At 54.6% G+C, this 69,664-nt stretch overlaps 2 protein-coding genes across 2 annotated transcripts; one reads left to right on the forward strand and one right to left on the reverse strand.

Moving 5' to 3' along the window:
* Nucleotides 1–23,102: 23,102 nt before the first annotated feature.
* LOC112543174 (papilin-like) lies at nt 23,103–37,487 on the forward strand. The gene is made up of 13 exons (XM_088154058.1): nt 23,103–23,299; nt 24,632–24,715; nt 26,558–26,704; nt 27,075–27,209; nt 27,788–27,988; nt 29,000–29,125; nt 30,583–30,750; nt 32,650–32,796; nt 33,591–33,752; nt 34,279–34,416; nt 34,536–34,718; nt 36,741–36,908; nt 37,325–37,487. Exons 1-13 carry the CDS (start codon nt 23,200–23,202, stop codon nt 37,360–37,362), a joined length of 1,797 nt encoding a protein of 598 aa, XP_088010184.1. The 5' UTR covers nt 23,103–23,199; the 3' UTR covers nt 37,363–37,487.
* A 3,002-nt stretch (nt 37,488–40,489) lies between these two features.
* Nucleotides 40,490–47,582, reverse strand: LOC103055339 (uncharacterized). Its single transcript, XM_088154050.1, has 6 exons — nt 47,498–47,582; nt 47,188–47,306; nt 47,046–47,077; nt 45,894–46,132; nt 43,058–43,228; nt 40,490–41,520 (listed from the first exon to the last, which is right to left on the reverse strand). Exons 1-5 carry the CDS (start codon nt 47,580–47,582, stop codon nt 43,059–43,061), a joined length of 645 nt encoding a protein of 214 aa, XP_088010176.1. The 3' UTR covers nt 40,490–41,520; nt 43,058.
* Nucleotides 47,583–69,664: the final 22,082 nt, after the last annotated feature.

The following is a 69,664-nucleotide window of genomic DNA, read 5'->3' on the forward strand; positions in this document are numbered from 1 at the left end:
CAAAATTGTTGGCGTTTCCCCCACAGCCACCATAAATGAACACCTCGCACATGTGAGAACCTCGGTTGTAGAAAAAGCGAGGGAAGTAGCCTCTGCATGGTCCCTGGTCAGGAGGGAGGAGACATCTTTCTGTTGTGAAAAGAGGGTTTGTTGGCTTGGAAGGGAGTCCAGTGTAGTCCATCTCTTCTTAGAGTAGCTGGCATGCAAATCTCTAACATGCTTCCCCACCCTTGTGCTCAGCTCTGGGATTCTTGCATGTTGTATGTCCACCCCTAGGATCTGAGCTCCCCCCGCCTGCCAAACCTGAGGTCCTCCTGGACAAAGTGGGACTACAGAAGAAGGGGCAAGAGTGTCTCTCCGTGCAATCCTCTCTCCTTCAACAGACCGCAGCACGTGCTCCACGTGGAGACCATGGAAGGCATGGCAGTACATACTGTGGGGGTGGGAGAGCCCTGGCAGCCGATGCTAAGGGTGAAGTGTTAGACCGAAGCGGAGAAGAGGAAATGTCCCCACCTTCAAACACAAGAAGACTAATCAGAGAAATAAGAGGGGAAAAAAGAGACAGGCTTGTGGTATACTGTCACCTTTGTAATTGATTCACTTTGACTTTTGGATTACCAATAAAAGAATGGCGAGGAAAGCAGCAAAATTGGGTGAAGGGAGATGAGGATCTTAGAGCAACCCACTGAAAAGCAGATTACTCCAGAGATATTACAGAAAATATTTGAAGAGATGGGGAAGAACGTATCTGAATCTGTTAAAAGTGACCTGGCTGCATCTGAAGGGAGAATGGAAGAAAGATTTGTAAAGATGAAAGTGGAAATGAAAGAAGTTTTAAAAACTGAAGAACCTGTAGGGCAATTGATTGGAGACGTAAAACAAATTAATGATAGAGTGGAAATCTTACAGAGCGATGGAAAAGGATTTAGACAATTGAACTGAGAGAAAAAGAATTCTGCTTGAGATTCAGAGCAGTTCCAGAGGATCCTGGTGAAAACATTAGAGAAAATGTTCAACCTTAAACAACCTTCTGGAATGGGATGAGTATGATATGGAAGCTGAGGTAGATAACGTATTTGCAATCAACACACAATTTGCAAAACTGAGAGAGATACCAAGGGATATTCCTGTGCACTTTGTCAGGAAGAAGATGAGAGACCAAGTGTTACAGCAACATTTTAATAGTAGATTGAAGATTAATGATACAGGCATAATTGTATGTAAAGAGATCCTAAGCTGTATAAGAGAAAGGAGTTTTTTCCTTGACTGACAAGCTCAAGCAGAAAAAGTTGTCCTTACATTGGGATGAACTGGAAAGTAAATAAAACTGGAAAGTAAATAAAACGAAACAGGAACAGGCCTGACAAAAGGGAAGGAGAAGCATGTGTGAAAGAAATGGCGACAAGGGCCTTGCCCAGATTAAAGGGAGCATTTGAGTATAGGGGCCCTGCGGAGAGCGTTTAAGTCAGAACAGAAGGAAGGGGAAGCACGATAGGTCTGGTTGTGGGGCAGTGCTATGGGCCTCTGATCCAGGCAGGGGATCCGGATAATGCTCTCCTCAGCCAAGTGCAGAACCTTCAGGGAGGAGAGACGTGGAAGAAGTGGGAGACTTCAGCCACCTGGATTGGGATGAGGAGGAACGCTGGCAACTGTTTGGCACCCGGCTTGGCTGGAGTACAGGGAGGGGCTCGGGGCAGGGGCTGGGCACGGGCCCTTCTCTTGGGCCCTTCTCATTCTTTCTTAGCTGCGAACCTGCCGTCCTGCCCCGCAAGGGCCCTCGAGGCACCGGGAGGACAACAGAATGTAACGGAACCCCCTCCCCTCCCCTCCCCTCCCCTTTGTTTCATTTCATTTGCAGATCTCTGGGCCGGCTCTTCCTTAATGGGGCTGGGCGATTTGCAAAGTGAATCCCCCTTACTGTTTTGCCCCACCGAAAGGGGCAGCTCAGCCAGGAGGGCGAGGAGACCCAGAAGGAGGAGGCCACGCACAGCCTTCATGGCGCTGCTCCGGCGGGAATGCGAGGCTGCAGCTGGAGGGACATTTAAGTCCTGCTTTGAGGAAGTGAGAAGGGCCATTGCGTGATATGGGAAGGCGTGGGGATGTCTTTCTCAACCAAACGACCGTGGGTTTTCCCTCCCTAGGTGGGGCAGAGAACCATCATCTTTACTGGCAGAGGCCCACCGAGTTTGCAATCAGGCTTCGCCCAGGGCAGAGCTGGCGAGCCCTCCAGCTACTGCTCCTTCCTGGATCCACGTCCATTGCATTGCAACATCGGTTGGCACATCGGAATTACAAAGGGTGCCCTGGCTGAAGGCATCGGAAGGGTCACGCGCCTTTGTCATTGTCATAGCTGTGGCTCAGGAGGCTCTTGCAATATTAGGGACAGGGTTTGAAAGTGATCCCCACCCAAACGCCGACCGATTTTGAGGGGGGGCAAATCATAGCTCTCAAGTTGAGCCCAAGAGGAGCTGAATCCTCACGTTCCTGGTTCCTGCCTGCGGGCAAAGTTAACCCCACCTTTCTAAACAGGCACTTGCAACGTGCAGATCCCTCTTCCAGGTCGGGAGGGGTGGTGAGACATGAACTTTGGCCACCGTTGCAATGCTGGGCTTTTCCTCCGTTTGAGGTCAACAGGATATATCAACCTGGATGGTGATGGTCAAGCCTCACCATCTACCCCAAGCCTCTGGGGACTTCCTTCTAAGCCGGAAGAAGAAACTGGACAATTCAGGGTCCCCCCAAAATATTGTGAAAAGGGATTCCAGCATCCACAGATGCGGTGCAGGGAGGAGAGGACAAACATGGGAGCTCTTAGGAGAGTCTTAGCCCGACTGCTACATATGACAGGAATCGGGGCTGTAGACTTTCTGCCAATGTCCAGCAGCCAGGACACTGCAGCCCGGGGGAAACTGAGGCCCTTCTCACTAGTCCGGAGGAGAATCTGCTCTCCGAATGTCTCTGCAGCCAGCCAATGGTGTTCTGGCCCCACTGAGCCCCGCGGCTGTGGGGGTTGCACAGAAGCCTTGGGCGACTCCAGCCCGGCTGCCCAGGCCCCTCCACAGAAGGGAGCAGCCCTCGGGAGGAAGCCTGCCCGCTGGAATCAGCTCAGCGGCCCGATAGCCAGGAGAGCGGGAGTCACACCGCCCCCCCCCCCCGCTTCCAACGCTTTGGCCTGGTGGCTCTGCTCCCATCCAGATGAAAGTGCCAATCAATCACTTCTGGCCCGGGAGATGCCAGTGAAACCTGGAGGAGGGCAGCGTTTCAATGCTGGCACGACTCGCCTGGATGGGAAACTCCTCGGCACCGGCTGCTGGAGAGAATTGAGGGTTGGGGGAGCCGGCTCCACCCTCTTGGTGAGGCCAGCTATATAGGGCAAGGGGGCCAGCTTGGCTTCCTCCAGGCCCCTCCTGAGCAGCACTATGAAGCCCCAGGCCTCCTGGCTCCTCTTGGGGCTGATCGCGTCCGTGGCTGGACGAGGGAGGGGAGGTAAGTGGGCGCCTCCTCAGCTGCCCCACTGGAAATGAGCCCCAGAAGGGGGGAGGTGCTCATGTTCCCTGCTCTAACCAGGGGCCCTGAATGCCCTCTCCTGGGCACCGCACCTATCGGGGCTCTGAGCCTGGTTGCAGTGCCCAGGGACTAGCAGCCTCGCCGAAGGAGTTCCTGGCTGTGGCACTCCCCGTCCAAGTCCCGGGTTCTTCCTCTGGCATGGCAGAACCGGTAGCAGCAAGTCAAGAGGGCCCCAAGGTGGAAGAAAAGAGGGGGGCAGGGGCACACAGGCGGGTGGTCTTTGGGCACTCCAGTCTTTGATACTCCAGTGCCATCAGAAGCCTTCGGAGAAGGACCGGGGAGGCTTCTTCTGGGGGGCCCATACAGCAGAGGAGGGGACAGGACGGGTCCTCAGCCCCCTGGATGGTCTCCAATGAGGGCCACAAGGAAGTCCCCCCCAGCCTGGGCGCCCCCACGAAGATGCCCATCTGTCCTGACCACTTCCACCTCCTCTTCACAGCTGCCATGGAAATGACCCAAGGCACCTTCTGGTCTGCGGGGTCAGTCCCAGGGAAAGCTGACCGGTGCCACATGGGGAGAGCCCAGGAGCCACCGCCCCCCAAGTGATACTGTCTCTCGGACGCCTCCTGCCCAGGGAGTGAGAAGTGCTGCACCCTGGGCCGGATGAGGATCTGCACGCAGCCTGTGCTTGGTAGGGGGCCTGAAGGGGGGGGCAGCTGCCCCTTGGCTCAGCCCCCAACGAGGGGCACAGTGCCCCTTGCCAGCCCCACTTCAAGGCTGTGTAGGAACTGGTTGTGAGGACAGAGCAGCCGTCGGGCCGTACCCACGGCTATGCTCCCCTTGCGACCCCGAGAGAGAGGGAGGGGCAGCGGGCCAGCAGGTGGTCCCGATGGTGCGCTGCCTGTTCCTTACATACATTGCACAAAGTCTGGTCCCACCGTTGTGGCTGCTCTGGCCATACCCTGGGGACCCCCTGGCAGGGGGTCACAGCCACAGGTGCCCGGCTACTACTCTGGGCCTTTTGGGGGCTCGGTCTCTCCGCCAGCCGCCGAGCCAGCCCAGCCGTTCCCGGGGCCGAGGGCAGAGGCAAAGCTGTTCCCCTGGCTCTCTGCTGCACCCCAGGCATTGGTGTGCAGCCTGCGGGCAAGTTGGGGACCGGCCAGCAGGGGCCTTCCTGGCAGCTGCTGCCCGGCCAGGCTCAAGGCTGAAGCGCTGTGGGGCAGACGTGCCTGCCCACAGCCCCAGGGCCCGGGAAGGCTCGCCTCGGCTCAGCCCGGCGTCTTCCTGTGTCTGCCGCAGCCCACCCAGGCCCGTGCCCGAGGAGGAGGGTGCTGCCCACTGGGGACCCCTGCCCGAACCGCTGCGAGGACAACAGGAGCTGCCCCCCCAGGCCAGAAGTGATGCTTCACCGGCCTGTGCGTGCGACCCAGAGCAGGTAGCCGCCCCTCGGCCCCTCTTGCAGGAGGGAACGTCTGGTGGCAGCCTTCCTCGGGGGGGGCTCACTCCCCTCCGCCTGGGGGAAATTCTGACCCCCCCATGACCTTCGGGCCTGGGGGGCAACAGCCCCACCTGGGTTCAAAGGAGAAAGAAAGAAATAGAAAAAGAGAGGCCGCTGGACCCTCTTCCTTGCCGAGAAGCTCTCTGCCCCACATCCTCCCCAGTCTTTGCAAACGAAAGCTGGCTGGGGGGAGGCTGGGCAGGTCTCTGCCAGAACGGAAAGGAGGGATGCTCTGGCGGTTGGAGGGCATCCTGGGAGGCCGGAGGGAGCGGGCAACATTGTTCACAAGTGTGGGTGTTTTTGACCGACTGGACCCAGCGTGGGGACTTGCTTCGTGGCAGCAATTTTGGGCTCTCGGAGCCACAAACGTCTCCGCTGGTCCAAGTGAGCCCTCCTTTGCTCCAGGGGAGCGTAGCGGCCCTCTGGTGGCCCCCAGAGTGGGTCCCGCGGGGCACCTCTCTCACTCCCAGCCACGCAGCCACTGGCGGGAGGGGAGGGACCCCGACGGAAGCAGCCGCAGCGGGTCTGCGGCACCTGCAGATCGCGCCGTGCGCCGAGGTGGCCTCCAGGCCCCCCTCCCAGCTGCACCGAAGTGCAGGGCGAGGAAATGGAGAGCCCTAACCCTGCCCCTTCCCCGGCCCTGCCGCGTGGGCAGGAGATCGGGCAGGGGTGGGGCTGTCGGGTGCGGAGCAGCCTTGCCCACAGAAAGCGCTCCCGCCCAGGCTCTTGCGGCACCTGAACATGGTTGGTCTCCCGCCAAGAGCCTGGCTGACTGATTCATTTTCGATCCTTCTGCTTCTCCTTAAGGAAACCCAGCCAGGCTGTAATTGGCCTTGGGGAACCCTGGCCTCGCACACCAGTTTCTGTGCCCGAGGCCACGGCGCTCTCTGCCCCATTGGGCGTCTGCCTCCTGATCCGGAGCCTTAAGTCTTCCTAGACATGCAGGGGTCCCCTTTATCTCCTCCGTGACCCCATCTAGACCCGTGTCTCTCAACCTCGGCCCTTTTAACTCCGCACGCCCTAAAGCGGCCAAGTCTGAGAAACGCTGCTCTAGACCCAGGTTGGGCTGCCGGTCTGTGGAAAGCAGGCAGGGCCTCGTCCGTAGCGAGCGGGGCATTTTTCAGCAGATGCTGTGGGAAACATCCAACCCTGGAGCCTCTTTTTATCCGTGTGTGCCTGGGCGTCAGCCGGGACTCCTGGGGACTCCGTGGGTCAGTCCGTGCTGTTTCCGCGGGGCCGAGAGAGGGCGACTGGCCCAAGGCCGCCCAGCTGGCTCCCGTGCCTGAGTCGGGACTAGAACGCCCCATTTAGCCGTGCGCCTTCCGTGACCGTAAAGGCTTCGCGCCTCTTGATCCCAGGGAGGACAGACCGGTTGAACTTTTCTGGTTCCCTTCGCACAACCTGCTGAACTTGGTGATGGAATTAACTCGTTTTCTGAGGCTGCATAATACAGTGAACCCTAAACTAAACAGAGTTGCACTTCTAAGCTACAAACACAACAACAAAAAACCCCAAACCAGAATTAATAATGACCAAGCTTGGCATGTTGTAGGAATACCGCTACTTGAGTCTCGAACTGACTTGTTGGGCGCATTACACCTCGTCTGATTTGCTCCCTTTCCTACGCTATTCCTCGGGTATAAAGAGCATCAGACCTCTAAAAACACACACATTGCTGGCCTGTGTCCAGGCAAGCGTCCCATTTTGCAGGCCAAGAGTGTTGTCCTCTTCTCTTCCTTTCTGGTCCTGCATCTCGCTGGTCCAAGCCAAATCCCTCTTTTGTGCCGGGGGCACAACCTGGTTACCCATGCTTGGGTTCCCCATGTGCCACACGTCCCGGTTGCTCACAAATAGCGCCCGCACTCCGAGCAGGCGGGCGCTTTGCCCCAGGTGCCAGGGGCTGCTGAATACCGCGGCGGGAGGCGTTTCTGGGCAGGGAGGCAGAGGGGCTGCAGCCAGCCCAGCTTTGGGGCCTTGAAAGCCAGACTGGGCACACACACAGGGCACATCGAGCCCGCCGCAGAGCCCGGAACCGCGCAGTGGGAGCCTCTCTCTGTCCCCAGGAGCACCCGGTGCTTGCACAGACCCAGCTGCGCCAAAATGCCGGGATCTCTGCAGGGACGACGCGGATTGCGCAAGGACGGAGAAGTGCCGCCCCACGGCCTGCGGCTTCCGGTGCCAAGGGCCTCTTCCAGGTGGGTCCTGGCTCTGCCCGTGCCTCCCGGGGCCCCTTGCCCAGACCTAAGGCAGTGCGGGCGAAGAGGCCCGGCGAGGGCCCTGCTCTCCCACAGCCTTCCCACGGCTGCTTCGGTCCTCGCTCTCTCGAAGGGCGTTCGGAAGGACGCAAGGCTGGGTCCTGCTGGATCGGCCCCGGCCCGTCCGGTCTGGCAGCCTGCTCTCTCAGCGGCCGCCAGCTGCCCCAGGAAGCCCGCCCGTCTCCCGCCAGGTGGCCTTCATAGGCAGACGCGCCGCCAGCACGGCTGAGAACTGCAGATCCTCACCGGCTTTATGGTTAAACCAGCGTTTCTCAGCCTCGGGAACTTGAAGAGGCGTGGGCTTCAACCCCCAGATCCCCAGCCAGTCAGAGGCTGAGAAACGCTGGTTGAAAGACACCTTCAGGGCGCAGAGAGGAGGGGGGCAAGCAGGTGGGGGGAGGGGGAGCCCAGGCGCTGGGGCGAGAGAGAGGGGCCGCCTTTCCCAGCTCTGCGGCACTCGGGCCTGAGGCTGCCTCCTGCGCTGCAGGGAAGCCGGGGCGTGTCCCTGGCTGCTGCGGGGCTCCCTGGGGCCCTGCCTGGAAGAGGGGCCGAAGAACTGCAGCCATGACTTCGACTGCAGTGCTGCTCCAACGGCTGCGGGACGGTTTGCAAGGCGCCCGAGGAAGGTCAGCTGGCCCGGCTGCGGGCGGAGAGACCCTGAGACCCTCCCCTCCCCTCCCACCCCGCCTCCGCTCCAGCCCCTGCCCAGTGCCCTGGGAGGCCTGGGGTCAGGAGCGCTGGGGGCCACCAGCAGCAGCCTCGGTCCCCCAGGGGAGGCGGCTCCTGCGCTGCTGTGCGGGACTCCTCTGGGCCCGGGAGGGTGCCTCCCTCGGCATCTTCTCCTGCAGGGGAGAGTCAGCGCCGCCTCTTTCCCCTCGCCTTTGAAGTGGATTTAATTTGCGCCCTGCTACCCATCCATGGTGTATTTCTGGGTCTTCCGTTTTCCCAAAGAAATGTTTTATATTAGTAACCTTCGGTGGTTTTTTGATAACTGCGTAGACTGCCCAGAGAGTACGGATGGGCTAGAGGAGCGTATCTACCGATGCGCCAGGCAACCTGTGGTCTTACCCGGCAGACAGAGGCAGAGCAACTGGCCGGGCATCTGGGCAGACTCTCCAGCCCAGCCTCTGCCCAGAGCGCCATTTCTTGACCTGGTGCCCCAAAGCTTCTGCCGCCGACTGAGCAGCTGAGGGCTGCAGAGTGTCCGTGCCACAGAATTCCGGGAAAGACCATCGTTGGTCAGGGTGGGCTTCCACGCCCCTCCTTTTCCAGAGGGGACCCCCAAGGAAGGCTTCTGAGGAGGAGTAGCGGAGCTCCTGGGTGGGTGGGACACGCGGGTGGCAAGTCTTGGAAAGCGGCAGCTGTCCTCTGCGGGGTGGAGCTCTTCGCGCTCTCACTCTAAGACTAAAGGGAACCAGCACGGCGTGGCTAATAAGAGTTACCATCGTTAGCCTTAGTCTCACAGTCAGCCTGACGTTTAGGCTGGATTTGGCATTTTATCCCCCTATCGAGTCCTTCCCAAGGACCCGGGACAGGCAGATGTTGTGTGAGGGTGTGAAAGGTATCGGGCAGGATGGAAGCTGTTCCAAGGAAAGCCGCCGTTTGCAATGGACCGAGGGTGGCTTTGTCCATGCCGGGGGTCTTCAGGCGGTGCTCCAGATGTTTTGGCATTGCACCCAAGGTGCCTGTTACGCTTGGCACGACCTTTGCTTCCTTTTGCCACAGTCGTCCTCCTTCTATTTGCGGGTCTTTATATTCTGTGATTTTCTTCTCTTCTCTTCTCTTCTCTTCTCTTCTCTTCTCTTCTCTTCTCTTCTCTTCTCTTCTCTTCTCTTCTCTTCTCTTCTCTTCTCTTCTCTTCTCCTCTGCCGTCTTCAGGTATTGCAATATCCGCTATCCAGACGTTTTTGTCTTTCTTATCCACAGTGGTTCAATCTGGGTTGTTGTGTGGCAGGTGCTGGTCTGTTTGAATTCTAAAGTCCATAAGCACTTGAGCATCTTCATTTTCGATTAATTTGTCTTGTTTCTATTACTTGTTTTCTATTACTTTGTTTTGTGGCCCCAGCAGTTCTTGCTTGCAGGCAATGGGTATTTCTTGCATTTCTTGCAGATCTTCCAATGCACCACTGTTGCTACTTTGTCATGCCGTTGTTTGTAGTCAGTCTGTGTGATCTTGCAGCAGCTGACTAGGCGATCCACTGTTTCTTCAGCTTCTTTGCCCAGGCGGCATTTTCTGTCTGTTGCTGTCTCCTCGATTCTGGCTTTGTATGCATTTGGTCTTGAGGTTGGTCTTGTGCAGCCAGAATTAGCCCCTCTCTCTCTTTCTTCAGCTTTCCTGCTCTTAGCCATTGCCAGGTCTTGTTGTCATCTGCTTTGCCTGCTAAGTTTTTTCTGTACTGGCCCTGTAATCCTTTGCCTTGCCCTGTCTCTTTTCTATTCTTCATTTGGTGTTTCTGGTAGGCCAGTTTGGTCTCTTCGGTCTTCAGCAAGCCTTCATGGTGTACCAGCTTCAGTGCATCTTCTTCGCTGCCCTTCAGATATTCTTCCAATGCCCTTTTCTCTTCTTCAGCTGCCTGGAGTACTTGCCACATTCCACGCCCACCTTTGCTCCTTGGTAAGCAGAGTCTGTCAACGTCGCTGCGTGGATGAAGGGCATGATTCATTGTCATTACCTTTCTGGTCTTCCTATCCAGGGCTTCTAGTTCTGCTTGAGTCCAGTCCACTATTCCAGCTGTGTATCTAATGACCGGAATTGCCCAGGTGTCAACTGCCTTGATGGTATTTCCTCCACTGAGTTTGGACTTTAAGATCTTCTGCACTCTCATGATGTATTCACTACTAACCTTCTTCTTGACTTCAGTGTGCTTGGTGTTGTCAGTCTAAAGGATGCCCAGGTATTTGTAGGGAACTTCTTCATCCAGACTCTTGATGTGATTTCCACAGGGCATCTTGATTCCTTCCGTTTCCACTATTTTTCCCCTGCTGATGGTCAGGGTGGCACATTTGTCCAGTCCAAACTCCATTGTAATATCTTGGCTGTATATTTGGACCGTGTTGAGCAGTGGTTCTATTTCAGAGGGTGTTTTTTCATATTATTTTTATTACGGGGAATTCTGGAAGTTGAAGTCCACACCTATTCAAGTTACCAAGGCTGAGAAACACTGCTTTACGACATCCTACGTTCTTGGGAAGAACTCGATGCAAGTGAAGGCCAACACCAGCTAAAGAATTGGCAGCTGTGATTTCACGTCGTTGTGAATAATAAACAACAACAACAACAACAGTAATACCACCGTTTCTTTGCATGAATAAGGCTGTATGCAGAGAATTAACTGCAGGCACACAGGCAAAGGATGGAGATGTTAATTAATTAATTAATTAATTAATATTTCGAATTTAGACACCGCCCATCTCACGAGGAAGTGACTCTGGGCGGTTTACAATACGAACAACAAATAATCATGCCAGTTCTCAGCTGGGAGATGTTCCCCCACATATCACACAGAACCTGGGACCCAAGGCTCATTGCCTTGGCATGCAGAACTGCCCATTCTGAGGCTGGCTGGTGCAATTCTGGACTGTTCTTAGCTATGGAAGAAACAAGCCTGACGTCCAATCACAGGATTGATATTTACTGTGTAAGCAACATACCAGCTTCTGCCAGATCCCTGGAGTTTTAGAGCATAAAATTCAGAGGAAGGGAACTGGCATAATGATGTTCCACGTGGGGCATGAGCGAACTACCAAGGCCTCTAGATTTGCATAAGATAAGTGATATAGATACTTGTAGGAGATGTAACTTTCCAGGGTGTGCCATCCTTGCAAGATGCCCAGCCTTCCATTCGGGGCCTTCAGAGGAATTCCTGACCCCCGACTCTCATCGTGCAGTTCAGTCTACCAGGTGACATCTACTTCTGGTCACTCAGGGGCTGCATGGGTACAACTCATGCCACTAGGTTAAAATGGGGGCTGGGTACATTGTGGTTCATTGTGTTGTAGGAACCAGGCAATGACTTGGGGCCAGCCCCAGTTGTTGGACCAGCCATCACATTAAGCCATGAAATGAGTGATACATTATTTCAGCATGAGAACTGTGGATTATTAACCCAGGTTTGGGGCTGGCATGTTTTTTTATTTATTTTATTTATTTTCAAATTTGTATGCCGCCCATCTCCCCCAATGGGTGACTCTGGGCGGCTCACAATAATAAAAAAGAAAAAACACAGGACTCTCCAGACATGGACATAATCTATAAATAGTTTAAAAACATATATAAAAATGGCCTAAAAACCTCCTATAATTTGGCCCTAAAAAAATCCTCACCCCACCAGCCATCTCCACAGGTGAGCCCCCATCCGGCCCCCAGGCCTTCTGGCAGAGCCAGGATTTAACTCCTTTTCTGAAGGCCACGAGGGAGGGGGCACACCAGACCTCGGGAGGCAAGATGTTCCACAGGGCGGGAGCCACAGCAGAAAAGGCCCTCTGCCTAGACCCCACCAATCGCAATTCCTTGACGGGTGGGGTCTGCAATCTGCCCCTTCTGCTGGACCGAGTGGGGCGGGCTGAAACAACCGGGGCGAGATGTAGAGCGCATTACAGTAGTCCAACCTGGAGGTGACCAGGGCATGGGTGACCGTGCGGAGGGCCTCCTGATCCAGGAAGGGGCGTAACTGCCGCACAACACGAAGTCGTGCAAAGGCCCTCCTGGCCACGACTGCCACCTGCTCTTTGAGCAGGAGTCATGAGTCCAGGAGGACCCCCAGATTACGCACCGGGTCTGTCTGGGGTAGTGCGACCCAGTCAAGAACCAAAGATGACAAACTCCTAGATCTTGAGGCTCCCCGTACCCACAGCCACTCTGTCTTGCCAGGGTTCAGTCGAAGACTGTTGTCCCCCATCCAGGCCCCCACAGCCTCCAGGCACCTCGAAAGGGTGGTCACGGCATCACTTAGGTCACCCAGGATGGAGATATATAATTGAGTATCATCAGCATACTGATGATACCTCACCCCATGGTGCCGGATGATCTCACCCAGCGGTTTCATGTAGATGTTAAATAGGAGCAGTGAAAGCACTGACCCCTGTGGCACCCCACAAAGTAGGGGCCGGGGGCTGGACCTCTCATTCCCTATCAACACCGATTGGGTTCAGCCTTGGAGAAAGGAGCTGAACCAGCACAACACTGTGCCACCCAGCCCCAACTCCTGCAGCCGACCCAAAAGGATACCATGGTCGATGGTATCGAAAGCCGCCGAGAGGTCAAGAGCAAGGATGGATGCACTCCCCCCATCCCGCTCTCGCCAGAGATCATCCATAAGTATGACCAATGCTGTTTCTGTCCCATAACCGGGCCTGAATCCTGACTGATAGGGGTCCAGATAATCCGTTTCCTCCAGTATCCTCAGAAGCTGCCGCCCGACCACCTTTTCTACCACCTTTCCTAAAAAGGGAAGGTGGGAGACTGGACGAAAATTGTCCAGGAGGGTGGGGTCTAGCAATGGCTTCTTGAGGAGTGGGCGGACCAAAGCCTCTTTAAAAGGCTTTGGAAACACCCCCTCCTGCAAGGATGAATTAACCACCGCCAGAACCCACCCTAAAGTCACCTCCTTGGTAGCTTTAACTAACCAGGAGGGACAAGGATCTAAACCACAGGTGGTCGCACTGACAGCCCTGAGGACCCTGTCCACTTCCTCAGGGGCAACAGGATCAAACCGTTCCCAGATAACTGGGCAAGGACGCTCCCTGGGCAACTCCCCTGGACCTGCTCCACGCTTGGCTTCCAACTGAGAGCGGATCTGAGCGATTTTGTCCATCAGGTGTTCACCAAATTCCTCTGCACGACCCTGCAAGTTGTCAGGTTCGGTCAGCACGAGGTTTCAGGGAAGCACGGGGCTGCAGGGAAGCTCGCAACCAGACCACGCGGAATCCACCGGCGGTAGCTAGCGGGGAAAAGAGGAACCGAAAGCGCCGCTAATTAACGAGCCACCTGCGGCCAGCTAAACAGGAAAACCGCAGCGGAAGCTTTTAATTACGAACTGATAACGGCGCGAGCAAGCAAGGAACGGGGCCGCAGGGCAGCGAAACAAGATCGCAACGCAGCACAGAACCTGCGGTCTGCACGTAGCAGGGAGGGGCCAACCCAGCCGGAGGGGGACTGGCAATCAAGGACAATGGACTCTGACCGACCCTGCCATCATGAACGATCAGGGGGACATTGGGGGGCCTAATAGCCCACAGCCGCAACGCGATCACGAGGCGGGAAAAAGCGCGGGAAGGGGGGAATATAACAAGTGATGCAATTGTACCAAGCCAGTCCTGGCTTTGCTTGTGACTACTACGTTACGCATGAGTAAACCTTCTTTGTGAACCACACGTGTCACGAGAGTTTCTCTGTCGAACGGGGCAAATCTCACATAAAGCCAGGACTCACCGTCAGCGCTACCCGGTACCACCGAGGAGCGTTTTCTTTCTCAATACAGGCATGACCAGCGACGAGGAATCCGTGGGTCAGCTGGAGCGCGAGGGATCCAGGCTCGCGGAAGGGCGGTCAGAGCCGCCCGGGAGCGACGGGGCAGCGGCCAGGGCCGGGCGCACTCCATCCGAGCGGTGGTCGATGGGCGCGAATCAAGGACCAGACGATTCGGGCGTTACGATGACCCGGGGTTCGGGGTTCCGGAACCGTGAGTGGAGCGAGAAATTCGCCCGACTAGAGGAGAGAGTCGAGCGACGCCTAGACGCCGTGGAGGCGATGCTCCAGACCCTACTACAGAGAGTGGGGCCACCGGCGGTGAACGAGGAGGCGAGCGACAGGGGGGGCGGTCCGACACCCCCGCCGGCACCACCCACGGCGCCCCGGTCGGAGGACCAACGGGCGGCAGACGCCCTGAGACTTCGAGGTATCACTGGGAAGTTCTCAGGGGACCCCGAACAGCTGCCGCACTTTCTGACGCACGTCAGGGTTCATGCAGAGGGGTGGTCACCTATTCGCTAGAGACGAGGACAGGGTATCCTACGTGGCCGAGCTGCTAGATGGCCAAGCCGCCAGCTGGGTGATCGGGCTGTACGATGCCAACGCGGCGGAACTACGGAGTTTCCCGGACTTCATGCAGGCGCTCCGGGACAGATTCGAGGACACATTGAGCGCCAAGCGGGCGGAGGACGACATCCTACAATTCAGGCAGCGGGGCAAATCGGTATCGGAATATGCCCTGGAGTTCCGGAGGTTGGCCGAGAAGCTCGCGGACTGGCCGGAGTCCCTGAAGGTGAAGTATTTTAAGAGGGGACTCAACCCAGAGATCCTGGAACGGGCACTGGGGCGGGACGACCCGGCCACAGTGAAGGATTGGATCTGGCTGGCCGGAACGGCGGAATCGGCGTGGCGGCAGATCCAACAGAGCACAAGACGACGGGACCAGACGAGGGACCGGCCGAGGGAGAGGACCACCGAGGAGAGACGGAGCGGTCGACGGCAGTCCACCGGGAGGCGAGAGGCGACCAGAGCCCCGAATCTGTGCTTCCGATGCGGAGGCAGAGGCCACCGAGCGGCGCAGTGCCCGACGGAGCGGGAAGGCGCCCCACCACGGCCCGAAGTCAAAACCCCGCGTGCGAACGGGAAAAGGACCGGTGACCGACCGCGGAAGGGGGCAGTGGCGGCGGTGACCGAGAAAGGACGCGGGGGGTGGTCGACCCCGGAGACAGCATCCTCCGGAGAGGACTCGGAGCCGGCGGGAAACGAGGCGCGCTCGCACTGAACGGCGTCCCAGTGCGAGCAGGGGAGTCGAGGCGCGCGGACCCAATAGGAGACGAGGACTGCCCACCGTTCCGGGTGAGGATACACGTCCGGGGGTGAGATCCGGAGGGGAGGCGCAGCTACGGGCGCTACTGGACTCGGGCTGCACCCACTGCTTGATGCACCCAGCGGTGGTCTCGGGGCTCGGGCTACAGCTGAGGCGCCTCCGGGAGCCCATTTCATTCAGCCAGTTAGATGGCACGCTGGCAGGGGGGGGGCCAGCTCAGTATTACACCGAGCCGGTCCAGATGACGATCGGGAGTCACCGGGAAGAACTGAGGTTCGTGGTGGTCCCGGTGGCCGACTACGCGGTGGTACTCGGCTTGGCGTGGCTGCAGCGGCGGAACCCACGAGTCGACTGGACGGCGGAGGCAGTGCGGTTCGGGGTCGACAGACCGGCGAGGGGCGAGAGCAGAGGGGACCGAGCCGTGGAGACGGAGGCAGCCGCAACCACCGGCGGACAAGCGGAGGGTCCGGGACACCGGGAGACGGGGCGAGAGCAGATGGGGCCCGAGACCCGGGCGGCAACAGCAACAGCAGCAGCAGCAGCGCCGGGACCCCGGAGACCCGCCACGATCCCGAGGCGAGGGAGGCAGCGGCGACTGGCGAGGCAACCGCAAAGCGAGGGGCCGGACCCGGGGAACCCCGACGGGCGGCGGAATCCCGAGGCAGTATCGAGACCTGGCGGCAGCGTTCGGGGAGAAGGAGTCTGACCAGCTCCCACCACACCGGCCCAGTGATTGCGCCATCGAGCTAGAGCCAGGAGCAACCCTGCCTAAGCCAAAAATGTACTCCCTGTCGAGGAGGGAGATGGGAGCCCTGCGCGAGTTCATAGACAAGAACCTAGCACGGGGATTCATCCAACCCGCGAAGTCACCATTAGCGGCCCCGGTGTTATTCCGGGAGAAGAAGGACGGCTCGCTCCGTATGTGCGTAGACTACCGGGGGCTGAACGCAATCAGCACGGAGTACAAATACCCCCTCCCCCTGATGAAGGACTTGATGTCGCATCTGTCGAAGGGGAGGGTGTTCACAAAACTGGACTTGCGCGAAGCCTACTTCAGAGTTAGGATCCGCGCAAAAGATGAGTGGAAGACGGCGTTCAACACCCCGCTCGGAAGCTACCAGTTTTCCGTGATGCCGTTCGGATTAAAAGGGGCCCCGGGGGTATTTATGCAGCTAATTAATGAGGTACTGCACGACCTACTCTACCGGGGCGTCCTGGTCTACCTGGACGACATCCTCATCTACACCGAGACCCTGGCGGAGCACGTGAGCCTGGTGCGCACGGTGCTCCAGAGACTGCTGAAGTCACAGCTGTACGCAAAGCTCTCGAAATGCGAGTTCCACCGAGAGCAACTAGACTACCTCGGCTACCGAATATCCAGCCGGGGAATTGAGATGGACCCGGCGAAAGTAAGGGATGTCCTGGGCTGGGAAGCGCCGCGAACCCGGAGGCAACTCCAAAGCTTCCTAGGGTTTGCGAACTTCTATCGTCAGTTCATCCCGAACTTCGCCCAAATCGCCCTTCCCCTAACCGACCTGCTAAAAACCAAGGGCACTGGGAAACCCCCCAAGCCCAGCATGGCACTCGCGTGGACTGCAGAATGCCAGGGGGCGTTTGAGGAACTAAAACAGCGGTTCACCGCGGAGCCGATCCTGCGCCATCCCGACCCAGACCGGCGGTTTATAATCCAAGTGGATGCATCAGACGTGGCAACGGGAGCAGTCCTGCTCCAACCCAGCCCGGATGGGGCCATCCACCCGTGCGCCTACGCCTCCCGCAAATTCACCGAGACGGAGAGGAGGTGGATGGTGTGGGAGAAAGAGGCGTACGCGGTCAAGTGGGCGCTGGCCACGTGGAGGCATCTACTGGAGGGGGCAACTGAACCGTTCGAGGTGTGGACGGACCATAAGAACCTCGAGGCTCTGAAGACCCCGCGTAAGCTATCCCCCAAACAGGCACGGTGGTCCCAATACTTCGGGAGGTTCAGGTTCACACTGAAACACATCCCCGGGAAGCGCAACTTCTTAGCGGATGGACTGTCTCGCATGCCCCAGCACGCCAGCCTACGGGAGGAGATCGTGGACTCCGTCATCCCCGCCAGCAGGCTGGCTGCAAAGGCGGTGACCCGAAGCCAGACCAAGGGGGAGCGACGGGACGCGGCGTCTGAAGTAAGGCAAGGGTTCGCGGAGGCAGCGGAGCGGGACGGTTGGCTCAAGCAGAACCGAGAGGCGCTAACCGGCCAAGAGGGGTTGTGGTGGCACGAAGGAAAGCTGTACGTGCCCGAGGGTTGCCGACGGGAGGTCATGGAGAGAGCCCACGACAGCCGGAGCGCGGGGCATTACGGCTTCGTAAAGACACTCCACTTAATCCGGCGGCAGTTTTGGTGGCCCACGCTCCGGAAGGACGTGGAGGCGTACTCGGGGGGTTGCCCGGTGTGCGCAACAGCGAAAGGAGCCAAAGGCAAACCTAGAGGCCTACTCCAGCCGGTAGCGGACCCCGACGGCCCTTGGCAAGAGGTCGCCATGGACTTCATAGTGGAGCTCCCGGAGAGTAAGGGGAAGACCGCCATTTGGGTGGTCACGGACTTATTCTCCAAACAAGCGCACTTTGTAGCGTGCCGGCGAGTCCCCACGGCCGAGGGGCTGGCGAAACTGTTCGTGCAACATGTCTACCGACTCCACGGCGCACCTCGACGTATCGTCAGCGATCGGGGCGGCAACTTCATCGCGCGGTTCTGGCGGGAGTTCCTGAAGCGGGTGGGGACGAAACAAGCCCTATCCTCCGCGGCGCACCCGCAGACGGACGGAGCCACGGAACGCCTGAACGGGGGGCTCGAACAGTACCTGCGCTGCTACGTGGGGCACCAACAGGACGATTGGGCGGAGCTACTACCATTCGCGGAGGTGGCATACAACAACGCCGTCCACAAGAGCACCGGGTTCTCTCCGTTCAAAGTAGCCACCGGGAGAGAATTCGTCCCCATGCCGGAGCTGCCTCAGCCGGAATCCCAGATCAACTCCCTGGACGCCTGGTTCGCCCAAATCGACGAGACCCGGCGAGCGGCGCACGCGGCATTGCAAAGAGCCAAAGCCGACTACAAGAAGCACGCGGACCGCAAGAGGCTCCCCGAGGAAAAGTGGAAAGTGGGGGACCAGGTGTATCTGTCAACCAAAAACCTAAAGACGCACCAGGCATCGAAAAACTCAGCCCGAGGTTTGTGGGGCCGTTCCCCATTTCGGAGATCATCAATCCGGTGACCGTCAGGCTGACGCTCCCGAAAAGCCTCGGGAAGATCCACCCGGTGTTCCATTGCAGCCTGCTAAAGTTGCACCAGCCGGGGAACGCCTGGCACAAGGCGGAGGGAGTACCACCACCCATCATGGTCGGGGGGGAGCAGCATTTCGAAATCAACCGGATACTGGACGCCCGGAGGCACAAGGGGCAGACCCAGCTCCTAGTGCAATGGAAACATTTCCCCAAGTCCCACAGCGAATGGGTGAGTAAAACCCACATAAGGGCGCCGGACCTAGTGCGGGACTTTTACAGTAAATACCCCGGGAAGCCGAAATAGGACCGAGGGGGGGAGTTGTCGTCAGGGGGGCGGCATGTCAGGTTCGGTCAGCACGAGGTTTCAGGGAAGCACGGGGCTGCAGGGAAGCTCGCAACCAGACCACGCGGAATCCACCGGCGGTAGCTAGCGGGGAAAAGAGGAACCGAAAGCGCCGCTAATTAACGAGCCACCTGCGGCCAGCTAAACAGGAAAACCGCAGCGGAAGCTTTTAATTACGAACTGATAACGGCGCGAGCAAGCAAGGAACGGGGCCGCAGGGCAGCGAAACAAGATCGCAACGCAGCACAGAACCTGCGGTCTGCACGTAGCAGGGAGGGGCCAACCCAGCCGGAGGGGGACTGGCAATCAAGGACAATGGACTCTGACCGACCCTGCCATCATGAACGATCAGGGGGGACATTGGGGGGCCTAATAGCCCACAGCCGCAACGCGATCACGAGGCGGGAAAAAGCGCGGGAAGGGGGGAATATAACAAGTGATGCAATTGTACCAAGCCAGTCCTGGCTTTGCTTGTGACTACTACGTTACGCATGAGTAAACCTTCTTTGTGAACCACACGTGTCACGAGAGTTTCTCTGTCGAACGGGGCAAATCTCAGACAAGTGGTCCTCCACCCCCCCTTTTCCCAGGAGGGCCCGGGTGACCCTAAACAGGGCTGCTGGGCGACACTCTGAGGATGCAATAAGAGCGGAGAAATGTTGGCGTTTCGCTGCCCTTACCGCCACTAGATAGGCCTTAACAGCGGCTCTAACCCGTGTTCGGTTTGATTCGTCCCCAGTTTTCCGCCAGCGGTGCTCTAGATGTCTCTTAGCCCTTTTCAACTCCCTCAGCTCCTCTGTGAACCATGGGGAGCGCTGGGGGTGATGGGCCAAGAGAGGACGCACAGGCGCGATCCTGTCCAAGGCCCCGGCCGCCTCCTTGTTCCAGGCTCCGGACAGAGCCTCCACTGGACCGTGCAGCAAGGCCTCAGGAACAACCCCCAGCTCCCTTTGGAACCCGTGCGGGTCCATCAGTCGCCGGGGGCGGACCGTTCAAATAGGTTGTTATATGGCCTCAGCCAAAGGGGGGCTGCCAGTGGGGCAAGGGAAGCTCTGCCTTCGTGGAATTCCACTTTACTTGTCGTGGTGTTGGGCTCAGGCATTTCTGGGGAACTTCTGAAAATGCCTGGAGGACCAGTGAGGTCCCAGAAGATAAGGAGAGCACATGTAGTTCCCATCTTCAAGAAGGGGAAGGAGGAGGACCCAGGAAACGATTGACCTGTCACCCAGATGTCTACCCTTGAACAGGTTATTTGAACAGATTATTAAGCAGCATCTTATGAGCACTTGATGGACAGGCTACAAATAACAGGAGCCAGCGTGAGGTTTGCGTCAAAGGAATTGCGCCAGACTGAACTTCATCTCCTTCTTGGAGAGTTACTAGATCAGAGAAATGCTGAAGGCATAGTGGACATAGTGGACCTCGGCCCAGCCTTCAACGCAGCACCTCTTGCTTTTCTGCAGAATAAAATGGTAAAGGGCGGGCTAGCGGAAACCACTGATAGATGGACTGTGAGGGGGCTGAATGACCTCAGCCCGGGGGTCCTCCTGGAGGGCTCTGCTTCAGCTTGGAGGGAAGGACCGAGGGGAGCCCCACAGGGCTCTGCCTGGCCCTGGCGCTGGGCCACAATGGCTCGGAGGGGGTCCTTATCGAGCCTGCAGATGACACCAAGGCAGGAGGGCCTCGAGACCGGCTTGAGCAATGGGGTGGCATGCGCAGGACAGAAGCGAACGGGGAGAAACGGCAAGGTCCGCACCTGAGTAGGGAGAACGGAAGGTGCAAGTGGAGGATGGGGGAGACCCGGCTTGGCAGGAGGGCCTGTGAAAGGGCTCTGGACGTTCTCGTAGCTAAATGAGAGCCAGCTATGGGACACGCTGCTAAAAAGGCCGGTGGTATCGTGCGCTCCCTTAGTGGTCCCGCTCTACTTTGGCCCAGTCAGATCCCATTTGGGGCATGCCTTCCGCTCTGGACACCACAGTTCGGACTGGAGCAAGGTCAGAGGAAGGCTACCCCGATGGCAATGGGCTTGCAAGCCAAGCCCCGTGAGGAACGGCTGAAAGACCTGGGTATGCTCGGCTTGCAGAAAAGATGCCTTCACATTTCTGAAGGACCATCCTTCAGAGGGAGGGAGTGGGGCCATTCTCTCTCGCCCCAGAGGGCAGAACCAGAACCTGTGGGTTAAAACTACAAAGAAGAAGATTCAGGCTAGAATCCAGAGGTAACTTCCCGATGGAGCTGAGAGCCAATTTCCTAGCATGAGCTGTCAGCCAGTGGAACAGGCTGCCACAAGAAGTGGCGAGTTCTCCACTGGAGGTCTTCAAAGAAAGGCTGGGTGGTCCTATGTCAGAGATGCTCCAGTGGATTCTGTACTGAGCAACGGGCCAGGCTAGATTACTTCCCGAGTCCCTCCCAACTTTATGATTCTATAAGCGTAGCTTCTTCATCCTCCTGCACGCGGGGCTGTCCTAGTCTTCCTCCCGCTTCCAACATGGGATAGCATATTTAGGCAGCATCGGTGATCTCGCTCAGGGGGTTGACCTCAGCAAAAGTAGCAGCAGCAACTGAAATTCAGCTACGTTGTAACCTGAACGGAAATGTTGTTTGTTATGGATCCTGAAAGGGGATGCAGACGGATTCCTTCTTCCAAGTGTCCTCCCCCATGCCAAGAAGCTGCCAGCTGCCGGATCAAGCCCCTTGACCAGCCTAGGTGCTTTTGCCAAGGCCCAGCTCTAAGAAAAGAATAAAAGGAAATGGTGTTTTGGATTTCCTTGCCCCAAAACCAGGAAGAGGGAATTGAGCAAAACCTTCTGATAAGGGCTCAAGAGGTAGCTTATGAACATGCAGTTCTGGGCCTGGGGAAGGAATTCTCTTTCGAAGCACGTTGGCTCAAGCTCAGGCGTGAACCGGATCAGGCCGAGGGCCCACCCACCCCCAGCTCCAGGCTCTCGGCCGCGGCCAGCCAGGCGCGTTCAGAAGGCTGCCCGGAGGGTCTCTCCCTCCTCTCCCCCAGGCGGGGATTCCAGAGGCTGCCACCGGCCATCCAGACTAGGAGTCGTCAAGGGGCCGATCCTGCACCAACAAGCTCAAGACTTGAAATGGGGGCCGCTCCATCTCCAAGGGCAGCTCAGCGCTCGGGCTGAATCCTCCCCCAAGATCTCCCCCAGATTCTGCGTCTGGACACCCCCTCGTCAGCTGCACATTTGTGCCAGCTTTGGGTAGCCAGCAAAATTCTCCAGCTGCTCTGCCAGTCCGCCCCCGCTTCCCTTGCTTTATACAGGTGGAACGCATTTCCAGCAAGCTTCTCCTGGGCTTGTCTTTCACTGGAGGGGGAGGCAGAGTGCCCACCCCCCTGCCTGCCTGCCTGCCTGCCTGCCTGCCTGCCTGCCTGCCTGCCTGCCTCCCGGTCCACCTTTGATCCTAATTCAGCTGGCGGCAGGCTGCTCCTGAGCGCTTGCCAGGTTCTGCCCTTGGTGAGGACGGAGGGGAGGAAACACGGGCTGGCTGTGTAAACAGGCCCTTCCTTCTGTCTCCTGCAGTCACTGCCGTGGAGGACGCCGGGGTCTTCCATTTCAGGAAAGGGTGGAGGTACCAAGGAAGAAGCTCCGATGAACTCCTTAGGAAGAGGGGTTAGCAGAGTCTGTCATGAGACTTGGCTCTAGAACAACTGTTTTGGAGAAGGAGAGACTCTTTTGCCAAAGAGCATGATTAGAGAACAAGTCGTTTGTTACACATTCAATGTTTACCGAAGAAAGCTGAACGCAGTCCCCTACTGGGCACATCTGCAAACAGGTGCCGCTCCCTAAACATGGTTTCTCACAGGCTGGCTTGGCTCCCGGGAGGCTGAGAAGGCTCCTACGTCCCAGGTTGCTAAGGAGTTTGGTGTTTGTTCTCAGTGGAAGGGGGAGAACAAGGCTTCTCAGCCTGTAAAGGTCTTTGGAAACAATCGGGTCAAGCCAGATTAGAAGGACGGCACTGTCAGGCCCTTGGCCGTCACGTTCTAGCCAAGCGGAATACGGGGAGCAACCGGTCGGAGGAAGCCTTTGTGTCAGTGGCTCCCTTGGGGTCCTCCCTACCAAGAGCACAGGCTGCACTCAGGTTTCAGACCTGGGCACTGCAGCCTGGACAGGCAATGGCTTCACTGCTGCCGAGAAGCCAGTAGGTCATCTCCCCGTGGTGACTGAGTAAGGATCCATGGAAGGTAACCAGACTTCATTGCCTTGTAAATAACGGCTATCAAGAGTGAACAGGGCAGCCTGCTGGCTGCTGCCAAGGATGGGGTGGGGAGATCTGCCTGGCAAGAGTACACCCTGCGGCCTTCCTCCGGGAGTCACCCTGACATGCCCCAAACAACCTTTGGGGGCCACAAGATAAGCTTGTGGACACACCTGGGCAGAGTGCCTGCAAGGAATTCTGGGAACTGGCATCAGCAGGGTTATGAAAGCAGACTTGCCAGGTCCAGCCTTGGCATCGAAGAGTGGGAGGTATATATTCCAGGCTCATCCACAACACACCACACCAGCTCCAGCTTCAACCATGAAGGGCTTCCTTGTCTCCTTCCTCCTCCTGGGCCTCCTGGTCTTCCAAATGGAGTCCAGTTCTGCCACTTCTGCTACAGCAAATCAAAGGAGAAGCGGTGAGTGCCGATCCCTTTCTTCCTGGATGGAGTGGTATGCCGGGGTACAAGGCAACACCTCCCATCCCCTCAATTCTCCAGCACATAACATAGGAATCATCCATTGTTCCTTGAGCAGTCCAGAAAGCAGCTGTTGTGCAGAAGCCGCCCAGATGCAGCTGTGCTCTGCCAAAGCTTCCTTCACTTTGGTGGAAGAGCTGTCTTCCTCCAGGAGACAAACGGATGCTTCCTTGGACAAGTGAGAGTTTACAGGGTCGACCGCCAAACAGAACTAAGGTCCCCGTTGGATCAGACAACGGCCCATTCTGTCCAGCTTTCGGTTCCCACAGAACCCACTGGACGTATCTCAGAACAAGATTAAGAAAATCCCCCAGAACTGCACAGCCACCACCATTATATAGCCTGCACGATCAATAGCTACTAACGATCAGTGTAACTTTCTCCTCCATGCGTTCTCTTGTCCCCCGAAAATCCCATCAACTTTGGCAACCGTCTCCACATCTTGCGGTGGAGAACTCTTTAGCGTAATTATGCCGTACAAAGAGAAGTCTCCGCCGTTGGGCCTCCTCTGCTGATCCACGGGGTTCTGGTATTATCACGGAGGCGACAGGGAAACCTCTGCTTCTTCACTGACGTTGTAGGCTTAGAGACTGAAGGGACAGGAGGCAGGCTAGGGGAGGCTGACTACTAGTTAGCGCTGGCCTTGGAAGACCAGCTGCTGAGGGACAGTGGAGGGAGGGACTGCCTTTCTCTCATGACGGTGGGCTTCCCAGAGACACCCGGTGAGCCCCTGCGGGCTCTCCCCCTTCCCTGGAAACTCAGCCCCCTCCCCCTGCTGTCTTTTCATTTGTCTCTGAACCTGGGCAGAGGGGGGGCTTGGTTGCCCCGCTTTGCAATGACTGCTGGGTTTGAAACCAAACAAAGAGGCAGGACAGGAAGAAAACACGTGGGTGGGACGCGTGCCTTCACTGGGCGCCCGCTTCTGCACCCTCCTGTTGGTCAGCTGGAGGGGGCAGAGTGGCGCCCTTGGAGCAAAGGGTCTGGGGCAGTGAGGATAGCTGCTGGAGGAGGGAATGAAACAGCGGCAATGTGGATACGTGCGCACACGTGCCCCTGTTTCCCACCGGCTCCCCACTTCAAAGGGTCCTCCCTCGGCACACCCACCTTGGGGAAAAGAAGCAGCACCCACAGTTTAGCTGTAGTCCTGGGGCGGACTAGTGGGGGTTGGGGCAATAATCTGCAGTTCACGGAGCAGCATTTTGCAGGTCAGTGCAAGAATAGAAGAGGACAAACTGCAGATGGTGGAGATCTAAGTTTTGTCCCCCCTTCTAGATGACCATCACCACCATGAGAAGGGAACACCTGTGGACGAGTTGTCCTTCCCATCTCCAGCGCCTCCAACAAGCATCACCTCTGGTGAGAAGCTCTGGGAAAGGACCCACGACCGGCGTGGGTTTCGTTCCCCCTGCAGCCGACTCACTCTGACGCTCCTCCTGGCCTACCGACCTCTCACTGCCACGTCACAAAGTCGGCAGAAGCGAGCTGCTGTCCACAGCCCTTTTCACTTCTTTTGTCAACCACTCATTCCTCACAACCAATTACATACTACCCCTCCCTTTCTGCCAGCATTTGCATCATTTAACATTTCTCCATACAAATTCACTCTGCTTGCTCTAACTGTTTGCCCCTTATCTGTAACCTGGCACTGCTCACTCTGTTTTCTGTGTCAAACCCAAATACCTTTGCTTCAATGCCTTATTTTCAGTTCCACGCTCCTCAACATGTTACACAATCTATCTAATATTCACTGCAAATCATTTTGCTTCTCAGCAAGTGACAAAGCATCATTTGCGTACCAAAGTCCATGTACATCCATGTCCTCAATCAACACACCTCTAATGCCATCACCCGCATTCCTCATCCATTCACCCATAAAAACCAAGGGGAAGTCTCACATCCTCGTCTTCCTCCCTGCTCATCGTCGTACCATTTGCTAAGCAGTCCATTGATTCTTGCACATGTTTTAGTTCCTTTATACACTGCTCATTTCAGTGTTCAGTAGCCCGGGTCTTAAAATAAGGAAAAGCACTTCCTTTAAGATTACTGAATTGCCCCACAACTCCAGTACTCAAACCCAGATGTGAGAAGGAACATAGAGGAACGCCAGGTTTGGAAAAGGGACAGTGTGGTTCCTTTTCCACCTCGGATCGAACTCCAGGAATACTAGATTCCCAGGACAGCTAAGGAGAGTGTTTCGAGCGAGGCCATGTGTTCAGCGACAAAGAAGACTGGACTGAGAGTGGACACACAAGGTCCTCATCTCTCCTTATGGAAAGGGTGGTCTGGAATCAAGCATCAGACATCAGCTCTCAGCTCACCATCTCTGTATCTCATCTTGTATGGACCTTCTGGCTGGGACAAGAGCAGATTTAGCCTCTTAGGTGATCTCAAAATCTCCCCTAGAGGAAAGTCCATGTAACCCCAGTCCCAGGCAGCCACGGCCTGCACAGGCAACCACAGGAAAGGTTCCCTCCTTGTAGAAAACCATTAGTATTTTGCTTTTCAGATGGGAGGAAGCGTTCCACGTTTATTTATACCATCATATAAAACACTATACAAAGCATCGAGCAGCCCCATGTGAGCTAAATTGTTAAAAAAGGGGAAATAGCCAATTACCTTCTGATATGATGCAGTATAACAGAGCTTCTAGCAATTGTGATCGAGCAGCGTCTCCCCACCTTTTTTCTCCTTTTGAGATTTCTGAGGATTTATCAGCTAATTAAAAAGGGTATTCTCTTCCATAGCACAGCTGGAGCAATAGCCTCAGATTTCCCTCCGGGGGATTCTCAGCCCCATCACTGATACCCCGAGGGTCTGAGAGGGCCTGACAAGGGATCAGGCAACGCACCCCAGATCTAGACTTACGCAGCAACAGGAGCCGTTGCAGCGCTGCCCTTCGGGAAATTGTGAAGAACGCCAACTTTTCTACCTATGGTGCCTCCATCCCCTCCCAGGGCAGCTCTTAGGCCCATTGCCGAAACCAGCTTTTCCCAGGTCCTCACTCTGTTGAGACGGTGGCACGGCTGCCTCGCCACTGGAAGGAGGCCGAGAGCCGTCCTCCAGAACAGGAAGGGAATGTCCAGGCTGGGCTTCCCAGAGCCCCCCTCCCCACACCTGCAACCCATGTGGCTCCATCCCTCCGGCCTCTGGACATGTCCCCTCCTCTCACTGACAGAGGCTGCTTCCCTTCCCATTCAGGACCCCCCAAGTACGGTCTGTGCCCAGCCACATCTTCTGGACTTCCCCACCCCATCACGGCCTACTGCCTGGAGGACAGGCGCTGCCCAGGGGACGAAAAATGCTGCCGCGTTGGGAATGTCAGGAAATGCATCCTTCCAGAAGGAGGTGGGTGACCCCCTCCCCACTCTGGTGCAAGGTGGACAGAGGGTTGGGGTGACAGATCTGGAAGCAGAAGGAGGAGGCTCCAGAGGGGTTTCACGTCCTGTCCCAGGATCCAACTCTGTTCTGCCAGGGGTGTCCTTTCTGGAAAGGGGTCAGAATACCTCCCCTCCAGTGCTGTGGCCCCCTTCTAAAGACCCCACAGATGGGACTGTAGCACACAAACCTGGTCCCACCTTTACCAGTGGCAATCAGCCAGAATTGCAGATGTGCCCACCAGGCAACCCGAGGGTCAAGTTCAGACCCAACTGCAGAAGATGCCAGGAAACCTCCTCGGCCTGAAGGGCCCACTCTGTGCCCACCCTTTCCCATCCAGTGCATCATGGTTACTGTCCCAGGCAGGAAGATGGTGCTGTCTACAAGAAGCCCTGTGCAGGAGACCACCAGTGCAGCTGGCATGAGAAATGCTGCAAGACAGACCATCACAAGAAGTGCACCCGAGCTGTGCCAGGTAGAGTATCTGCAGGGCACACGTCCCCCCTCCCCTGGAGGGCTTCAGATGGTTAGCTCACAGTGGAGGCATGCGAGCCCTGCAAAAATGAGGGTCCTCCAACTTTGGGAGTACCATCACCCATTGGGGCACACATTGGGGCATTCAAAGGAAATGACTTCCTGAAATGGCTGCCAAATGGAGAGAGCCCATCCAGGACCCTTCCTGCTAATTTTCATGCTGTTGAGGGGCGGGCACCAACCCAACCAACCCTCGGGCTAAGGGGCTATGAATACCCCTGAACTCACCTGGAAATCAGGAGGAGTCTGGAGGCTGGTTCTTTGCTTCACAGGATCCACCTTCCTTTTTAATTTGGTTTAAATAAATTAAATAGTAGAGTCAGCTGGGGGGTGGGGGGAAGCAAAGGAAGGCAGACATAGACTCCTTGGACCACAGGTGAATGGGTGCATGGGGGAGCCCTGCTTCTGTCCCCCCCAAACTGATGGGCTGAGCACCTGAGTGCAGCCCCTTCTCTTTGCTGTCCCCCCCATCCTAGCCCCTGCTGCTCCAGCACGCTTAACCCTTTCCCTCCCATCCAGCTGCCCTCGGCCTTTGCCCCAAGAGGCATCTTCCATGGGTCTTCACCCCCTGCACAAACCAGTGCAAAGATGACCGGTCCTGCCCCCGTGGGAGGAAGTGCTGCTATGCCGAGTGTGGCCTAAAGTGCGTCACCCCTGAAAGACATCATCCAGCAGAGCCTCAGAAACAGGGTCGGGATCAGGCTGAAGGGCAGAAGGCAGGTGAGGAAGCAGCAAGGCAGCTCCTGTGGGCCTCTTGCAGCCTGAGGGGTTCTGCAGAAGGTCCTCCAGCCTGTCCACACTCGCCCCAACTGTGGCACCTCCACAGCCACAAAGGCTGGCAACCTTTTTTTCCCCATCAACTCCTCGCCCTCTTGTCCGTGAGACAGGCTTCGGGCTCCTTGTGGTTCTGGTGCTCAAGTTATTTTCCAACCTTTGCCTGATCCAGTCCAAGGACAGCTACAAGGTGGCCCCATTTGTCACCTGGAGGGAACAGAGACAACTGAGGCAGGAGAGGGATCCATGGGGGATAAGCCATGGATCACCCAAGCCACGCCAGGATCATTTTCTGATGACTGAAGGAGCCTTTCAGCTCCACGGTAGGGAAAGGCCCTTTGTCTGCATAAATTCAAACTGGAACCAGCACGGTGCGCTCATTCCGGTCTCTCTGGAGAGGTGGAAGGCTAGTTGGATCCATGTGGTTTCGCTCCCTTTCCAAAAAACCAGGGATGCTTGGGCAATATAGGGTGACCCCGGAGCCCCCCAGGTGGCTCCTACCACCAAATCCATGCGCTAATCCATGTTCTGATCACTGTTTTAAGTCAGCTTCTTCCTTCTGCAGCTCCTCACCCACCCCGTCCCAAATCAGGCCATTTCTTCTCAAGGCTGTTCTGCACAGTCTGAATGGGCAGGACATGGAATAATAATGGATTTAAGTTACAGGAAGTCAGATTCTGACCAATGGTGAGAAAACGCTCTTCGCAGTAAGAGCAGCTGGAGAGCGAAGGGTAACTTGGGTGCCAAACGTTGAGGCCTGTTTTGCACCGCGGGGTTCCCAGGCTGGCTCCTCCAGGCGCAGAGGAACGGAAAGGCCCGAGAAACCAAGCCGGTCCGTAGCACAGCAAGCCTCTGCAGGGGGTGATTGTGGGGCAGAGCAGAAGCTGCCGGGCAGGGTGTCTCCGGCAGCCTGGCAGCTGTGGCTACCTGCATCAGAGGGTCTTTGCTGCACCGTAGGGAAAGATGGCAGAGGCACTCCGCCTTCCAAGGAGTCCATGGAGGTGCGGTGCCACACAGACCGAGACTGTCCCCACCAGAAGAGGTGCTGCGGGGGAGTGTGCAGGCGGGAATGTCAGCCACAAGGTAGGTCCCATGCCGACTCAGGGCAGGAGGGCCTCCGAGTGGCCTTGGAGGGGGCAGGAAGAAAGCCGGGAGGACAGCGGGGACTCCCCCTTCCCGGGAAAGCAGAGCCCCCCCACTTGAGCTGCCCTCTCCAAAAGCTGGCTCGAACATCAACATGCATCAGGTTCTCCTTTTGTGCAAATGCGCCCCTGTGTGGTGAAAAAACGCCCAGGCATGGAATGCATTTGCCAGGAGAGTTCAGCGCTTGAAATGGAGGATGTGAACTTGAGGTAAATCCGTTCCACTGGCAAATCGTTCCCAAGTCAAGGGAAAGCCAACCTGCCATTTCCCGGTTCATCCCCAGGCCCAGCAGACCCCAGACATGGTTAGCCAGAGCTGGCGGGAGCACCGAGCTCTGAAACGCCAGCCACTTGGCGCCCGGATCCGGCAGTGCTGTTCGGGGATTCGGTTCCGGCGTGCCAGGCAGCAAAGGAGCAAGCGAGAAGCAGAGCGAGGAAAGCGTTCCAGCAAGGGGCGGTGGGGGGGGGAGGGATGTCACCACCCCACCTGAGTTGACCAAAATGTATGGAAAGCAGGATAAAAGTATAACAACAACTCCTGAGCCGGCTGAGTTGGAGCCGGAAGGACGGGCAGTTCAGGCCGTGCTGGATGGCAGCAGAGATCAAGGCTATCAGGAAGGAGGGGGTGCGTTGCAGGAGCGGGGAGGGGGCAAGAGGCAGCACAGTCTGCAGGGGGAGCGTGAGAAGAGAAGCAGGTTTGGGGTGGCCGCTCCCTGGAATCTCCCAGGTGGATCCACCAGTTGCAGTAGTATAGATCTAGTCTGGCAAGATTCTGTCTATAAGGTGTAAGCCAGGGTTCCTCAACCTCAGCAACTTTAAGACGGGTGGACTTCAACTCCCAGAATTCCCCAGCCAGCATGAAGTCCACCCGTCTTAAAGTTGCTGAGGGTGAGGAACCCTGGCGTAAGCAAATAAAGGAACTGGACTGGACTGTTTCACCATCGTTCTTGGGCTGGGCCTGGCAAGTCCAGAGGAAAAGTTGATCCCTCTGAAAGGCAATGAAACGCTTCACACCAAACGCCTCTTTTGAAAAAATCACCCCGACTGAAGACTGAAGTCCACCCATCTTGAAGTTGCCGAGGTTGGGAAACACTGCACTAGATAATAAGAGGAGGGGCCCGTCTTCAGCGAGCCAGCTCTTCCACCACCAGATCCCTCTGTTTTCCAGCCAAGCCAGATGCCCGCTAGTTGCCAGCTAGATGCCTCCTGGGCGTCCAGGAGTCACGTCCTCCCCAAGACAGAGCTGCGTGCGGCCACCAGCCAGCAAAAGGGCACCACAGGGGTGGGCGACAGCTCCGTTCCACAGTCGCCGAGTCCTCCTGCCCTCCTCTGCCCACTCGAGAGATGTGGCGCCCCGGAGCAAACTTCTCAGGCCCGGCCTTCTGCTCTGTTTCCCAGGTATCTGCCACCTCCCCAAGGAGAAAGGACCCTGTGATGCATTGGTTTCTCGCTGGTTCTACAACCACAGGTCCGAGAGATGTGAGCATTTCTTCTACGGAGGCTGCTGCGGGAACGCCAACAATTTCAAGGTCCTTGAAGAATGCGAGCGCCGCTGTGTCCACCCAGGTGAGATCCAGGCAGACAGAGGGGGGGTCCGAGGTCTGAGGGAAGGAGCATTGGCCCTTGTCCAGCAAAGGCCGCCCTGGGGGTCGATCGCTGCTTTGAGCAACCCCTGTGAGTGACTGAGATCCACGTGGGTTGGAAAACAGGAGAAACAGAGAAAGGGAGCAGAAACGAGGGGGAAGGAAGGGGAGGGAAAGGTGCTGAGAAAGGAGAAATGGTGGGGGGAAGTCCCCACTCCTAATATTGCAAAGGGTAAGCCCTCTTGCAGACTTCCATTCATGGATGATACTTCAAAGAGAGGACAGAGGGGGCGAGCTGGGCTAGTCCAGTATTCAGAAGAGGAGGAAGGAAAGGGAGGAGCGGAGCAGCCGCAACCCTTTTTCCTCACCGCACTTGCCTTTCGGTGCTTAATTAGGCTGGTTAGTTAGTTGTGTGCCATTAACCTGGGTTTGATTCCTGGTTACTTTGTGAACAAACGCTTGCGCTCTTGACTTGTCTAGTAACAACTTCTTCCAAGGACATCCCATAATTTCTTTGACCGTCATGTCCATCTACCTTATCCATGGACTTTTCCTTCTTCTACCTCAATGTTGCCGATCTTGAATACCTTTTCTTCTTCTCCTCCATCTGCTCATATCACGTGCCCAAAGGATGTGGGTTTCTCTCTGCTGATCATTGCTCAAGAGATCAGTCAGCCTTTGGTTAGTCCAGGTAGATTTCTTCGCCATCCATTAGTTTCCCTCAAATTGTTTCCATATCTGCAGTTATTCATGCTAATCCGTAATGGCTTTTCTTCCTTCCATCTCTTATACATCCCTTTGATTGATTGATTGATTGATTGATTGATTGATTGATTGATTATGTGCCATCGAGTTGTTTTCCACTACTAGCAACCGCATAGAACATTTTCTCCATTATGTTCTCTCCCCAGCCTGGTCCTTCAGGTCCCCATCGCCCGTAATTGAGTCCATGCCCCTTGCTGCTGGCCGGCCTCTTCAATTCCAAATTAAGCTTATTTTGGGCAGCCAAGTGGCATTTGTTAAATATCTTTCATTTTTCTTTCTGCTGGAATTATTTTTCGTCCAGCTCCTTCAGGATTTCTCACTCACCTTGAGTTTATTTACTCATTTCCGTATCTAGCGATAGAATTCTATCTAGCTCCTATGGCAGTTTATTAAAAAAAATTCCTAAGTAAGTATATGTAAGTTGCACACCAATATGGATTGGGGGGCACAAATCTGAGATTCTGGCCATTACCTTCTATTGTTAAAAAAAAAGGCTTTTTTGTCACAGTCTGCGCATTGTTTGTGCACATGCCTGGATCCAGTCAGGATGATCTCCCTGTCATAAAGAACTTATGCAGAACAATTTTAAAATGCATATTAATAAAATCATCTTTGCAGGCATTCAGGCTCAGCCACTTTTGAGACTTTTCCTCCTGTGTTCCTCCCTCTCCCAATACAGCATCCAGACTGCCCACGGTCTCACAGTTATCCTTGTTTGCCCTTAGCTAGATTTCCTCTTTAAAAGCTATGGTTTCTCGCTCCATCTAGCCCAGAAATTCAAAAGTCCGTCCTCCTTGCTGCCACCATTAAAATATCCGGCAGAGTCTTCCCTTAGTGTGCGCAACCTCTTCCCACATTGCATCTTAAGATGGAAGCGAAAGGTAGACTTTAACATTAGCTGCTTCTAACAACCCCCCCTTGTGCCCCCCACACCGTTTCTCCCTCCGTTTCTCCCCCAGCCTGATGAAAGACTGTGCAGAATTCCCTGTTTGGAGGGGGACGAGGGAGCCTAACCAAAGCATTGCTGAATTCATGGGCAATTTTCCAGGTGAAGAGAACAGAACTGCTCCCTCTTTACTGACAGGCATCCCATCTCCCCCCCCCCCCCATTTTGCAGATGACCACAAGCCTGGCACATGTCCCACCCCAGTTCAGAACGGCGACACGATGTGCGGCCACTTCTGCCTCACTGATTTCAGCTGCCCGGGCAATGAGCGCTGCTGCGCAACTCCCTGCGGGCAGCAATGCGAGCTCCCGCAAGAAGGTAGGCCTGCTTCTGGGCCTGGGTCCCTGGACAGAGGGCTGAGCAACTCAGCGGGAGAGTGCCTGCCGACCCGGGTATCAAGAAAAGCGGACCAGATCCATGCCAGAGCCAGTGGGGTTCTTGCCTGCCAGCAGGGACGTGGCCTCAGGGCCATCATGAAATAGCACTGCAGCCCGAGGGGAAGCGACTCCCTCCCGGTAGCCCAGTCCGTGGGGGCTCATTGTCCCAGGCCAGCAAGACTGGAGCTTGCAGCCAGAGCTCGGCACAGCTCGCGTGAGCAGCCGCACAGTGTGGCGGGAAGGAGAAGGCACACAAGTTAGAGCTGCTGGGGGAGGTGTCTCGGTGCCCGCCTGCGCTTAGACGGCCCCGGTCAGTCCTGATCTGCAGGTAGATCGGCCCTGCAGGGAGGCAGGAAGGTGCTCTGCAGGACTAGACCGGATGCCACCTGGTCAGAGAAGACGCTTCTGGCTGGGAAGATCTTCCAGGGCTGCGCTGCAGCTTTGGAAAAGCCCCCTCCGCGCCCTGGGCATCTTAGGGCAGAGGTTGCACAGGCCACGGGCCCTTCCATCAGCTTCGTGAGGTAGGGCAAAAATTGTCTGACTCCTGGGAGTTTGTGTAAGAGGTTGGGGGGCTCTTGCTGTGGGGCTTGCTTGCAAAATTACACCCCCCCCCCGGTGCCCTTGCCAGGCTGAGGAAGGTCCGGCAGCATTTGGAGAGCTCCTCGTCTTCTAGGGCGTGAACTCCCTCCGTGACCAAGTACCCTCTTCCGTTCCGTGTCCCCCTTTTGTCTCCAGATGTCAGAGGATATTGCCCATCGCTGATTCTCCCGCCCAGCAATGGCACCACCTGCATGGCAAAGTGCACCAGTGACATGGACTGCAACCATGGCGGTCACATTCCCTGGAAGAAGTGCTGCTCCTCTAGGGCTGGGAAGCTGTGCCTGGAGGCTGCCGAAGGTCCCCCCTTTCTCTCTCTCTCTCTCCACCCCCCCCAGGTGCAACAGGGACTGATGGCAGGGTGCCCAATCCCATAATATCACACGGGATCTATTCACCCCACACACTTCCCCTGGCTCCTAAATTAACCCATTTCCTGAACTTGCGCAACATCCGTATCCAAAAAGAACGAAATGTGCAGGGTTTGCACCAAACGTTAAGCCACAAAGGCACCCGTGTGAGTTTTGGCATTAACCAAGCTGAGCACAGGGGCAGACTGTACCTGCTGGCCTTTCCCTGTCCTGCTCAGGGTGCGTTGATTCGTGCGCAGTGCGCGCTGCGCGTCCTCCCAGGGCCTCAATCCTTCTCAACCTCCAGGCCTGGAATTCCTTCGTGGCGCACTCCGGGACCAAGCCCTGCCTCAGGGTGGGGGGTGGGGGGGCCTGGCCCAGCCCGACAGCAGGCGAGGAAGAGGCAAGGCTGCAGCGGACAGACGTCCCTCCACCCGAGCCCAGGGCACTGAGCAAGCCCTCCCGCCCCTTTCCAGAACACCCCGGCATCTGTCCCCGGAGGCAAGCGGTGCAGACCTTTGCTCCCTGCATCAACACCTGCGGCGATGACCGGGACTGCCCCCTCACCGAGAAGTGCTGCTTCACCGGCTGCGGCCGAGGCTGCCTGCCCTCAGGTGCGCCCGGGCCCCCTTCCGCCCCCCGCCTCCTTCGCCCTCTGCCCCCAGCCTGAGCACGGGGCGGCCGGAGGGCCCCTGAGCCCGGCCACGCGAGCTCCCCTCTCTGTCTCTCCCAGTCCGCAGCGTCCGGTGTCAGTTGCCTCGGGACCAGGGGAACTGCTCGCAGCATTTGGAGCGCTTCTACTACAGCCCGTCCGAGGAGGAGTGCGTCCCCTTTGTCTACCGCGGCTGCGGGGGCAACCGCAACAACTTTGAGACCAGGAAGCAGTGTGAAAAGGCCTGTGGGGAAATCAGTCCAGGTACGGAGGATCAGTTTTGCATTGGTGACCCTGGTCTGGTCAGGCCGGACAGCCACCGACGCCTCGCCTCGCTCCCCCCTGCCCCAGCACACCCTCCCCCCCGCCCCGGACCTTGGAGACCTTGGAGACGAGAAGGGGACAGAGTTAGCCCCGCTGCTGTTCTCCTTCTCCTTCTCCTTCTCCTTCTCCTTCTCCTTCTCCTTCTCCTTCTCCTTCTCCTTCTCCTTCTCCTTCTTCCTCTTCCTCTTCCTCTTCCTCTTCTATAAATTTTATTAAAAGCTTTAAAGAGAACATAAAGACTAACACAAACTAATACAGAATAAAGGAAACAAAGAAAAAAGAAAAAAGAAAAGTTCAGAAAGAAAGGGTAAAAAGAAATAGAAGAAGCGCCCGATTTCCTTTGCTGCAAACATAAGTACAATTATGAAATTATCTCTTACTCTATGATTACAAAAACAGCTCATTTTTTCCTACTATCCAGTTTTTTAAATCATCAGAACTACAAGTCATAAGTGCATTCTTTTCCGTTGCATGCAAAAAGTCTACAAGGGGTTTCTGGTCAGCCATAAATGTAGATACTGACTTTTCTCTAACCAAGGAAGTCAATTTAGCCACCTCTGCAAGTGCATCATCTTCACCAACCATCCCTCCATGGTGGGTCATGTCGAACTGTACCACCTGTACAGAAATTAACCTGCTTGCTCTACTTTTTCCCCATTTTCAAACAGCTTGCAATCATTCACTCCATCTTGATTGTTAAATGTGACTACTTTGGTCTTTCTTACATTAATTTTCAACTCCAGACTTCCTGTTGCACACAGAAGCTAACATTGCTGCAAATCATTTGGGTTTTCAGCCATCAACAAAATCTCATCTGCATACAAAAATACTTGTACGTTCGCATCCCCAAACAACACACTTCTAGTGTCACCACAAGCATTTATCTTTATACATTTATCCAAACAATCAAATGGGCATCACAGACCCTTGTCTTACTCACTGTGTTGACCCAGTTGCTAAACATCCTATTTAATCTCACACTTGCTTAACTTCTATCATATAATGCTCTTACTACATTCAGCAACCAACCTCCATATTCCATAATTCCAGTCTATTCCCTTCATGATACACTTTCTCGAAGCCAACTAACATGCAGTTCTGGGGGGGGGGGGTTTGGTCACCATCATAAAGTTCTCGACATCAGCAACTTCCTTGAAGAGCTAAAACCTGATCGGCACATTCCCTGCCTGGCATAATGCCGAACTTCATTTCCCAAATACTGCTCTTTGTTACCTCTTGTACCCTTTTAAACAGAATTCTTACAAACACCTTCCCAGACCCTTTTAGCAAATTAATCCCCCTGTAGTTTTTGCATTCGCTCCTGCTTCCTTTCCCTCTGCACAGGGGAACAATCACAGCACTCTTCCACGGCTCCAGCACAGTTGCACTCTTCACACATGCTGAACCAATCACACAGTCACTCCTAAGCAAACCACGTCCATGTTTCTTTAGAGTTACACTGGCTACACCTGCAGCCTTATCATTTATGACTTCCTTTTGATCAATTTTTTACTTAGATGTAGTCAGGCAAGAATCACCAACCATGAGTACTAACACTACCTTTATTGTAAGGTTACATTAACAGAATCTTGCAAGTCTGAAAGTACATTCCCCCCCTACACACACACACACACACACACACACACACACTTGCCTTTACTGTCCAAGAAACTAGGGAGGGTCCCTTCTGAGACATTTGCTTCGCTCCCCATTCCTTTTCCTTCTGTCTTCCAATGTCATTCCCACATAGTATTACAGATACTAACATTTCTGGCGTTCGTTGTGATTCCACTCTTCCACATGACTTGTTCAGTCCCACACAAATCTCTATCTGAAGCATCAAATGGTAGAGTTTAGGGTTTGTCTAATGTTTTCAGGGAAAGGTGGTCTAAGATTCTTCCTCAGTCCATCTCATCGCCCTCTTTCCTTCTCTCCTGCCCCACTCCCTCACTACGGCTGCAGAAGTTTGCAAGCTTCCAGCAGAGACAGGCCCTTGTCATGGATATTCAGAAAATTATTACTATAACTCGGACACCAAAAAGTGTGAAAAGTTTGTTTATGGACTGTGCGGTGGCAACGAGAATCGCTTCCCCACCAGACTGGAGTGCCAAATGGTCTGTGAAGGATTAGGTAAGGAACAAGAAAGTATGTGGGCTTGTGCATACACACGTGTTGTGTCTGTGGAGGATAGCCCTCCCCTAACCCCAACCCCAACCCTAACCCCAACCACAGTTCAGTCATTAATACTTTCTCCTAAGATGTCACCTACATCTTGTCTCCAGGTCAGGAGTGAGACTGCAATAAGCTACCTTTAGGGTACTGATATTGTATTTCCTGCTTCATTGTGGGATTTATTGTCCAGTGACCTCCTTATGAAGTGTAAAAACTCTATTTTTGTGGTTAGCTGGATGAGTGCAATAGCAGGAGACGGTTCTGCTTGCTGTAATTCTCTGCTATTTCCCCGTTTGCACAAGGCTGATGTTGCACAACCACAAAATGATGGTGAGGGTGGAGATATCCTAAATAAATGTGCTCTTTCCCCAAAGCTGAAGCCAGGGACTTCACTCCCTGCTTGATTCCTTGACAAGATGGGTCTTATGAAACAGAAGGCTGCCGCTGCCCAAACTCCTTTCCTGATGGAGCTTCCCGTCTTCTCCAGAATAAAGACATGATTTTTCCTGCATATTCGGAGTGTGGTTCTTGAGCGGCCCCCCACCCCGGGAGATCAAAACCCAAGGCTAGTGCGGACTGTGTGGGAAGCAAAGGTGCAATCCAGGACCTCCAGAATCCTTGCCTGAAAGCAGACTGTGGAGGATCCACCTAGCCCTTTGTGCCTGCCATGTAAACACAATAAAATCAGCATCCTTAGCTGGGAACATTGCTCCAGCAAGACAGTTTCCCACTACTTAATCCTGTCTCTTCCTGGGTTGTCATTTGGGACCCCTGGAGCTGGACTTGGATCCAGAGATCTAGGCCTCATCGCACCATTGGATTGCAGCAAAGTTAAAGAAGCCATCGTGACAGAATTCAGGCAACTGCTCTGTATCAGATGCAAGCCCTATTTATAATGAAATCAAATTCTTGCACCTCTTTCTCCCACACGCACAATACAATGGATTAGAAGCCACTCTCTTCTGAGGGAAATATAGTTTCCATCTGTCTCTTGTTTTAGTAATGGACTGATCTGGTATCAGGCTGTTTGCTGCTGACGGCGTGGAAACTTGTTCTCACACCCATTGTCTCTCCATAAGAGTTGGCATTGGAGGCCCACTGTCTCTCTCGATCCAGAGGTAGCTTGCACACTGGTCAAGGAGGCCTCCCTCCTGAATCTGAAGTGGGGCCTCTCCTGTCTTGGCCCATAGTCTGTGGCAATATGCAGGTGGCAAGACGGTTGGGAACGGCCCAGCAGCAGCCGGTCACTCCTCCCAGCCAGATCCAGTTTGGGCCAAGAAGGAGATGGATCCGAAACAGGTTTTCTTTCTCTCGTCTGGCCCAGACCCACCATAGGCATGGAGAGGGACAAGGTGGGGCAAATAACAAAATGTGCATCACCGGGTTGTGACACAAACTAGGTGACTCGCATGCTTGTATCTGACGTCAGGAAACAAACATGAAAGCCAGGGTTGGTATTGTGATCTTGCAAGGTACATTTCATTATGATTTACGCCAGTGTTTTCAAACTTGGCAACTTTAAGATGGGTGGACTTCAGCTCCCAGCTGACAAGAAGCACCCTCTGAGCTGAGACCCTTTAATGGGAGAAACTAGGGGAAGGAGCTGAACCCAGGGGTCTGTACATGCTGGAGTCTTATGCTCCTCTGTAATGTGAGATTGGAATTTGGTGGGGTCTCTCTCTTCCCTGAGGTCCTGCTTGCTTCAAGAAAAGAGCCCTTCCCCTACTGCAGAGAAGCCTTTCGTACTGGCTGCATCAGAGTTCCCCCCTTGTCCTAAATATTTATTCATTTATTTATTTATGCAATTTCTATAGCCACCCATCTCAATCCAAGTGACTCTGGGTGGCGAAAAATTTCGATCATTAAAACCATTACAATTATACACGTAGGCAGCCAAGGATTATCATAAAAATATTTATGATTATTGCAATGCGACAGATGCTCTTTGGTTCTGGAAACGGCAGAGGAACAAGCATGGGCCTCCTGCTGTCTCGGGAACTACGGGAGCTTTTCAGAAAAACTTCTGACAAGGCCGTAACCGGCACAAGGAGGCGCACATGGACTTGTCGGTGGCTTGGCCTGAAAGCCTCCCGAAGCTCTCCACCTGTCCTTGAGAGAAATAGATCAACATGAAATCCCCGTCTGCATCTATCACCTTTCCTTGGCCTTGCTGCCAAACAGCCAGGGCAGGGCAGTTAACATCAGCACAACATTTCTGCCTGCTCTGCGATAGGCAGAGTGTATGTTGGGGCAGCCGCAAGGAAGAGCACGTAGAACACCGTCCCAAAATGAGGGCGCCTGGCCTCTGCATAGGACCTCCAGCAGGAAGTGCTCCCTTCCCTCTCCTGGGTAATATGAATTCCTCTCACCTGCCCCGAACCAAAAAATCGGGAAACTTGTCTGACGGTGGTGCTTTGGGTTGAGGGATCAAGGGTCTAGTCCTCGTGCTGTGGAACTCTTGGGGATGTGCAAACATTCGCTGCTAAAGGGTTGTGGAGACAGCCCTCCTGGCCCAGAGGCAAGAAGCAGGGGTCCCCTCTTGGGGCTCAAAGCCAGCAGTGTCAGGGGCTGATCCTGCAATCTAGCGCTTCGGGCTGCCTCCAGGTCTCTGCAGTTTGTGAATCCTCTGACCCTCAACACCAAATCCAGCGCAGGAGGAACGACCCCTTTGGTACTCAGCCCTTGTGGGAGGGAAGGGAGAGCCCAGAAACTCCTGAGAAAGGAGGGCAAGTGCCCCAGCAGCCCCAGACATCCCCCGGTCAGCCACCCCCTGCAGATGTTCCCCAGGTGTCCTCAGTCACCAGGTCTCTGCGCTGAACCTGTGGAAGGGGGCTGCAGGCTCAACCCAGCGAAGAGCAGCTGAAAGAACTGGGTCTGTTTAGCCTGAAGAAAAGAAGGCGGGGTGGGGGGCGTGATGGCCGTCTTCCAGTTCCTGAAGGGCTCTCCCGGGGAAGAGAGCATAGGCTTATTCTGTACAGCTCCCAAAGGCAGGACAAGAACAACGTCTGGAAGCTTCACAGAGAGAGCGCCCCACTTGAAATCCTGCCTGCCCACAAGAGCTGCAAAGCAGTGGCACTGCCTGCCTCCCGGAGGAGTCCTGGGCTCCGTCCCTGGAGGGTCTCAAACCAAGGTTGGGCAGCATTGATGGTCTGAGGACAGGCGGCTGGACTAGGAGACCTCCAAGCTCCCTCCCAACCCTCGGATTCTCTGACTGAATTTCCGTGTTAGGAGGGATGAGCAATCTTCGGCTTTCTCCAGATTAGTTTAGAGCACGGTCAACCCACTGTTGCAGGAAGGAGAGCAGTCCAGACCGTGCCTCCTAACCCACTCTTTTTCTGCCACCAACCTGCATTCAAATTGCAAGATTTTATCACATTTCGGTTTCACTTCCTTCTAATAAGCCTCTGAAAGGCTATGGCAGGGTATATCTCAGCCAGAAATGCTGGCTCTCCATTCTTCCCCCTCTTCCTCCTCCTCCTCCTCCTCCTCCTCCACCTCCCCGCCCTCCACCCCCTGGCTTGTGTTGCTCCTGCAAGGGCTGGCTGGAATGTGGTTCCTCTGGGTCATTATTGCCAGCAACCCAGCAACTGACAAAACACGAAACGAACTCTCCCGCGCCCAGGTTCATGCCGTTTTGGAAACTTTCAGGGTTTTTAATGTTCTCTTTCATTATGTACATGCAGAGTCCTAAAGTGAACAGTCTGTGGGAGGGTTGGGAGGGGCGGCAGCCTGAAACCCAGGAGCCTTTTTTGATTGATTTATCAGACTTCTATGCTGACCTTCCTCCAGGACAGCACACGTGCCCGCACACACACATTTCTCCTCCAACTTTTCCCCACACCAGCGGGCCTGTAAGGAAGTTGGGCTGGGAAAGACTGACCCCGAAGGGTCCAGGAGGGTCTCCCAGCTCCTCGTCTGGCCCTTCAGCCGCTGCAGCCTGACTTCACCTTCATGGTTCCCCCAAATTCAGGGCTCCCTGAGCCAGGATGGGGCCGCTTTGTTCCTGGGGTGAGCCAAGGGGGGCCCCAGCGCTCTCCTCTGAGGGTAGAGCCCTGGCCCAGTCCCCGCCAAGCCAGGACTCAGGTCCCAACAGCCAAGGGCCCCCTGCGCTGGGAGCACCCTCTGTCCCCTGGTGCGCCCTTCCTCTTGAGACCTGGGGAGCAGGAGCCCTCCTGGCGGCCTGGCGGAGAGCAAGCCAACCAGCCACGCTCCCATCTGGCCAGACTGCCGAGGACTGCTAGTGCCCCCATCCAATCCTGGAGGCAGGCAGGGCCACCCTGCTCAACGTCCAGGAAAGGGGTATGAAGCTCTCCCTGGGGAGAGGCCACGGCGAAGGGGAACGTGCCAACCGGGACCAGCCCAGGGGTGGGAGAAGCGTCCTCTGGGAGGCAACTGCACAGACACACAGGACACGGAGGGGGCAGTGGGGGGGCGGGGGAGGCAGCTCCAACCACTTGGAGGCACCCTCGTCCCGTCTCTGCAGCAGGTTGAAGGTCCAGGAAAGCAGCTGAGTCGGGAGTCCAGTCTGACGATTTCGCCTTCTCTGTTCCAACCCACAGTTAGGTGCTCCCTGAAAATGGAAGGATGGTGGTTTAGACCACGAGGGCCAATCACGACCACCCCCAAATATTGGCAACAGACCACCAAGAAACAGGAAAGACTGCATCGTAGGCTTAAAATAGCAGGGGAGATACCATTGGGTGAAACATCTATAGAAAACAGGGTCCTTCTCAACAATCCCCTTGCCTTGGATGGACAATCCGGGGGCAAATTGCAAGGGTGGTGCTGGCCTCCCCAGCTACCTCACAAGCCCTCAGTCTGAAAGGGCTGCCATTTGGCCAGCTAACGTTTTAAAGTTCAGTCCCAGGGCCAGCCACCAGCCAAGAAGCCCTGGCTGGCATGACTGAACTTATTCGACTGGGAAGGGGCTGGCCACCTCGGCCACAGCTGCATTCATGGCCTCTCCGCCAGTCCTCAAGCCCCCGAGAAGAGGGTCACATAAAATTTGCTAAGCCATTGGTGGAGTCCTTGTCTGCTGTCCAATGATGGTGACCTTATTTTATTTATATTTCAAATTTAGTCACTGCCCATCTCACTCAGAGAGCGACCTTCCTGTTTTAATGGGGACAGGTCAAGGAAGGCGATTGGTGGAGCCCCCAACTCCATTTCCTTTCCCACCAGACATTGCCTGTGGTGTGAAAACTGCCACCAGTCCATCTTCGTGTAAACAGCTACTCGGAACCCTGGCATGTTTTGCCAGCTGCCAAGTTGCCCGACTAATAGGCTGCAGGCCTAGACAGGGTTGCCTCGTGACCTTGTGACCAGCATGCGACACTGTCCTGGCTGATGGGCTGCAGGCACTGAGGATGGAGAAGGTTGAGGGGGTCAAGAAGCACAAGCTCATGAAACTCCTTGTTGGCAGGAGCAGCAGAAACCCTGCCGTGCACCCAAGGGTGGCAGACTGCTCATCCTGTTTTCCAAGATAAGTCTAGGGATCTTTCACAAAGCTCTAAAACCATGTTGATAAGGAGCTCATGTAAAACCCGACAGGCACCTCAGGAAGCACCAGTCAGACATTATGCAGGCAGATGTTTCTTGGAAGCCAGGTGTCCAGTCTCCCCTGAAGCCCAAACTAGAATGACCACAAAGGGCAGGTTCCAGCAACCATCAATGAAAGACTAAGCTGTATCCACAGCAGACATTTGGGTTTGGGGCTGGAAAACCCTACGTACTTTAAAACTGGGAAGAAGCTAAGGATGGCCTCAAGCTGACCTGGATGTGGGCTAGGAAAAAGGAAAAGGCCACAACAGGGAGACGCGGTGCTCAAGACAGTTACCCAGCCAAGTTGGTGCCATGGTTAGCCGGACGTGAGGATGGGTCCTTCCTCCCGGAGTGAGGTCAAAGCCCCAGACCCTGAAAGTGTTTCAAATCCTCCATATCAGCACCAACTGATAGGTGGCCTCAGAAAGGAAGGGCCTGGCTCTAGAGAAGATCTGGAGGCACCACCGCCCCTGCCCTGCTTGACCCCATGAGGAGTCTGCCTTCAGCCTCCGACCTTCTGGAGCCTCCTAATCTTTGCCTTCAGCTGATGAGCGGTTGGTACTTACCCTAGGGTGACCTGCAGGCTTTGAGGCACTCATCTTCAGATTCAAAATTGTTCTTGTTCCCCCCACAGCCGCCATAGATGAACTTCTCACACTTCCGAGTGGAGGCGTTGTAGAAGAAGCGTAGAAACATCGCCTTGCAGTTTCCGCAGACAGAGGGGAGCTGGCAGATATCTGCGGCAGCCAGAGAGACACAAGGTGAGACAGGAGAAAAGGGGAAATACTTTCTGAAAGCCGCCCCCCCCCCCCCATGGACATTGGCAGGGCACCCACCCTCTCAGAAAGGAAGAAGGTTTGGCTGTCCCCAGCCAACAGCGGGGTGGGATGTGTGGAGGCTGTGGACGTGGCGCGTCCCCCGCTGGCACGAAGCAAGCCCCGGCTTTGGATTACACGGTAGCCTCGTGCCTCAAAGATGGCGCCTGCACTCTGCTCGCCTTGCAGTCTTCCCGTCCCCAGCGCTTGGCCGGGGCTGAGAGGGCCCACCTTGCAGGGCACAATCACACAGCTGGGGAAGCCAGTGTTTGGACCCCACACCTCATTCGCACTTCAGCAGGGAGTAGTGCCTGGGTCTGGAAGTCAGGCCTGGCTAGTGGCCGGACGGGAGACGGTCGCTAGTCACCCACCGCCGCCAGTAGAGCTGCAGGGACGTGTCTGTGGAGGCACCAGCAGGGCAGTGCATGCTGAAGCACCAGACCGCTCTCCACCCAGCCGAGGGGCCCAACAGCTGTTGTGGGGTTCCTGATCTCACTACCAGAGCACGCTGTGCAAAAACGGGGTGGGCCTTCTCTATGGAAGTGCCCCATAAGTGAGCCTGCCGCCCTGCCAGGCCTGTGGGCAGGCGGGTGTCTTGGCAGCATTTGGTGCTTGCTCGCCCAGTTTGCCTGTTTTCCTGCTGCCTGGAAAATGCCCCTGCTGAGGCTCTGTGCTAAACGTTCCTCGGGTCGGCTTCGAGAGCCTTGAAGTCTCATAGATGGATAATTTGGGAAAATCCTCTGATAAGAACTAGACGTTCCTTTCTATGACGGGTTTCTTCTCAGTTCCTCCAGCTCCTCGAATGGCGCTGATTTCAGGGCTTGCAAAAGAGCAGACAGGACTGAACAAGCTGATACTTCAGCCCAGCAAAGCAGGTTGAACTGATCTCTTAATCTCCAATTTCAGAAGCATTTGTCCAAAAGACACAGCTCCCACTCCATTATCTCCCGTGCTGCCAACGTCCTTTGCTGTTCTGCCTTCCGCGACACCATTTATTTATTTATTACTGCCAAGGATTGTAATGATGCTTGCGTGACTCTGTCGTAGACGGGATGGTGGAAGTGTAAAGCGCAGGAGGACTGAGCTCTTTCGGAGAGAAGGAGGAGCGAACGAGCAAGTGAGGGATAAACAAAATGCCAGCGCGATCAAGCCAAGGCAGGAGGCCAACAGGGCGTGCAGCTCCCTGAGGCGCTGGGGAAGGTCAGAACGGAACCTCAGCATTTGCATCCTCCCCTTTGCCGCGGAATGCTTGCCGTGCGCTTCTGCCTGGTCAACAGCCTCCGGCCCCACCCTTGTGGCGATGCGCCGAGGTGTTTCCCTTCCACACCAAGCACAGAAACTGGAAGAAATGCCAGGCACGCAGCAGGGAAGTATGGAGGGGCGGGTGTCGGCATCTCCCTCCCCGTCTCTCTCCCAGACCCAAATCCTCCCAGCCCCACTGCCCCTCCAGCCTATGGCAGCTGAGGAAGCTGCGGTGAACTGGCTGGAGGATTTTCATCTCAGGCGCAGCAAAGGGCTCCGTTTTTGCAGGTGAGGGAGCACAGGATGAAGTTACACCTGACAAGATGCTCTCCACGTGGGGCTGTTACAAATAGGAACAGTGTGCCCCGGAGGGCACCTCAGAAGAGAAGCAATTACAGAAACATAGAGGAGCGAAGGAGAGGAAAAGGCCCATCAGAGCAGGGGGATCTGGGACATCACACGTCACCCTTGAAATATCCAGGCTTGGAGGACAGTCACCTAGGAGGAGTTGACGGAGCAGCCCTTTGGCTCCCTTGTTCTGCCTGAAGGCAGGACTGCCAGGACAACACTCAGACTACAGTAGTCAAATGTGTAAGATTAGAAGTTGACAGAGACTGCTAATGATTTCAGAAAGGAACCTTGCAAACCAATTCTGAAGCAATGATTATACCACCATGCTCTGCCCCATTCATTTCGGTTTTGCCTTGGAGCGGACCAGCCCAGCCCGTAGGAACTGGAGCATGGGCCAAAGGCAGCCGTGATGCTCCACAAAGGAGATCTGGCAGCCAGCTAGGAGTCCTTCCTGCTCCTGCGGAGCCAGGCCTCCTTCTGTCCCCATGGTGCTGCCTCTTGTAGGCTGGGGCTCCTTGCTTCTTGCTTTCCAGTCAGCTTTGAACAGGAGGCCAATGGGATTGCAGAGGCCAGGATGTGGGGTAGCTGGAAACGGGTTTCCGTCCTCCTGCGGCCACCAACTCTCCACACTGCGCAACATGTTGCAAGCGGGCAAGTCCGTCCTCGGGGCGGCACCCCACCTGGCCCTGCTCAGCCAAGACATCCGGCTCAGCTTTGCTCTGCTGAGGGCAACTGGACTGTGGCATCTCTGAGATCTCCATCAGCACTATGAACTAGGACATTGCCTGAACCATGCAAATGTCTGCTTCTTCTACCAGAAACATATGTGATCTAAGGAAGAGCTGTCTCCCTCATGGTGCGTCCTGAAAAGGTTGAAAGGTCTAAAAGCGACAGAGGCAGGGGTGGCACAGGGATTTCTTGGATGGTCTGTCCACTCCCATCCGTGACAGAAAGGAAAAACACAGGTAAACAAGAGACTGAGGAGGCAACTCACCCATAATGGCTTCCTGGCAGACATAGCCACAGTTGCCAGGGCAGCATTTCTGGGTGCCAGGGCACTGGTCATCACTGGCACAGGTGGAGCAGGACTTGTTCTTCAGGCAGGCACTGCAGTCATGGGCGTCAAAGACGTCTCCCAAGGGTGGCACGTTGTAACAGTGGCCATCCTTGGCTGCAAAGCACAAATGAGAAGTGAAGCACACGGAGAGAACCACCAAGAAGGTGGCCTCCACCCTTGGGAGAAGAGACTCTGGGGGCTAATTCTGCTTCAGAAGTGCTTCTCCAAGAATCCCTCCCATTATTTAGCTTTCTCCAACTCCTCCTGTCAGTGAGAGGACAGATCCAGCCTGTCCAGCAACCAGTTGAGTAGGGACGGATGGATGGATGACGTGCCATCACGTCTCCTACACAGATAGCTGAGCCGGGAGCTGCCATCACGGCAGCTTCTCAGATAGGGTTAATCTTTGGTATAGGCAGCTGAGCGTCTGGGTGAAAGCTCCTGGGTGTCTCTAGAAAGGATTCCCATGCCAGCAGGAGAGCTGGGGCCAGTCACCCCCTCCCTCCCCAAGGCTTAACCTAACTCATAGGGCTGTTGGGGGAGAAGAAGGAGGGAAGGGAGGCAAGGGGAACTCTCAGGCCCTGGAAGAAGGACAGGATACAACATCTATCTTTTCCAAGGACTTGGAAAAAAACCTGTATCCTTGACTTGTATCTGGTATTGCTGGAATGAGTGGTGTCCACAAAAATAGAGACAAATTAAGCTCTGCCCACTGCAGTCAGCTCTGGTCCAGGGGTGAAGAGAAAGAACCCCTACAGGCAGCCCCCGGGTTAAGAATGAGTTAGTCTGTCTTTAGCTTGAATTTGTATGTAAGTCAAACTCATACTTACAAACAGTTTGCCTATTAGTAAAAATGGCAGACGGCATTCTCTTTCCTCAAGTTGAAGAACCATTAAAGCCACGCAATATTTTCATGAACCACTGAAAACAGGCTGTATATCAAAAACACACGTTCGTAAGTATGAGTTGTCTGTAAGTTGGACATTCTTAACCCAGGGACTGCCTTACAGTCAAAAAATGATACATGTAAAAACAGGCTAGGCTTCCTTTGCACCATCATGGCTGCCATCCTAACTTTTTTGACCTTACCATGAGGACACCCTTCTAAAGGACAGGCCCACCTGGGGGCAGATTCAGATATTCATTATCCACACTAGGAAAACAGGGATCCTTCAGCTCTAAGGGTGTTTGGGGGCCCGGGATCCCCCACAAGGGCTCTGTTACCACGTACCCAGTTCTGGAGTTTGGGCACAGCAACTAAGATCCACGGGGGAATCTGAGGCTGCAGTGCTTGTATCACCCACTGTTCCACGGACAACCACAGCAGCGGTGCAGGGCCTCCCTGTGCATCTGGAGGCCCAGAAACCCAGCACAGAGCAAGGTACTTTTGGCTGCTGGAAGAGGTGCAGCTGGAAGCAGGGCAGCTGCTGTGAGTGCGTGTGTGTGTGTGCGTGCATGCACACCCACGCGCATGTGAGTGGCCCCATAGCAACTTTCCCCTTTCAGAGACCTGGATCTCCCCGTGGGCTGAGTGCACTCACCTCGGTCCCCTTGGCCAGCCGAGGGGGTGCCCTGGACCCCAAGGGCAAGCAGGGCCAGAGCGAGGAGGAGCCCGCGGGTCTTCATGATGCTGCCAGAGCCGCATCTGCGTCCAGGAGCCAAGCCAGGCTGGATTTAAAGAGCCAGCAGGTGGGGCTGCCTGGTGCCGCTCTTACAGGAGCCTCTCCCAGCAACTGTGTGAATTCCCTGCTCAGCCGGCCCCGGGCCAGCCCTGCCCAGACAGGTTCCCCTAATCCAAGGTGTCGCGGGGAGCCAGCTGGATTGGAGGTGGGGTGCAGGTGTCGCCCTGCCGTGCAGGCACCGCAGGGATGACCCAACCCAAGTGGACCTGCGCATTCGTCCTGCCGCTGCAACACACATGGAATTGGCCTGGACGTGGGGCGGTGCAGAAAAGGTAGCCGGGTGACCTGTAGGCCGCTGGCAGAAACCAAACTGGTGCAGAGGAGCCAAACAGCCCAGGAAGCAGACCAGAGCCGTTCCCTCAGAGGGGGAGGGCTTCGGGGCCCACCTTCAGCCCCATCTTCTCTGCACCCCATCCCACTCTCCAGGGTCCAGGACTTTGCCAGGGCTGATCAGTGTATCCAACATGGAAAATTGACCACTTCCTCCTTGAATCAAGCTGGCAGTCAACAGGAAAGGATTACACCTTGTCCAGAAGCAATTCTTGCTGACTTCCAAGTGCCTCTCAACTTGGCAACATTGCTTTGCTTCGCTCGCTTCTGCGTGGTAGGAGTGCCCGACTCTCTCCCCCAGCCTGCCATTCAGCTGTATTGTCAGAGAGGCGATGCAATTGTCCTCTGTTTAATGGCAATAGTCCCTGGAAGTCCAGCGGCAAACAGATTAAATAAATAAATAAATAAATAAATAAATAAATAAATAAATAAATAAATAAAATCGCGTTCTCTTCCTGGTTGCTCAGGCTGGAGGCAAAGCACCCGGGCAACTGGCAGGTTGATACCAGGGGGTTAGGATTTGCCCACACCTTCCCTTTCAATACCCAAAGCACCCATTTATCCTGACCTTCCCAACCTGTTTCCCCCCAGCTGAGGCGAACTAGATGGGCTGCAGGCCATGCTGATTGAGAACAATGGGAGCTGTAGTCCATTGTGATGCTTGGAAATAAAAATCTGGATTCACACCAAAGTGACCTTGACTGGACTGGCTCTATTTGCAAAATAAGCGTGAGGTCTTTTTGTGTTCCGTTTGCATGCTGAGACAAAAAGCAAGCCAGTGAGTTGAGAGCTACAGATCGGAGCCGCTGCAAAGCCTGGGTGTCTTTGAAGATTACCCCTTGCTTAGTAGGGTCTGCTGCCTAATAAATGTGACTCTTTAGTAATGACTACAGAAGGTTTTTCGTTCTTTTCAGCTACAAACCCAGCACACACGCCTCTGATATTATCTCCAACTTTCCACTTGCTTTTCTTTTGAAGGCCACTTACTTTAACTGCTAGATCAGCCCATGTGGAATCTCTTCTGGAGTGAGCCTTGCTCAGCAGTTTGTCAGGAACTGAAAGGGGCAGCCCGGTGAGATCTCCCCCAGCGTGCAACTCTCAACCGATGTAAGCCAGGCTCTCACCCCTGCATGACTTGCTCCAGCAAGTGAACAGCTGGCTCAGAGAGTTGTCATCTAGTGTTCATTCCTCACCATGGACCGTATCTAGGCATTGGACAGCTTGGGCACTGGTTAGTGGGCAAGAGATCTACCAGCAGGTAACTATTGCCAAGTTTGGCCAGATCTTGGCCTCAGTTGCTCAAAACTGGAGCTGATCCATGATCCTCTCACCTTCCTTGGTTCAGGTACAGAGAACACAGCATTCTTCTTCTGCTGGGCAGGGCAACAGGCAATACCACTCTTTCTCCCATGACAGTGTGCCAAGTGCTCCACCCCAGCTGGAAGCTGCTGCGCTTGGGTCTGCCAAGGCCAATCCCACGCCAGAACTAGGGCCCTGGCTGCTGCCGAGGCGTATCTGCTGGATGGTCCATCCCCCTCCTCCTGCTGCAGCCCATTCTTCTAAGCCGCTTCTGCAACAAAGGGCTGATGGAAACTGTCAGTGCGAGCAATTGTCACCTCAGTTTGCGGGTACACAAGTTGGCAAGCAAATACTTGTTGGCGACTCAATGACTACAGCTGCAGAATGATTTCAGGGTGAAGTTGGGCTGCCAAAGTTCTGTCATCCTCAGAGCCCAGCTTCTTCTGGAGTTCACCCAAGGACTTTTCTAAGAAAAGAACCGGGACAGAGCCTGGCTTGGCATGGCTGTCTCTGTGCTTAAGAGGCTCACTACGAAGAAGAATGGCTCACGTGCAGAAAGAACCTTTGCCGCTCCCAGGGATCAAGGAGACACAGCCGACTGCCTTGCCATGTCACGCGTGGCCCCCTGAGGTCGGAGCTGCCTCTTGAACAACAGATGGGTGAAGTTCCATGGGGTGGCGATATCCTCAGAACCAGGTGTTGGGCCAGGTGGATCACAACCTTCAGATTATGATGGAAATAACCAGCAATCTTACAGTGCTTGTGTGTAAGACCACCAGGCAGCCCTGGGGCCACTGGGATGGTCCTGATGCTGGCCCCTCCAGACCAAGTTTATCCCAGACAATTAAACTCAGTTTGTGAGTTATGTAGCCCACTGGGATGGCAGGCTGCCTGTTGCATGCTTGGCCCACTCTCTGCGACCCTGAAGCCGTGGTTGAGATTTGGCTGCCCAGGCTGCCAGTCTCAACCATGCAGTCGATAGCTGTGAGCCATGTCCAATGCCAGGGTCCTGCACCACAGGAAGTGCAGGACTTCCAGTGGCAGACCTCCTCTCACCTCACCAGGTGCACCTATTAATGTTGTACAGATGTTTGTGCTCTAAGAGCGCAAGGCCATGTTCTTTATTTCCCAAACTCTGAGCACTCAGGAAGGCCATAAATTTTATGAGCCAGTGTCACTGAGTGGTTTAAGCCAGGGTTCCTCAACCTTGGCAACTTTAAGATGGGTGGACTTCAACTCCCAGAATTCCCCAGCCAAGTCCACCCCTCTTAAAGTCGCCAAGGTTGAGGAACCCTGGCTTAAGCAACCCACTTGCAGCAATGTTCTCTCTTTCTTCACCAGCGTGCTAGTCTTTCTCCGAGGTCCTTCCTTCAGATTTTGATCGCAATTCAGTTTTAAGGCCTCACATTCAAGCTCACCACACTTTGCTAAAAACAGTTTTAGCAGTCCTTGTGGGGACATTTTGTACCAACAGTCCATCATCTGGATAACTCAGTGCAGGGTCCCAGAAATTAAATGTCTCTTGCTAACACCATTTGTGTAGCCAGTTTTCACTTGGGGGGCTCTTCCCTCACTTGCCAGGCTTCTTCCACTGACATCACCTGAGCCCCCAGGATCTTAGGGTTCCTTCCTAGAACTTCAGAGTCCACGGTGATACGATTGTGGCTCTTCGGTCTATTATCTTCTTTCCCCACATGGATTGGCAGAAGGATATTTATGTATGTATTTGGTTTTACTGGATTTTTATACTATTTTTATTCTATTTTAACTAATACTCATTTGCTGTTTTTATTGTAAACTGCTCAGAGTCGCTTCCTCGTGAGATGGGCGGTGTCTAAATTTGAAATATAAATAAATAAATAAATGTCAGTGGACATGATGTAGCTGGGACATTCTTGTCATATCATAGATATTTGCTCTTGGCAGACATAAAATCATAGTATCGCACATTTGAAAGGGACCTTGGAGAACCTCTGGTCCAACCTTCTGCCAGTCCATCCCACAAAATGGCTGCCCAACCTTTGTTTGAAAGCCTCCAGTGATGGAGCCCCCACAAATCCTCCAGAAGACAGCCTGTTCCATGGCTTCATAGCCCTCAAGGGTAGGAGATGCCTTCTTGTTTTGAGCCTGGGTTTCCCTCTGTAAAGCTTCCACTAGTTCTTGTCCTACAAGAAGGACAAGACCATAAATCTAAGAGGCTAAGAGAACAAGTGCACCCTCTCTTCCTGGAACAGGAAAACCTCTCTCTGCTGGCTGATCTCAGGGAATTCCTTGGTTTACTGAGGACCTCCAGGAACTGAAGAATCAGAAGCAGGGTCGGGAGGGCAGGTGGAGGAACAAGAAAAGTGAATCTGACCAAGCAGGGGCCTTAGCTCTCCTGCAAGCCTCACCAGTGGTGACCACAGGGCCAAAATATCAGTAGGTCTCCATTCATATTGCAACAGTGATTTGCCATCCAACGGTTTTGCTTAAGATTGCCGAAACGCTGGTAGGGGAACGAAGAGCTGCCACTTGGCCTCTCTGGCATGTTTGCATAACACTTTGCCAATGAAGTTATTCACAGTCACTATGGTCTGAACTCTTCATGGGTGAAGACTGAAGCTGGGCCTGCAACAAGGTCTCACCATGTCATCTGGGCTTCCTTTGAGCCTGTGGATTGCAATGAAGTAAATAGGGGGCTGTCTGACAGGGTTAGAGCCATGCCCATCCAGGTTCCTTCTGGTGCCTGGAAGTACTGCGAATAGCTGGATCTGGGAAGTAATCAACACCTCTTTGAAGGAGGAGGTGATGCCAGCCACCTTGAAGAAGCAGTGGTGTGCCCCCTCCTTAAGACCCCAGCTGCTCTGGGTCCCAGTCACTTTCCATAACTATCATTACCTGCCTTCTCTTTTGTGGGAAGGTTGTTCAGAAGATGGTGATGCACCAGTTACAGAGTGCCCAACAGATTATCAGTCTGAATTCAGGCCCAGCCATGGATGAAAACAGGACTGGTCTCTCTGGCTGACGAACTTCTTTGTAACCTGAAGGGGGGGAAATGTACTCATTCTGGTCCTATTAAACCTCTCAAAGGCGTTCGACACAATCAATCTGAGTATCCTTCTGGTCCATCTGTGACAGCAAGGAGTTAGATGTTACAGTGGATGGTTCCAGTTAATGGTGTTTGGGAAGGAGAGGTCAACTGAATGGATGGTCAGTTGTGGAGTGCCCCAGAACTTGATTCTCTCCCTATTGCTCTTTAATATCAACATGTAACCACCAGGGAATATTGGTGATATACAGTTCCACCCCAGGTCAAGCAAGAGACGCTATGGAAGTCTTTAGTGGTATGTACAAGGTATTGGGATCTGGATGAGTGAAAGCGGCCTAAAGTTGAACCCTGGCAAGATGAAGCCGCAATTGATTCAAACAGGTGCTTCGTCAACTCCAGATGGTTGTTCCCCTGAAGAAGCACACCCACAACTTGGAGATCCTCCTGGACTCACAGCTCCTGCTGTATTGGAAGTGAAGACAGTGGCCAGGGAAGCTTTGGCTGGTGGTAGCCCTGCCTGGAGGGGAAGAACTCCCTTACCTCATGCAGCTTGACTACTGCAGTGCACTCTACATGGGGCTGCCTTTGAAAGCCATTCCGAAGCAGCGTGCAAAACGCAGCAGTTCACTTCTCGGTGGATGAAAATCACCATCGTCATCTACCCCTGTGCTGTGGGCCCTACTTGGCTGCCAAAAGGTTTCTGAGTGTTATTCAGAGGTCTGCTTTCAACCGATGAAGCTCGATACGGCTCGGTTCTGGGGTACTTTCAGGACTGCCTTCTTTATGTGGAAGTGACCTATCTGGGGCAGGCCCCCCATCCCCACAAAATGTGGTGGTCCTCCAGTTCTTAGAGGTCAGTGGGTCAGGCGCTTTTTTATATGCTTTTTCAGGGGTGCCCCTTGCAGTATGGAATAGGTTTCCCTCTGAGGTCGGGATAGCACCTACCCCATCACCCTCCGCGACAGGCTGGCACTCTCTGGGTTTAGAGTATTGTGCACCGTGCTGGCTTTTATGCAATGCTTTTACTGGGCCCTGTAATTGCAGCGGTAGACAAATACAAGAAGCAAGCCGCTGTTAACTCTTTCTGTCTGCTCACCGGCTCACTTGCTCCTCAGAAACGTCTGCGTTGCGTTCCTCCCACAGTCCCACAGCAACCTCTGCTTGCGCAACAGGAAGCATTGCTCAGCCACCCGCAGTGGGCAATTAGCCGCTACAAGGGAGGCGAGGCTAAGTATTCATGGAACCCCCAGCCAGGATTGCATTAGCTCCTGCTGAGGTAGAATTATGAACGAATAAGGGGAGGCGGCAGAGGAGATGCTCCCGTCCATTGCTTTGCATTCCCTGAATGCCCCATTGCTTGAAAACGATCCACCCCACCCCACCCCACCTCGACTGCTTTCAGAGGTGGGGCTGCAGCTTCAGTTCCATCCAAGTTGCTGCACCAGTTTCGGTGCTTCAGGTGACTTCCGATGTTGCTCAGGGATCAGCCTTGTTGGTAGGCTGGGCAGGAAGCAAAACACCGAATGAGGTGGGTGAAATCAGCAGAGCCGGAGGCGGGAGGGAGTAGTACTACTCAGAGGAGCTGCTGTTGCTGCACTGTTGCTAGAGGACAGAGACGTGGCCTCTGTCTTGGCGCAAGGGGGGAGAGTCTCCTTTCTGTCCGGAGCTGCCAGGGACCGAAGGAAGTGCGGGTCGGTCCTGGCTCTCCAGGACCGTGCTGGGGGTCTCCTTCAGATCAATGGGTTCCTAAGATGACATTCACCCAGCGCTCCAGCACTGCCTTCTGGGCTCCTTAAGGTGGGCTTCCACTACAGTCTGTGACAGCTGGAGCCTCCATGCCTGAAGCACTAAAGCCCCCGTCCTGTTTAGTCTGTTTCTGTGCCAAATTCAGAAAGTCTGCAGAGAGAGTGGCACTCGGAAGAGCTGTTGGGCCAACCTCGCTGCCCCCAGACTTGCTGTGAGGCAGTATCACCTTTTGGGGACATGAGTAGCAAGCTGTGGAAGGAATTCGCCATAAGCAGGCTGTTGCTTGACATCCGGTCCTGTGCTTTGCCATGGGGCAGCTGCGTTCCCACCGGAAGGATTGCCTCTCTCTCCCCACCCCACTTGTCAGACCCCGTGTCCGGTGTCCTGGCTACGGCAGCCCTCCTTCCGCCGGCCTTCAGATGACAGGCATGAAAAGTCAGCACTCTAAACCTCACTGCATCTTTCATGAGCTCGGTCATTATATTCTGACTAGCAGAAGGGGCCTTTCCAATGCAAATGCTTCACTGAGTCTTGCAGCCCCGGCCCCCGAAGGACCCCTCATGCCAGAGGCTCTTGTTTTGAAGGGACAATCTGGGCCCCCGTCCAGCACCGTCCCGATCTGTTTCACACCCCTTGCAGATCGGGAAGTCACCGAGGGCCAAACTGCCCTGTTCCAGGGTGGATCTGGAGCCCTTCCCAGCAGGATTTCCAACAGACCCTGAACAGGTGGAAGCCGAAGTAGAGTTTGGCTGAGCTCCTTCATTGCAGGAACGTGACTGACAAGCTGGCAGGGTCCCTTCCGCGGCCCTCAGCTGCCTCTGACTGACAATAAGGGGCTTAAAGTCAAATGCAATGGTGAGATGTGAGAGAAGGGATAAGGAGGGGGGATCAGTTTGTAGGCAAGATTACGGTTGGTTGGTGATTTGACATTTTCCTCATCTTTTGACCCTGTAGATACTATATATATTTTGTAAAGATTTTTTATCGTTTTTACCATTTTTATGAGTAAGCCGCCTAGAGTCACTTGTATAGTGAGATGGGTGGCTTATAAATTTGATAAATAAATAAAATAAATAAAAATAAGGGAACGGTATCATTTATTCTGTGGCACAAGCCATGTAACTGTAGCCCTCTTTTGCGTCTCTTCTCATGCTTAGATGGAGGAACTGAGGCTTGGAGCTTCCTCCTGACTTCCCCCCCAGGCAACCCCAACATTTTCCATGAGGCCCTCGAGCCAAAAATGATGGTCCATTCGTATTGGAGTCTGCTTCAAAAACCTGCCTCCTTTACGGCAATGAATGTTATGTTTCTCAATGCAGCTTATAATTAGGTTTTAAAGTGCTCCCGACACCTAGGGATACCAAACAAGGCGCGCCACTTGCGAGGAACTCGTGACGACACAAAGAAACTTGGGCAAACCACATCGGGCGGGCGGGACAGCCTTGCTGGAGAGGGCTGCAGTTTCAGAAGTATTTCAGTTTTTATAATATAGGACTGCAAATTGCTACCTTGTTTGTCCTTTTCACTTGAAAACAGCAGAGATGACTGCATCCATTTTGTGTAAGCATGATAACATTAAATGCAGGTCTCAAAAAGCAAAATAGACCCAAACATCTGTACCCACAGAAACTTTAATTCCTCCTTAGGTCTTCCTTGCCTTTCGTGGATTGATGGCGACAGGAAAATCCCCATGATTTGCAAAACTCCAGATCTCAGCTGTGCTGCCGGAGACACTTATAAAAACCATTTTCTGGGCTCCCACAATACCCTGGGCTGGAAAGAAACTGGATTTGTACAGTACATTAAGGCACAAAAAGTGAAATGGGATTTAAAAAATCGAGCCAAGTTTAATACTAACCAGGCTTAGCAGGTTAACAGAAAGCATCTGTTTGGTGAAGTGTGAAGTACATGAGAGGATCCCAGGGCAGAGGGCATCAACCCCACCCCACCCCAAGGCCTAGATGAGGAAAAAATCATGATGAATTCTCCAGATGGAACAAGAAGAGTTCACTTGCTTAGAACTCTGAACTGATGTAACCACCAATGCTGGTTGATCACCAGATCATGTATTTGTGCAAGAGATGGTGTTCAATCGAGCACTCCAGAGAGACAGGCCCCAGTACCCTATTCAGGACTTTCCTTTGGGGTCAGAGAACAGCCTGCGTCGAGAAGAGTCGTACTGTGCCCCACTAAAGCTCATGGCCTCCGTTGCTGAGGGGGAGGATGAGAAGGAAAAGTACGGCCAGATTTGTATAACCTACTAGTCTAGGCCGAGATGGGTAGTGTGCGGGGAAAGGAGGTCTTCCTTCCACCCACCCCACCACCAGCCTCATCCCACCCAACCAAGGCAACCAGCAGGCAACGCAGAAGTTACAGCTATCACTGGGTCCCTGCCTCCTGCTCCCTACCCCCAGCCATTGTCCTTCCCTGGGCCAAGGACATCACAGCAAGGCTGAAGGAAGGAAACTGGTGAAAGCCAACCCAATGGCCCCAATCGAGGCATCAATCAGTATGGCAACCCAAAGACCCCAAAGGGCACCCCCATGCCCCTCGAAATGATATTTGGTTCACTAAGACCCCCAACAGCAAAGGAAACGGAGGGAGGTGCTGCTGGGCTTCGAGAGGAAGGCTCGGCTCTCCGGGGGGGGGGGGGGAACAGAGGGAAGGTCGGTAGACTCATCCCAGAGACCGAACGGCAGAGAAGGCAGCTGTGAAAGAAATTGGGCAGGGCTTTAAGCGCATGCAAAATAAAATAAGATAAACCAACACGCCCCCCCCCCCCCCGATTACTTACCACAACTAGATGTCTGGGTGTGGTGGGTTTTCTTTCCTGGATCCTGGAAGACTTCGCCATATTGATCTGGAGCAGGCTCTGTCTTTCTCTTCCCCTCAAGCCACGTCCTTTATTCTCCAGGAAGACTCCAAGATAAGAGCCTCAAGCAAGCTTCTTCCTGGCTAGTGTTTAGGCCAGTGTTTCTCAACCTTAGCAACTTCAAGATGTGTGGACTTCAACTGGTTAGGCTTTTAGGAATTTAGCCCAATGTCCCTCTAAGTTTCCTTATGACAGGTAAAGATACTAGGTTACAGTCATGTGGGGGGGACGTGTGTGTGTTCTGAACCAATGGGGCTTCTAGAGGGGTCTGTCACATCTGGGAACCCAGCCATTGTTTTAAACTGTCGTATGAAGTAAGCCATCAAATGAAAGGGCTTTCTTTATTCCAGCGTAGTATATTATATGAACATGGCAGTTATGTGAACGTGAGAAAGTTTAACGTATGTTTATTCTCGAAGGCTGGGGGAAACCAAGCTGGGTGCTGTTGGCAGTAGTTCAAGAGGAACCCTTTGCATGTCTGGGGGCGTCGATTTCATTGCCCAATGGAGTAAAAGGGGGATTAGTTCAGAGCACGCTGTACTTGCTCGCCGTCGGTTCACAGAGGCCTCTTCCAAATCTCTTGGGGGTGAAGGCTCCCTGGCATTCTTCCCTAGACAAAGTCTTTGGGTTGCCCACAAGCAGCTCTTCCTCAAGGATCAGCTGGTTCTGCCCAGGGGTTAGAGGCAGCGGGCTCACTGCCAGTGCCTTGCCATCTGCTGCCCCCTGCTGCTGAAAGGTCATGCATTTCTACCTGCTCTTTTGTGCGTGGGTGTGCGTCACAGTTGGGTGTCATATATTTCATTGCCTTCCTGTTAATGGTCGAATCATTTTGTTTGATTGCGATAAAGAAAAGCACAGTACAAATAACACAAATAAAAAGCATGCAGATTTGGGTTACAGCTGCTGATTAAAACACCTGGAAATTCCCTAGGGGGGTATGTGAGAATTTGGGGGGCCCTATTTTGGCAACACTCTCCCAATGGCTTCAGCATCCGTGAAGGCTGTTCTTGGGCAAAAGCTGCATTCATTCCACAGGCATCAACACGAACAGAGCCTGTTAACTGAGATGGCTGGAAATGTGTACAGATGCAGGGCTCTGCTTTAGTGGTCCAGGGAGGCAAGCTAAGCACAATGGGGCTGGGCGGGCAGCATCTGGACCTCAAACAACAACCCCCTTCTGCTCCCCGGTTCCGCCCCCTTTGGGAGGATCCACCTGAGCATTACTCTCCACAGGCAACGGGCGCTGAAGGTCCCTTCACAAGGATCACCAAGCTGAAAGGGGCCTGGAGGGCTTCTCTTGGCCAACAGACCCCTGAGAATACAGATGCCCTCAGAACAGAGTCTGGCCTGGGCAAACAGTAAGGCTTTGCTGCCCAGCTTGACTCTCAGCGTGGCCTGGCTGGCAGTGGTTCACCCAGACCTCTGGCAGAGATTCTCCCCAGCCCCTGCAGCCCCACATCCTTTGAAGCCCTGCCGTGTGCCAAGCCAGCCCAGCTCCGTGGCTCTTCCTCGACTCCATCCTTTTGCCTTCTGGATCAGAGGACTTCAGAGGGAGGCGGCCGTTGGCTTGGTCTGGTGGGTCCTGCCTGGGAAAGGAAAGAGTTGCTCCGGTCGTCCCACCTGTCCGGAGTGGGGGCCGGATCTTCTCTAGGCACCCGGTGTGATCTCCGAGGACAGAACATCCTCACAACCCTTCGTTCTCTGGAGCAGGAGAGTCCCTGCACCTGCCGGTAAGAGAAGGCTACGACGTGAGGAGGATTTGGCAGAGGGGGGAAAGAGAGGACCCAAATGGCCAGAAGAAGAGAGGAATGGACGGAGGCATTAGCGGGCTGTATTTCTTCTCCAAGACTTTAGACAATTCCTTTGTCAAGCAGGAACCTGTAATCTAGAATGCAGCCAAAGGACTTGTTTCCCGAGGGGACTTGGAAAGTCTCATGCTTCCACGGGGCCAGCCCCCAGCCCTCTTGCTGTGCTTGCATTATGCCCACCTTAGTTGACTGGCACCGGGGGGAGGGGCGGGCAGGGAGGAGGAACATGGTGGAGAAAAAGGTGAGAGGACACAGGAGGGTGTCAAGTAGAAGAAGACAAGGCCTGGCTCTGGGAGCAGGCAGGATGCTTGAACTAGAACACCCTCATCTGAAAACACTTTAACTCCCAGTTTTATCTCCCTACGGCTCACACAGTTGTGCAGAGGTTCCTCTGGCCATGGCCAACGTCGGTCTGTTGGGCTGAACGTAACAAATCAAAAGCTCTCCCCACCTAGAAATCTCAGCTGCCAGGTCTGTGCAGGTCAGGTTTTCAGGGGGCAAAGAAACTCAGGACTTGCCCCTGAAGCTGGGCACCCTGGGGAAAGGAGGCCCCGGATAGAGACCCGTGGGGCGTCTCCTTCCCCCAGCAGGGAAGGTCCTTTTAAGGGAGCCCGGCCTGCCTCTTGATTGGCACAGTCTGCCCTGGAAGGTAGGCGAGAGCGCCCGGGGTGCCAAAAGGCCAGCTGCAGACCTGAACTGGGGGAGATGCTTTGGCACAGCACGTGCAGCAGGGACTCTGAGAGCACAAGGTAATTCTTAAGCTATTTTTATGGGCCTCCGTCCCACGGAAAGGCCTGGCTTCTGTGAGGTGAAGGCTTCTTTATTCCAGCTGCTTCTCTTGCCACCCAAAGGAACTTTCACCAGCCTCCCTGCCAGGAGTCGCGCAAGGCTTAAGCTTGAGGCGTCGCTGAGCCTCCGTAGGACTTTCCAGAGGCCGTTCCTTCGATGCCTTCACCCTTTGCACAAGGTCATATTTTGATCTTCCAACCCGGGCATCTCTCAAGAAGATTTGGCTCCATAAAGAGGCAGTGAGTGCCACTTACTGTAGGCATTATCACCACCGGAAAATGGGGGGGGGCGGCAGGGGAGCGTCACCAGTGCCGTGCGGGAAGAAATCCACGCCAGGCGGTCCCAGCGTGCTGCTGCTGGCCGAGAGCCGCCCCGCTGGGAACGCGCGCTCCGCTGCGGCCCGGCCCGAGCAGCCGCCCTCCCGCCTCCTGCTCCTCCATCTTCCACGGGGACCTGCCGTGAACCGGACGGCTGCGGCCGCCATCCGCGAAAGAAGACAAGGCTCGAGGGAGCCCAAATGGGGAGGGACGCGAAGCGCCAGAGGGGAAGGCGGGAGAGCAGCGGGGGACGAAGCCGAGGCGAGGAGGCCATGCGGCACCGGTCGGAGGAGCGGCCGGAGCCAGGAAAGGCAGCCAGACCCCCTCCTCAGCTGGCCTCCCCAGAAACAGCTGGCGGGATTTGATTTGGTGCGAGAGGATCCGGCCGCTGCTCTTCTGCAGGCTTTGCAGCTGGACAGTCAAGGGAGGCCAGTTCCTGGGTTTTCGAAGGCCCCTCGAGACCCGGCTGTGGCGCCAGGGGGCAGGTGAACCAGTGAGGGGGCTCTGTTATTAACACCCCTCCGCCCATTAGCTTCCTTTGCCCTGTTTTCCCAGGGTTTTTTGTAATGCTTGTTTCTGTGTCTCTTGTTTTATTGGACTGCTGTAGGCCACCCAGAGTTACTTTCTGTGAGATGAGCAACCGTATAAATTTGATAAATAAATAAATAAATAAATAAATAAATAAATAAATAAATAAATAAACAAACCCTCAGCTCTACCCAGCTCTTATCACTTGAGCCTGACTGGTCCAAACACACCCACCCACACACACAAGTTCTATCTTCTCCATACTCAGCTCCTCACAGAATTTGTCTTCCAGACTGCTAGATCTCTTTGTTACTCTCCTCTGAACCAATCTGCCTACCTTCCCCTCCGAGTGACCCCCAGGGGTAATCTGAATAGCGCATAATGAACCAGAACTGCTCATCCCCATAACTTAGAAACTGCACTGCTGCTAATGCAACTTAAGATCATATTAGGGAGCTGGGTCCGGTTCCGTTTTTGCTCCTGAAGCACCGGTGGCTCGTGCCCAGACTGTGATCCGCTGCAGACCAGGGAGCAAATCCTGGAATGATACGGTTGGTGCTGAATATTGCATTTGCCTTTGTCGGCTGCATCTGCATTATTTTCAGGCCAACGTTCAATTCTGTCTTGGTTGTTCCTGACTTCTGAGGTGTTAGCTATTCTCTGTTTTGGGTCAGCCCGAATGATGAAGGTTCCCCCCACCTTTCATTTAAATTATTGATAAAAACATTGTAGGACCGTTTGTCCACGGATGGGGCCCAGTTCCTCCTCTCCCTGCAAGCTCCCTCCTTAAAAGGACGTGCTTAGGGCCCCCACAGGCCTTACAACCCTCTACCAGGAGCTTAAAGTGTGCACAGCATCTTATTTAAACCCTGAATTCCTTTGTTTGCACTTCGCAAAGGGAAGGTTTTTCTGCAATGGACAAGCTGTTCTTTTCACTGTCCTAAGAATCCAGAGTTCCTGGAAGGGAAATTAGTTCTCCCAAGGAAAAAGATAAGGACCGGGATGCGTGGTCTTTTAATTTAAGCCATTGATAGATGACCTGGAGGGAAGTTTCATAGCACTGAAGCCATTCCAGCACCCTTCCACGCAAGACTTGGGGGGGGGTGAATTTTGCAGTCCTTCAACTGCCAGAATCAAACTAAAACAGGCAGGCTAAAGAAATGGCAAAGGTGTTAGATTTTGACAAGGAGTGGTTCGTGTTCAGTTCAGAAGGCAAAATTTGGCCACTGACGAATACTTAGGAGTTCTGGTTTCACTTCTGTCCTAGGCATTATTGACCTTGGAAGTAACATTGTGCATGAACCCACTGTTTGGTGACTTGGACCTCAGCCTGAGCAAGATTTGGATTCTGTTCCACGTACCCATGAGGTTCATGGCCATCCTTCTTCTCCAGGCTTTTCTGCTGCTCTGGGCCAACCTCTGCCGGATCTCTGGAGACCTTGGTGAGTGACGTTGACAAAAGGGGGGCACTGAAAGGCTGGGGTGCCCTCCCTGCCTCCCTCCTTTCCATTCCCATCTTTTGAACTCATGGCTTTCTCGGCTTCCCTGCCGTCTCTTTCTCCTCCTCTCCCTGTTTCATGCTCCCAGGAATATGCATCCTCCCTCCCGATGGAGGCCTTTGCTATATGATGCAAGAACGCTGGTACTATGACTATGAGCAGAAGAAGTGCTTGCCCTTCTCTTGGACGGGATGCGGAGGAAATGAAAACAAATTTGAAAGTCGGCCTGAATGCGAGAAAGCGTGCAGCCATTACGGTAAGCTAGGAAGAGTAGGTCTCACCAGGGCTGAGGAGAGGCGGTGGGATCAAGCCATTGAGCCCAGTGTTTCTCAACCCTGGCAACGTGAAGATGGCTGGGGAATCCTGGGAGTTGAAGGCCACACATCTTCACATTGCCAGGGTTGAGAAACACTGATCTAGCCCAACCACCCACTCCACAGTGCCCAATGGGTACCCAGTGAGAGGCCACCAGCTGGACAGGACGCTCTCCTGCTCCTCTTCCCCAATCACTGCTGGTTCTCGGAAGGCTGCAGACTCTGATCCTGGAGAATGTCCAGCACAGGCCTCACGGCTAGCAGCCCTCGGCAGCTTTGTCCTCCCTGAAAGGGTCCGATCCTAGGAACAGTCCTTCCTTTCGTCCATCCCGAGCCTCTCCCCGCTTGGCTTTCGCTTGGCCCTGGTCTTCGCGGAGAGGGAAGGAGCACCCTCCTTCTGGCCTTTGCCCACCTCAGCACAAGTGGACACCTTCCTATCCTGCCCGCTCTCTCTCTCTCTCTCTCTCTCTCTCTCTTTAAGCTAAAGAGCCTAGCCTCTCCTCACAGGCGGCCTGCTCCAACCTTTGGTGACCCTTTTCCATGCTTTCTGCAACTCTGCAATATCCCCATGGAGCTGTTGTGTAAGGACGTCAAGCCCTCCGGGCAGCCCAGAGCCTAGAGAGCAGGATTCTCTGCCGTGCCAAGCTGGCTGCTTATTCCTGTGAGCGGGGAAGAGGTTGAGCTTGGAAACGACCTGGCCAGGCGCACCTCGGCCCTCAGGGAGCGCATTAAGGGGGGGCCTCGCTCTGCCCTTTCATCCTTTTCCTTATCGAGCCTTGGCCCGAGACAGCCCACAGGAAGCAACGTCCACTTTCACTCATCCCCAGAGTCAGAGAATTCCACCCTTGCATTGTAAAGGGGCAGGTCATTTGAAAGGGGGCCCCATGGTCCTTTACCAAGGGCCCCCCCACCTGGATCCATAGGCTAATGGGTGTTGGAGGATTCGCACCATAGTGTCCAGTGACTTAAGTGGCTATTGATTTTCCAGAAAGGCCACTCGGTTCCAGCAAAAGAGCCGTTGCCATTATTTTAGTGCCCAAACTGGCTGATCCAGGAGCCGTGGCAAGGGCTCTTCAAGGTGCTTGGGGTGCCAGCTTCCTTCTAGCACATGAGAACCACAGCTCCCTTGTAAAAGTGAGGGACTTGCTGCAAAAAACTGTTTTGGCTGCCAAACCAGGGACAATTTGGGCAGGAAGGGAGGCAGAGGAAGCAGGTAACAAGAAATGTTTTAACTGGCATCAATCTGCCCACTTTTCTGACCCCCCCAATCTGAATTATGTGCCGCCGCCTCCTCCTCCTCCAAGTGTGGTCTTCTTCTGCACCAACTTGGCATTTACCTGCAACAACTGGAGCCCAAGGAGCCCAAGAGTTCTCCCACCAGGCAGGCATGCATGTATCAACCAAGCTGAGCTTCGATCCCACCGTCATGGCCGCCATCTCGACTCTTTTAATTAAACCCTGCAGGTGCCTCTGGCACACCTGGCCAGTCTGCACTCCTCCATCCACCAGTTCTTTCTGCCCAGTCTCTTGTCACTTCCAGCCCAGCCTGGAGTCCATCGTGCAGCCTTGGAGGGACGCTGGTCCTTGCTGCTCGCTCAGCCAGTCTTCAGTTCTTCTGGCTCGCTGGCTTCCCCCCAGCTACGTCGCCAGCATCCAGGAGGGCTCTCCCAGTCCATCAGCTGGGCTTCTCTCGCTGCTCAGCTGGAAACAACAATCCATTTTCCTCCCCATCATCTCTACTTCTCGCCTATGAATGCCGGGGTTTTAGTTCTCCCGTAGCAGCTCCCAGGGGACACAGCAGAGGCATCCTTGCCAAGCCAGTCCAAGTGAGGATTTTGGGCACCTCTCTCCTTCCTTCCTTCCTTCCTTCCTTCCTTCCTTCCTTCCTTCCTTCCTTCCTTCCTTCCTTCCTTCCTTCCTTCCTTCCTTCCTTCCTTCCTTCCTTCTCTCCTGACCTCCAACATCACTACCATCACACGTATTTTGAAAAAGATACCCTGTAACTAAAAGGACAAGCTCCATTTTACCTTGACAAAGGCGTAGGAGAATGCTTCCATTATTAAAACTCAGCCAAGGCCCTCCCAAGACATATTTGTGATTTTCTGCCACCACACCTCATGAACTCTCTTAATGTTTCCCATTTTCTGCCCCCACAATAATGTCTCTGTTATTTCCCCAGATACTTTAACTGATAAGCATCTTCAGGTTAATCTGTAACCTGCCAATTGTAACTATCGAATACCAGGTTTGATCATAGCACATCCCATTAACCTGAAATAGTCTTTTATTTTTGTTTCATTTTTGAACTTCTGGAATGCTTATGCCTTTTATATCCAACAGAATTAGCACTGTGGATGGTCCCAGTTCATTCTACATCTTTTCCCCAATCTTGTTCTATAGGAGTGTGTGGATGGATGGATGGATGGATGGATGGATGGATGGATGGATGGATGGATGGATGGAGAGGTGAGTTATGTACGTGAAGGAGGGCTGATCTTCCAGAACTGGGTCTTCTGGAACTGAATCCTCTTGGGGGGACAGGAAGAGGAGGCTATAACCTCCACCCACTGCAAAATACACAGCAGTTGCCCTCCCTCCCTCTGAACGTTTTTTAATGGTCAAATTGCCTTATCTTCTATAGATGGATCTCGTGGCCACCAGAAGGAAAAACTGGCCTTAGTTGCCACACAGATCATCTAGTGGGACATCTTCACTACACAAGGAAGCCCCCGGGTTGATTCCGCTCATTGCTAGGGGTTGGGTGGACAGGGGGAACTCCAGAATCCTGTGGTCCAATATTCTTAATGTGATCATAAGAGATCCTCTTTGCTCAAATTACTCCTGAGCTAGTCCCAAGTGCAGTCTGATTGTTTTGAGTCTGGTGTGAAAATTCTCAGCCCCACTTTGACCAAGTGACTTTCCCACCCACTCCCCCATGAAAAGAGCCTTCCAGGTCATAAGAGGGAGAATAGGAAGGCAGATGTGGTCTTTTCCCCCTTTTTCCCCCATCCTTCTGAGAGCCAAATTGGGGGAGATTCTGCAGAACAATCTTGCAAACTGAGGCCACCAAGAAGTTGGTCTTCAGAGTCTCCCAGGTAAATCCAGCAAAGCATGGACACGGACAGCCTCTGGGATCCAGGTTCTGCAGTCTGATGCTCACCTTTCTTCACAGGCTAAACAGGATGATGGTGAGAGAAACTCTTTGGGGAAAGAGCAATGGAAAAAAACAATGGTGGGAGAATCCCATTCCTGGCATGAAGGAGCACCTCTCCCTATGGGTAATTTTGAGGCTGTGTTAGCCAAATAAATAACATACAGCATTACACATTGCAAACTGTGTTTGTGATGACAAGCTGCAAGGATGAGTATGGTGGACATGAACTTGAATGGGCTTCCTTCAGTTGGACTTTCCATGAATTGAAGTGTGCATGCCCAAGAGTCCGTCATGGACAAGTGGGCTGGGAGCCTTTCAGAAGGTGGGGCAGCAGCTGAAGCCACTCAGGTGCAGCCCAAAGAATGTTGACTTGGCCCAGGACTTGGGCAGCCTCAGCTCAGGCAGCAAAGCTGGAGGAGGTTGAGCTGGCAGTTGAGGTGCCCCAGAAGTCCCCCGGCATGGATTTTGTCTTGCAGGTGGTGAGCAGACTGAGAGGGAGAGAGAGATGTGGGGAGGGGGGAGGGGAGGGGAGGCTCCCCTTCAAGAGGAGAGGCTGGACAGGCATCTGTCGGGATGGTGCATTCGGGTCCGGTGCTGACCAGGGGGAGACCGGGTGGCTTCCACAATCCTCGCGCACCGCTTCTCCCCCGCCCCGCCCCAGCCCTCAGCCCCTCGCCCAGACTGGGACACCTGCAGGCAGAGCCTCTCCGGAGCGTGGCTTCAGTCCAGCGCCAGTCCTGCAGCGCCATCCATGCTCTACCTTCGGACAACACGCGTCACCTCCGTGCTAAAGGTTCCTGCTGGGTCTTTCCTGACCTTGCAGAACAACTGGGGAACACAGCAAGGCTGTGTGGAGGTGGACCCCTGCCTCCTTCCGGGCTCTTAGGCTTCCAGGGGGGCTCCTTCCTTGCCAGCCTTCCCCCCCCCACTCCCTGGGCACAGCCGCACAGGAGGGCAGCTGGGGTCCTAGCAGCCCCGGGAGGCAGGGGCGCTTCAGCCCACTTACCTTGACCCCCACAAGCAACCTGACACATCTTCATGGAGTTGAAGCAGTTCAGGTTCCCTTGGCAGCCCCCGTAGGTGAACCCCTGGCACCTCTTTGCCTGCCAGTTGTAGAACACCTTGGGCAGGTGGGCCTTGCAGGGCCCCGAGTCAGGAGGAAGCCTGCAGCGGTCTGGAAGACGAAGCAGAGAGGACGGGGGGCTTGGGGAGGCTCGGGGGGGCGGGGGTTACTCCGCACTGCTGCCCCGGTGCCCACGGATGGCACCGTCCTTCACACTGAGGGATCACCTCCCTGCAGGGGACTGGCACCTCCTTCAGAGATCTGCTCCGGGATCCCGTTCTTGGTGGCAGGAGGTGGGCATTTCCCTCTTCCTTGGCTTGGAAAAGCAGGCAGTTCCCCCCCTCCAAAATTCCCCCACAGCATTTCTTCCCGGGGGGGCAACCAGCATCCCCGGTGCACTCGCCGCAGCCCCCTCCTCCGCCAGGGACCCCGGGGGGCCTGGGCAAGCACTGGCAGTAGCCAACTCGATGGGAGAAGGAAGAGAGCCCCGTCTGGTCCAGCCCTGTGTGTGGGGAAGGAAGCTGCTGCTGGCTGGGCAGGCACAGCTGGATCTCTGTCCCCCGTTCTTGGCTTTGCCCCAAACTCGCCCAACCAGCAATGCTCCAAGGGAAGATGTTGCTCAGCCTGGAGAGGGGGCCCAGCGAACGGGCCGCTCTGCTTCGCAGCCAGCCTGGAAGGGCCACCACGACGTTGTCCCTGGGCCCTCCGGGAGAGCCTCCTGCGCCCCAGAGGAAGGGCTGGAGGCGGAAGGCAGGGAGGTGCTCCTGCCAGCCTGCCCTGGGCACCCTCCTTCTGGCAAACCGGTTGGTGACAAGATCCCCTTCCTGCCGCTGGAAACCTGCACCAGGGGACCCTAAGATACTTCCTGAATCCTTCAGCCAAACCGCCCACAGTTTCCATGGGATTCTAGCAGGGAAGAAGTGAAATGTGGGCTGGGCTGTGGAGCCATTACATGGATCCAGAGCTGGCTGAACAATCGGACTACAGGCGGTTTCTCATTCAGCTGGAGGAAAGTGTTGAGTGGCTTACAGCCCTGTCTGTTCAGTGTGATTATTAATGACTTGAATAAGAAAACAAGATGATCCAAAGTGTAAATGCAGTAAAGACAGGAAGGTTTCAGAGGACAGTATTGAGAATCGGGGGGGTCTGACAGGTTAGAACCATGGGCAGAAACCAATAATATGAGTTTCAGTTGAGGCAAATGCAGAGACCTACATTGGGTGGGAAAAGTCAAAAAGTAGGATTGGGAGGAACAATCCTGGGCCAAAAGAACCTGTGTGTCTTGGTGGAACCCAAGCTGAACATGAGCCAACAGCACGATGCCACAACAGAAAAGCAAATGTCATTCTAGCATGAAGATCAAGAGAAATCATCATTTCTGTCTTTTTAGGGCTGGTCAAATGGCACCTAGAATAGCATATCCCGTTCTGGGCACCACATTTTAGGAAGGGCCCTGACAAACTGGAGCATGTTGAAAGGAGAACAACTGGACTGTTAAGGACCTGGAAGGTAAAGCTGATGAGGAACAGCTGGATACGGCTGGCCTGGATGACAGCTGTCCTCAGGTACGCAAAGGGTGGCCGTGTAGATAATACAGCAAAATTGTTCGGACTTGTCCCAGAAGATAGGGTAAGATTATAAAGGTGTTTGGATTATAAGGAAGCAGATTTCTGCTGCACTCAGGAAGAATTTCCTAATGTAAGGGCTCTTCTGCAATGGAACGGTTGCCTCAGGAGATGGTGGGCTCTCCTTGGCGGAGGCATTTCAACAGAGCCGTCAACGTTCCTCCTTACTCTGTATGGGTCAGACCATGCTCTGGGATTCAGTCTACTATGTTCCTTCAGCACCCCATCCTCCTTGGGCTCATTTTGTTTCGCCACACACCTCTCTTGAGCACCCCACTCCACTGCATCCAACATAAAAGCCAACGCAAGGGAGGTAGTCAACTGAGAACCCTTCCTTCCTTCCTTCCTCCCTCTCTCCCTCCCTCCCTCCCTCCCTCCCTCCCTCCTTTTCTTTCTTTCTTTCTTTCCTTCTTTTTCTTTCTTCCTTTCTTCCTTTCTTCCTTTCTCCTTTCTTCTTTCTGGGATGCACTTCATACGGTGCAAGTGGAATCTGCAGCAGGCTTGTCCTGCCCACGTCCAGGGACTGGCCTCTTGTCTTTGAAAAGGAAGTGGGGAGTGACCGCAGCTAAAGAAACTCTCCAACATCTTGTGGCGAGACAAGGAAACATTCAGCAAATTCCACTCTTTGGGTGCCAAAAAGTCACCACCTTGTGGGGCAGGAAGCCTCCTTGGGGTTACGAGAAGCAAGGTGGGAGGAAAGGATGGGAAGGGAGATGATAGGATGTAGAGCAGGGTTCTTCGGGCAGGAGGGTGGGGAGCGGCAGTTGAACCCGTGGGCCCAGCCACAGAGACAGGGAAGACAATCGGCCATGTTCCTTCAGCTCTGCCAGGCCTTGTCTCCGTCCCTGCTGCTTGTCCACCTCCTGTCACGGGAGCCTGACCCCCATCGCTTGTGGGCCTCGGCCAAGGGGTGCCAGAATGGCACCTGGCCGAGCTTTGGATGGGGCGCAGAGGGGAGGAGCAGCTGGGCCTTTAGCTGACCTGGTTAAGAGTCTTGTGTGAACACAGCTAGGAAGCGAGCCAGAGGCAGAGGCAGAGGATGAAGGAGGCTGCGTCTCACCACCGGCTCTCTGCCTGCAGGGAGCGCTTGTGGGCTGTCAGGATCCTTCCCAGCATTCAGCACCTGCATGTACACCGTGGTCCTCATGAGCAAGGCCTGGCCCCGGGTGCCAGTCTCCTGGAAGCAGCACCTGAGAGCGGCAGGGCGCCCCATCACTCATCCCAGAAAAACCAAGAGATGATGCACAGCTCTGGCAAACCATCCAGACACACACCCACGCATCTGCCTGCCCTGGCCTGATGCAATCCCCATCTCGGGAAGGAACTGTGGCACGGGGCTTCTGCAAAGCGGGCCAATCCTCTGACTCACCCGCTGCACAGAGGCCTGCCAGCCTGGTCTCTCTGGCTGCTTGGCTGGGAGGCCACGGTTGCCCCAGGAGCGCTGACTCACGGGCTGAATCACGGCCTGGCAAAGCCAGGCTTCAGTCCGGTGCCCAGATGCAGACAGGGAGAGGGCAGAACCGCTGGGGCAAGAGCGGTAAGACTCAGGGCCCTCAAGCATGAGGAAGCCGTGGGAGCAGAGGTTCCCAAGAACACTCTCAGCGTGAAGAAACTGGGACATGTTTCCCTGGGCCACGCCTGGTGGCAGCCGCAA

The sequence above is a fragment of the Python bivittatus genome, unplaced genomic scaffold (assembly GCF_059951505.1).
Source record: "Python bivittatus isolate LINGU-HERP-01145 unplaced genomic scaffold, Pbiv_v1 ctg000700_np1212, whole genome shotgun sequence".
NCBI classification, from domain to species: Eukaryota; Metazoa; Chordata; class Lepidosauria; order Squamata; family Pythonidae; genus Python; species Python bivittatus.

Coding starts and splice junctions, on each gene's coding strand:
- LOC112543174 (XM_088154058.1), top strand. CDS start 23,200: ATGAAGGGCTTCCTTGTCTCCTTCCTCCTCCTGGGCCTCCTGGTCTTC. Junction 29,126..30,582: donor GCGGGAATGTCAGCCACAAG/GTAGGTCCCATG, acceptor TCTGTTTCCCAG/GTATCTGCCACCTCCCCAAG. Junction 32,797..33,590: donor ATGCGAGCTCCCGCAAGAAG/GTAGGCCTGCTT, acceptor TTTTGTCTCCAG/ATGTCAGAGGATATTGCCCA.
- LOC103055339 (XM_088154050.1), bottom strand. CDS start 47,582: ATGAAGACCCGCGGGCTCCTCCTCGCTCTGGCCCTGCTTGCCCTTGGG. Junction 47,078..47,187: donor TGCCCAAACTCCAGAACTGG/GTACGTGGTAAC, acceptor ATCTGCCCCCAG/GTGGGCCTGTCCTTTAGAAG. Junction 46,133..47,045: donor TTTAGAAGGGTGTCCTCATG/GTAAGGTCAAAA, acceptor TCTTCTCCCAAG/GGTGGAGGCCACCTTCTTGG.